The following is a 71441-nucleotide window of genomic DNA, read 5'->3' as shown; positions in this document are numbered from 1 at the left end:
CCTTCATTCTCTCTTTCTATCTGCCTCTCTCTCTCTTTCTTTCTCAAATAAATAGATAAAATACTTTATGAAAAATGATTCAGGGGTCTGCTAATAGCAAATTTATATATGTATTTTTTTTGTTTTTTAAGGGAGGGTCTCACTCTAGCCCAGGCTGACCTGGAATTCACTGTGGAGTCTCAGGGTGGTCTCGAACTCACAGCAATCCTCCTACCTCTGCCTCCCGAGTGCTGGGATTAAAGGCATGTGCACCACCACACCCGGCTTAAATTTATATTTTTTGAATCTGAAACAAATTCATGTTTTAAGTGATTTTTTTCTGGGCAAGTTTGCAGTATGATGGTCAGGTATATTTTCAAATTGATAGTTTGCTTCTTACATGGGTGTGCTCACATTCAAAAGTATGAACCACAGTTAACTACTGGTCTTGGGATAATGAAGCACTTACTTTTCTATGGCTTAGTTGAAGATATTGATCATGGTATGTTTGTGATTTGGGCAGGGGGAGAAGTGACAAATTAGGCATGTTTTGTATTGATGTAACAAAACTGTTAAATGATTTTTTTGGGGGTTTTCAAGGTAGAGTCGCACTCTAGCCCAAGTTGACTTGGAACTCACTATGTACTTTCAGGGTGGTCTTGAACTCATGGTCATCCTCCTACCTCTGCCACCTGAGTGCTGGGATTAAAGGTGTGCACTACCACACTGGGCTTAAATGATTGTTAATTACATTGTTTTATTTTTTTAATTTTAACTTTTTTGTGTTTTTTTTGAGGTAGGGTTTCACTGTAGCCCAAGCTGACCTGGAATTCACTATGTAGTCTCAGGGTGGCCTCGAACTCATGGCAGTCCTCCTACCTCTGCCTCCTGAGTGCTGGGAATAAAGGTGTGTACCACCATGCCTGGCTGCTAATTGCATTTTTAACTGAATTTGTCTTCTATTTTATGAGGAACCCAGTGCATGTCACTAAAATGTTGTCTAATAGAGATTAGAGATTATCTGCATAAGGCTTGTACTAGCTAAAGTCAATTGAGCTTGAAGGAGTTGTTGCTATTGAAGTCTGTGTTTAAACGCCTCCCCCCACTGCACCCCAAAGCACACAAGATGATGCCGGGCTAAGGAGCTGAGGCGAACATTTGGCTCATGTCTGTGGCACCAGCCTTCTGCAGGAAGGGCTGTGTCTATAAGCAGCTCTGTAGGTCACTGGAGCTGCCCTCCTGTGGGCTCCTTGGTGCTGAAAAGAAGTGAAGCCAGGCTGCAGAGATGGCTCAGTTGGTACTTGCTTGGCAAGCATGAGGACCTGAGGCTGATCCCCAGAACCCAAGTAAAAAGTTCTGGGCAAGATGGCACGTGTTTGTAATCCCAGGGCTTGGGAGATGGAGACCGGTAGCTCCCTGGGGCTCAGCGGCCAGCCAGTCTAGACTAATCATCTCCAGAGGTTGTCATCTGGTCTCCATGAACAGACTCACACACGTATATGTGTCCCTTGGTGCACGTGTGTGCACACATGCACACACACACACACACACACACACACACAATTAAAACAATTGGGGCTGGAAAGATAGCTCAACGCCTAAGTATTTGCTTGCAGAGCCCAATGGCCAGGGTTTGATTCCCTAGTACCCACATGGAGCCAGTTGCATAAAGTGGTTTAACCACCCTGAGTTCATTTACAGTGGCAAGAGGCCCTGGCATACCTATTCACTGTCTCTCTCTCTCTCCTTGCAAATAAACGAATAACTAAAAAAAAATTTTTAAAAAAGAGTTGAAGACATTTAAATGATTTCTGAGGGCACCAAACTTCCTGCCTGTCTTTATCGTTGGAAAGGCCCATGCTCTGCTTTCATGCAAAAATTGCATACAAGGGCTGGAGAGATGGCTTAGCGGTTAAGCGCTTGCCTGTGAAGCCTAAGGACCCCGGTTCGAGGCTCGGTTCCCCAGGTCCCACGTTAGCCAGATGCACAAGGGGGCGCATGCGTCTGGAGTTCGTTTGCAGAGGCTGGAAGCCCTGGCGTGCCCATTCTCTCTCTCTCCCTCTATCTGTCTTTCTCTCTGTGTCTGTCGCTCTCAAATAAATAAATTAAAAAAAAAAAATTGCATACAAGCCAGGCGTGATGGCTCACGCCTTTAATCCCAGCACTAGGGAGGCAGAGGTAGGAGGATTGCCATGAGTTCAAGGCCATCATCCTGAGACTACAGAGTGAATTCCAGGTCGGCCTGGACTACAGTGAGACCCTACTTCAAAAAACAAAACAAAACAAAACAAAACAAAACAAAACAAAAAGCATATAATTCCAGCAAATCCCACGATTCCATACCAACACCAGTAACTGCTACATCCACACTGAGGACTGAGGATGGAGGAGCTCTGTTCTAAGCGCTCTCTGCCTACTCACTTACCTAACCCTCATGAAGGCTCTGGGGGGTGCGGGTACTAAGGCCCACACCCTGGCAGGGAACACAGGCCCCCTGAGGTCAGGAAACTGACCCAGGAGCAGTGGCTCATGGGTGGCAGAGCTGGCTTGCAGTGACCCTGGCGACAGCTCCCACTATCTAGCTGCTCTTCCCTGCTGAGGTTTGCACTGCCATAAAAGTCACACCAAAGCCCTGTTTTTTCAAAGTGTGTAGTCATTTTGTAATGCAGAAGGTGCGGGGTTGGTCCAAAAGTGTCCTTTCTCACATCCACGCAGTGACCTTTCTGCTGTGAATGTAGTCATTTATCTAAGCGGCGTCATGGGTGTTTATTATGGGCCCAACACTGCGCTGGACTCTGGAGATCTGCTGGTGCCATTATAGGCAAATGGATAATGCACAGAGGTTGTTCAAAATGGATCCAGACACCTGCCTCTGTACCAGGCACTTAGCTGCTTTTGATTAAGAGTACCAGCTCCTCACTTGGACCTCCACGGTACCTAGAAGCCAGGTGAAATCCTAACACTCCTGCTTTGATTTTCTATCCCTCTCCTTAACTTTGGGTCAGACTCTACACAGTCATGACAATCACAATGGAGTGTCTGTCTACACAAAGGATGATCTCATCTGCCTTCAAGGCTCAGGGCACAAAGATAAGTTATTGTCCTAAGCCTGCAGTCACCTTGGGTTCCAGGAACGGCAAGTACTCAGGCAGACAGACACCCCCAAGATGAGAACCAGTGTCTGTGGTGGAGAGGAACAGATCAACACGCAGGAGCTGGATTAACCTCCCCTGTTAATGACCCTGGCTATTAGATAACCGTTTTCTTCTCCTGGTCCCTCTCCTCTTTTTCCTCCTCCTTCTCTTCCTTCTTTTTTTTTTTTTTGAGACACAGTCTCATATATCTCAGGCTATCCTCAAATTTACTACGTAGCTGAAGCTGGCCTTGAACTCCCGATCCTCTTTCCTCTGTCTCCCATGTGTTGGGATTCTAGGCATGTGCTAGCGTTCCGTAGGAACATACAGATAAACATGACAGCTCTGATAGACAATAAGTTTGATCACATATTCTGTATTTGGATTTAAAGGCAGACATTGAACGGATGTCGAGTAACACCTTTAGAAAGAATGACCTTGAATTCATGCCTGGTACTGAAAACCTGATCAAAGCCTATGGCAGGGGAGCCCATAAGCCCAAGGGGAGGAACCACTACTGTTGTCTGGCTAACTAGATAATTTGCCCACCAAATTAACCTCTAAATACTTATATTTATGCTAATATATATATATATATTTATTTGAGAAAGAGAGAGAGAAGAGAGAGAGGAGGGGGGGATAATGGGCGCACCAGGGCCTTCAGCCACTGCAAATGAACACCATATGCGTGTGCCCCCTTGTGCACATGTGTGACATTGCACACTTGCACCACTGTGTGCCTGGCTTACAGGGGACCTAGAGAGTTCAACATGAGTTCTTAGGCTTTGTAGGCAAGCACCCTAACCGTTACTTCTCCCCAGCCCTGTGCTCATATGTGAATGCTGCTCTCACTTTTGGTTAGAGAAGCTTCTCTTTTCAGATGGCGTGACCACTGGGGTGACTGAAAACCCAACAAAGTTCTGAGAAATAAAGACAATGGTGTGTGCTCAACACTGAGACCTCCAAGGTTCAGGGACCATTGCAGACGAGGTGACAGAAAGAATGTGAGAGGGGCTGGAGAACTGGCTTAGTGGTTAAGGAGTGTGCCTGCGAAGCCTAAGGACCCAGGTTTGATTCTCCAGGTCCCGCATACGCCAGATGCACAGGGTGGCACATGCGTCTGGAGTTTGTTTGCAGTGGCTGGAGTCTCTGGAGTGCCCATTCTCTCTCTCTCTCTCTCTGACTCTAATAAATAAATCTTCTTCTTCTTCTTTTTTTTTTTTTTTAAAAGAATGTGAGAGCCAAAGGGTGGGAGGAGTGCTTTGCAAAACTGTCTTCCAGATGCAAAGTGGGTGTGGTAGTCACGACCTCACAGTGGCTGATGCTACCTACACAAGAGCTGTATCATAAGGAAGTTAAAAATGATGACATCGGAATAGAGACTAATCAGAAAGAAAAAGGGATGCTGTGGGGGGGTCAGGAGGAAGAAAAAGAAGGGTGGTGGGAGGGATTATGATCATGATATTCCGTCTATATGCACAGAAGTTGTCAATAAAGTTTTTTAAAATATTTTTTTTATTTTCATTAATTTGTTTATTTGACAGAGAAAGAGGGAAATAGATATATATAGAGAGAGGGAGAATGGGCGTGCCAGGGCCTCCAGCCACTGTAAACAAACTTCAGACTCGTGTGCCCCCTTGTGCATCTGGCTAACGTGGGTCCTGGGGAATCGAACCTGGGTCCTTTGGCTTTGCAGGCAAATGCCTTAACTGCCAAGCCATCCCTTCAGCCCCCCCCCTTTTTTTTGTAAGAATGTTCTTGCAAAGATGCTTCTTCCCATAAGGCAGCAGAATGTCAGGTCAGGAGGGGACGTGTGATGTCATCCAGCAGTGTGAACCTGAAGGTCTCAGTGGAGAACTTTCTGCTGAGCCTATTCAGGGGCAGAGCTGGTCACTGCGCACAGCAGCTTTTTGTCCAGTTCTGCATCCCACCGTAACCACTCTTGATGAGACATGGGGGTAGGAACTTTAAGTTCTTTCTTTCTTTCTTTTCTTTTAAATATATTTCATTTATTTATTTATTTGAGAGAGAGAAAGAGGCAGAGAGAAAGAGAGAGAGAAAAAGAGAGAATGGGTGCACCAGCCACTGCAAACGAACTCCAGATGCATGTGCCACCTTGTGCGTCTGGCTTACATAGGTCCTGGAGAATTGAACTGGGATCCTTTGGCTTTGCAGGCAAGCACCTTAACCACTAAGCCATCTCTCCAGCCCTCTTTCTTTCTTTTTAAAATGAAATACTTTTTATTGCAAAAGTAGAAAACTAGAATTAAGTAAAACACCCAATGAGAGCAGCTCAGCAGAGGACCTGTGCTCAGCATGAACAAGGCCTCGGGGTGCAGCTCCAGCGTCATTGTCCAGCCTCGGATTTCTGGGCGTCCACCTCCCAGCACCACCCGAGGGTGGCAGAAGGTGGCCAGACACGCTGAGGGAGCTGAGGCCTTAAGTTCTTTCTCAATTAAATTCCTTTGGTGGGCTGGAGAGATGGCTTAGCGGTTAAGCGCTTGCCTGTGAAGCCTAAGGACCCCGGTTTGAGGCTCGGGTCCCCAGGTCCCACGTTAGCCAGATGCACAAGGGGGCGCACGCGTCTGGAGTTCGTTTGCAGAGGCTGGAAGCCCTGGCGCGCCCATTCTCTCTCTCTCCCTCTATCTGTCTTTCTTTCTGTGTCTGTCGCTCTCAAATAAATTAAAAAAAAAAAATCCTTCGGTCACCTTCTCTCTCTCTTCCCCTCCTTATCCTTCCCTTCCCTTCTGCGCCTGTCACCCTGTCTCTGCCACCTCCCCTTCCTTCTCTGTCTCCTGTCTCTCCTCTTCCCCCTTTCTTCTTCCCCTCCCTTCCTCCCAACACCAGGACACAGTCCCGTGCCCTGAGGGTTGCATCGCTGTCTAGGGAAAGGAGCAGATCTGTGGCTTTGCTCACTGCAACCTTGCTAGGAGACTCATCTTAGGTCAGAGGGCCTGAAACAAATGGAGAGTTTACCAACTTCTAATTTTACTTTTACTTGAGGAGCCAGTGGCTGTGGTTGGCTGTGACTGCTAGGGTAAGGATCGGTGCGAGAACTAGCTTTCGATTGTTTATGATGATGGCACGACGTTTATGACGGACGACATTAAGAGCTGCATCGAGTTGCCCTCTGGAGCTATGACCTGTACTACTGTGCCTGTCCCTGGGCTCGTTACATGGGGCTGGGTGGTCATGGCATGGCAGGATGAGGTATGCAAAATTGCCAAGGGCATGTTCATGTGAACTTTGCTGGCTGGCCATTTCTTGGTAAGAAGCTCATAAAGCAAGAGCACTTTCTCTCTCTCTCTCTCTCTCTCTCTCTCTCTCTCTCCTTCATGTATACACACACAGAGAGACTTGGCCTTCTGTATCTGTAACTTCTCCTTCTGCAGATTCCACTAGCCAGGGATAAAAGACATATTTTCAAAAACTCTCCGTCTGCCTCTTTCTCTCTCTCTCTAAATTAAATTAAATGAAACCAAATTAGATTCCTGCTCAAGAAAAAAATAACACCCACTTACCCTGATCAAAAGATCCAATACTAATTGACATGCCTGTTAGAACCACACTCAACCTCCTATACAGATGACATAATCTAAACTGCTTAAAACATTTACAATAAAAAATTAGTATGACTCTACCTTGAAAAAACAAACCAAGAAAGATGTAGGGAATGTTATTGAGACAAGTTGCTCTGGATCATTTGATTTGAAGATTTCAGATATCCAGCATATCTGGGTTATTTCATTATTTAGAATACATGTATTTGTCAACATATAGAATCACAATTCATTTTGCCTTGATCATGTTCATTAGTTTCCCCAATATGTTATATGGACGTTGTGGGTCTCCACTTAATTTTTTTTTTTTTTTTTTGGTTTTTTGAGGTAGGGTCTCACTCTGGCTTCCACTTAATTTTTCTAAGTACTTCTTGAAAAGTGAAAAGTCTACAGGAACCTCTTTATTAATATTAAAAATGAAATAAAAATCTGAATACACTTTAAAAAATTAGTAGACATGGCTGGGCGTGGTGGTGCGACGTTAATCCCAACACTTGGGAGGCAGAGGTAGGAGGATCACCTTGAGTTCGAGGCCACCCTGTGACTACATAGTGAATTCCAGGTCAGCCTGAGCTAGAGTAAGACCCTACCTCGAAAAACAAAAGCAAAAACAAAACAAAACAAACATTAGTAGACATGTGAAGACGCAGAAAAATGTGACCCATGAGTGAGGAAATACCAGTCAGACATAGACTCCAAATGGGTCTAGATGTTGAACTTAGCAGGCCAGGGGTTTGAGCAGCTAATATAAAAATATCCAAAGATGTAAAGGAACAAATGGTTTTTGTGAACGTGTAAGGAGTCTTAGAAGAGAAATGGGAGCATAGAAAGGACCACAGGCTGGAGGGATGGCTTCCCAGTGAAGCGCACTTCCTGCGCAAGCGTGCAGGCCTGAGCAGGCTTCAGAGACTCCTCACGTTTGATCCCCAGGACCCACATAACCAGCTGGGCCTGGATATGCACCCGGCAACCCCAGTCCTACAGGAGGCAGAGACGGGAGAATTGTGGGAGCTTGGAACAGAACGAGACACAAATGAAAACAAAGACATACACTGAGATCAGCAAGAGACTCCGCTCAAGTAAGAACAGCAGAGGAGCCACGGGGTGGGACACGCGGCATTCCCCTCCGGCCACTGCCCGCGAGCGCGCTCTGTGCAGGGCAAGCACACGGGTGCCACACGGGCACATGCGTGTGCACACACGCCGCACACAAGCAAAGAAGAAGTAAACAGAAACACTGGAAGTAGGGCTGGGAGACGGCTCGGTGGACAAAGTGCTTGTTATGCCCGTGCGCCATCCTGAGTCTGGGTCTCCAGAGCCCATGTGAAGCCAGATGCAGCAGAATGGGCCTCTGTCACCCAAACCGTCCTGCGGTGAGAGACAGGGGGATCCCAGCAGCCCACCTGGATGGGGTGAGACAGGAGGCGGAGACAGGAGGATCCCGCAGCCCACAGCCCAGCCGGCTGGGGTGAGATGGGAGGTGGAGACAGGAGGATCCGGCAGCCCACAGCCCAGCCGGTTGGGGTGAGATGGGAGGTGGAGACAGGAGGATCCGGCAGCCCACAGCTCAGCCGGCTGGGGTGAGATGGGAGGTGAGACAGGAGGATCCGGCAGCCCACAGCCCAGCCGGTTGGGGTGAGATGGGAGGTGGAGACAGGAGGATCCGGCAGCCCACAGCTCAGCCGGCTGGGGTGAGATGGGAGGTGGAGACAGGAGGATCCCGCAGCCCACAGCCCAGCCGGTTGGGGTGAGATGGGAGGTGGAGACAGGAGGATCCCGCAGCCCACAGCCCAGCCGGCTGGGGTGAGATGGGAGGTGGAGACAGGAGGATCCGGCAGCACACAGCTCAGCCGGCTGGGGTGAGATGGGAGGTGGAGACAGGAGGATCCCGCAGCCCACAGCCCAGCCGGCTGGGGTGAGATGGGAGGTGGAGACAGGAGGATCCGGCAGCACACAGCTCAGCCGGCTGGGGTGAGATGGGAGGTGGAGACAGGAGGATCCCGCAGCCCACAGCCCAGCCGGCTGGGGTGAGATGGGAGGTGGAGACAGGAGGATACCGCAGCCCACAGCCCAGCCGGCTGGGGTGAGATGGGAGGTGGAGACAGGAGGATCCCACAGCCCACAGCCCAGCCGGCTGGGGTGAGATGGGAGGCGGAGACAGGAGGATCCGGCAGCCCACAGCCCAGCCGGCTGGGGTGAGATGGGAGGCGGAGACAGGAGGATCCCGCAGCCCACAGCCCCAGTGTGCTGGGATTTTCAGTTGTGATCAACAAGAGAAAGCCTGCCTCACACAAGGTGGAAGATGAGGATTGACACCCGAGGCCGCCCCCGACCTCCACACACACCACGGCATGCACGTGAAAGCTGTCTCTCTGTGTCTCTTTCTCACACTCACACATACAAGATAAAAATAATAAAAAAAGAAATGCTGGGAATTAATTTTTTACTATATAACAGCAGGTTACACGTGAAAGGGTTGATGAATCTTAAAATAGACTGATAGAAATGGTCAGTTCTGATGGATAAAGAAAAAAATGGTTTATGAAAAATTCGCAGTACTAGTGCCTTGTAAGGCAGTTTCTTCCTCCGTCCCTCCCTCTCTTTTTCTTTTGTTCTTTTTTCTTCCTTTTTTTTTTTTCTTATTAGTAAGGCAATTTCAAATCATCTAAACCACATGTAATTAAAATCCCAGTAGATGTGGCAAGAGAGAATGCTAGAAGAGTTAGCCAAAGAAACAATGGACCCCATCCCTCAAATTGTATGCTGAACCTTATCTATAGAGTCAAGACGCTAAGGGAAGTTCCAGAAATAAGAGACAGAGAACAAGAGCGAGCACTTGTACTTACTTAGCACATCACAGTCAAACTTACACAAGAGCACGGGACGCAGCAACTGCAGAAGCACTACAGTCAGCACCCATGGGTGGTATGCTCAGCCACAGGGCAAGAACACAGTGTTGGGAGAACCCAGCTTCCCTCCTGATGACCCCTAGGTGTATGTTGCAGTACACACGCCTGGCTGCATCCTGACTCACGAAACCAGCGTGGTTTCTAAAGAACCCGGTAAGTCACCCAGGCACGTGAGACTAGTGCTTTAATTCCCTTTCCTAAGGAGTGGCTTATGGAGTTTGTCTTTTTTGGTGTGCAAAACATTTTACCTTTTTTTAAAAAAACAAATGGCATTTGCTTATTTGTTGTTTTGAAATGTTTCCAAGTGACTGACGAGACAAAAAGATTGGGCTGGTGAGAACTCAATTTAGTGGGTGGAGATTTATGAAGTGATAATCATTTAGCCATAATAAAAACTCAGTGTGCTAAAAATTTATACTTTTGTTTTCAATTTTTATTTTTATTTTTATTTTTGGTGGCATGTATCATGTTGTGTGTGTGTGTGTGTGTGTGTGTGTGCGCGCACACACGCACACACAGTGTATGCAGCTGTGCACACCTTGTGTTCATGTGTATGGAGCCAGAGGACAGTGTTGGGGGTCCCCTTCCACCTCATTTTCCTGAGACCAAGTCTCCTTACTAAACCTACGGCTCACTGTGTTTTGGTTAAATTGGCTGACCAGGGAGTGACAGTGAACCTCCTGTCTCCAACATTCTCACTACTGGGGTTATAAGCATGCATGGCCATGCCCAGATTTTTACATGTGTGCTAGGGATTGAACTCAGGTCTTTTTTAATATTTATTTTAAAATTTTTATTTATTTATTTTATTTTTGAGAGAGAGAGAGAGAGAGAATGGGCATACCAAGGCCTTCAGCCACTGCAAAGGAACTCCAGATGTATGCGCCACTCTGTGCATCTAGCTTACGTGGGCCCTGGGGAATCGGACCTGGGTCCTTTAGCTTTGCAGGAAAGTGCCTTAATCACTAAGCCATCTCTCCAGCCCTGAACTCAGGTCTTCATGCTTCCTTAGCAAGCGCTCTTACCATCTGAGCCATTTCCCCGCCCCCTTGTTTTGATTTATGAGACAGGATCTCATAAATATATTGTCTAGACTGACCTTGAACTCACTGTGTAGTCCAGGCTGGCCTCAAACTCATGGTGATCCTCCTGTCCCAGCTTCTGAATGCTGGAATTACAGATGTGCCCAAAGGTCCAGCTAAAATCAATACATTTTGGATGGAATATTCCAGTTCATGCTCTTAGTCAGTAAATATAGCCACACACATTTTTTTTTTTTTTTTTTTTTGAGGTAGGGTCTCACTCTGGCTCAGGCTGACCTGGAATTCACTCTGTAGTCTCAGGGTGGCCTTGAACTCAGAGTGGTCCTCCTACCTCTGCCTCCCGAGTGCTGGGATTAAAGGCGTGCGCCACCATGCCCAGCTATCCATAGCCTGCGATATTCTACCTTTTGTCTGAAGTGGGAGAGGCCCACAGCATTAGGGCTTTGTGACTAGTTGTATAACATAACAAGGGACTTCTCCTCTTGTGGCTATGAATGTGAGCCTGTGGAAGCCAGGCCTCATTACTAGAAAACAAATTCCTTTTAAAAATGCAACAGGGCTGGAGAGATGGCTTAGCGGTTAAGCGCTTGCCTGTCAAGCCCAAGGACCCCAGTTCAAGGCTTGATTCCCCAGGACCCACGTTAGCCAGATGCACAAGGGGCACACACGTCTGGAGGTCCTTTGCAGTGGCTGGAGGCCCTGGCGTGCCCGTTCTCTAGCTATCTATCGGCCTCTTTCTCTGTCTGTCGCTCTCAAATAAATAAATAAATAAAAATACAATAAAAACAGGTAGTGTTTATACACAAATATATGAGGAAGCTGGGAAGACATATAGTGCTAGAATATTCTTTCAACTCTCCAGCAAGGATTACCGCTCAGGAAGACAATGGTAGGAGAGAGGGGGGAGGGGAGAGATATTATGGGCTGAAGAGATGGCTTAGCAGTTGAGGTGTTTGCCTGCAAAGCCAAAAGGACCAAGTTTGATTCTCCAGGACCTATGTAAGCCAGATGCACAGGGTGGCACATGCATCTGGAGTTCATTTGCAGTGGTTAACCCATTCTCTCTCTCCCTCCCCCCTCCATCTCTAATAAATAAATAAAAAGAGATATTATGATTAAATGACTATTACTATCAACCATGACATCACTCTCCCAGGTAGACTTCATTCCCTACACTTTTTTTTTTTTTTTTTTTTTAACTTTGGGAAAAACTGCTTGCAATTGGTAAGCTTGCGTGGTTTCCAGTTTCAGAAACCAACTCTGTAATTATTTTTAATGAAAAGGGAATTTGTTGGAAGGAGGCCCAGCTATTTCAGGACGTTCAAACAATGGTACCTTGAAAAGGGGCAGGACCTATGAAGGCATGGAATCTACTCAATTTTGGACCTTTCCTTTGGCATCTGCCCTTAATGTGACTAACAACTGCCAGGGGCTTTCTTTCTGCCTGTCTTCAGAGCTGCAGCCTCCTCACAGGATCCAGGGTGACTTGTGGTTTTTGAAGAGGATGAAGTCATGACATGCATTGTACTTCTTTCTCTCTCCAATTTCCACGAGATGCTTTTCTTTTAATGGTTCCCCCCCACCCCCCGCTTTTGGTTTTTCAAGGCAAGGTCTCACTCTAGTCCAGGCTGACCTGGAATTCACTATGTAGTCTTAGTGTGGCCTCGAACTCATGTCAATCCTCTTACTGCTGCCTACTGATTGCTGGGATTAAAGGCGTGCACCCCCATGCCTAGTGAGAAGCTTTCTGTTGTTGTTTGTTTGTTTGTTTTGTTTTGTTTTTCAAGGTGGGATTAATATATATATTGATTTGCAAGCACAGTGTGAGAGAGAGATACAGAGAGAAGAGAGATAGAGAGAGAATGGGCGCGCCATGGCCTTCAGCCACTGGAAACGAATTCCAGATGCATGCGCCCCCTTGTGCATATGTGGCTTATGTGGGTACTGGAGAAATTGAACCTGGGTCCTTTGGCTTCACACGCAAACACCTTAACCCCTAAGCCGTCTCTCCAGCCCTCAAGGTGGGATTTTATTCTAGCCCAGGCTGACCTGGAATTTACTATGTAGTCTCAGGGTGGCTTTGAACTCATAGAGATCCTCCTACCTCTGCCTCCCAAGTACTGGGATCCAAGGCATACACCACCACACCTGGTTAGATGCTTATTTTTTAATTTTGTTTTTATAAAGATTTATTTACAAGCAGAGAAAAATAGAAGACAGACAGAGAAAACGGGTGCATCAGGGCCTCCAGGAGCTGCAAATGAAATCCAGATGCATGTACCACATTGTACATTTGGCTTTACATGGGAATTTATTGGGGAATCAAACCGGGGTTGTTAGGCTTTGCAGGCAAGCACCTTAAACTCTGAGCCATCTCTCCAGCCACTGTGAGATGTTTTTCATACTCAGTTTCAGCTCTCCCTTTATTTAGTAAACGTTCAAATCTTTGTCTATTCTGCTGACTTTTAAAAAATGCTTTGGGGCTGGAAAGATGGCTTAGCAGTTAAGGCACTTGCCTGCAAAGCCAAAGGACCCAGGTTCGATTCCCCAGGACCCATGTAAGCCAGATGTACAGAGTGGCCCGTGCATCTGGAGTTTGTTAGCTTCATGGCTGAAGGCCCTGGTGCACCCATTTTCTTTCTCTCTCTTGTTTGCTCTGCATTTTTTCTCTCTCTCAAATAAATGAATAAAATAAAATGTTTTACAAAAATGCTTTAAAATATTTTATTTATTTATTTACTTGAGAGACAGAGAGAGAGAATGGGTGTGCCACAGCCTCCAGCTACTGCAAATGAACTCCAGATGCACGTACCACCTTGTGTATTTGGTTCACGTGGGTACTGGGGAGTCGAACCTGGGTTCTTAGGCTTCACAGACAAGTGCCTTAATTGTTAAGCCATCTCTCCAGTCCTGTTTCTGCTGACTTTGAGTGCCCACCACAGCTAATTTCCACCTGGATGCTCCACTTTACCCTGGGCTTCATCTTCCCTTCATCTTTCCCTGCCTCCAACAGCGTTACTGAGAATGCTGCCCATCTGGTGGTGGCAACTGCCAAGTCTGAGGTAGGGGAGACTCGTTCTGGCTGGAGCCTTTGACTCAGACTAGTAGCAGGTTGGAAGGCCTTCTGGGCAGCTAAGCCCCTCAGAAGCAGGGCTCCTGTTGGGAGGCTCCAGAGAAAGCTGAGAGGGTGGGTGGAGCAGGCAGCTGAGTAGCTCTGCAGCAAAGGCTTCTGGGCATTCCTGGGAATCAAGTTTCCTTCTAGCCATAGGGAGAAAGCAGAAAGGAGCAGAGGACCCAGCTGTGTGTAGAGGCCCCCTTGCCCAATCTGCACTTGAAAGCCGGCAAGTTGAGTGTTTCTCAGGCCAGACACCCTCACTAGCCTTGGTGTTTCTGTCCTAAGAGTGACCTTAGGTAGGGTTTCACTCTAGCTCATGCTGGCCTGCAATGTACTATGTCGTCTCAGGGTGGCCTTGAACTCATGGCTCCTACCTCTGCCTCCTGAGTGCTGGGAGTAATGGTGTGCGCCAATATGCCTGGCCTTTTTTTTTTTTTTTTTTTGAGATGGGTACCCAACTTCATGGGGGTCAAGTTAATTAAATTTTTTTTCTTTTCTTTTCTATATGAAGAGAAGAACATGGAACCTACAGAAGGTGAAATTCAAGTGAGGACTGGAGAGATTGCTCGGTGGTCAGAGGTGCAGTTTGTGAAGCCTGATAGCGCCAGGTTCAATTCCCTAGAACCCATGTAAAGACAGATGTGCATGGGTCTGGAATTCGTTCTGGTGTCCCCATATTTTCTCTCTTTCTTTCCTTGCAAATTAATAAAAAAAAAATTCAAGTGAATCATTTTTGAAGGCAGCAAGCTCTTTTAACTTGGCTTTTGTCTTCTAGTTAATAAATGTTTAAAAATCAATGGTCTTGTGTATATTCTGGAGTCATAGTTTACCCAGGCTGTGGTGGCTGGACTCTCCTCACCGTGACTTGGCTGTTAGATGTGAGTGTTTTCTTCTCCTGGGATTTAAGCAAGCGAGAGGAATGCTCACTCACCCATTTGTGTCCTCTGGGACTTTAGGGTCTCTATAATATAAAAAGCATGAGCTCTTAAAAAAAAAAAAAAAGGAGCGTCTGTGGTCAGCGCCAGGTGACTGGGGTCCCTCGGAGAGTGAGCCCCAGAGTTGGCGGGATGTGCGCGGGGTCGAGGCCAGACCGGGGCTGTTCATGCGCCCCGGTGGGCTGCGCGGGAACCGGCTTACGGCGGAGGAGGGCAGCTCTGCCCTGGCTGTGCCTGCAGCCCTTGCCCGGACCTGCATCCGCAGCTGAACGAAGTGGGCGATGAGCTTGGGGGAGAGCATCTGCGTGGGAGGATGTGGGCTCCACTGCAGAGCCGTGTCCGAAATGGGAGCACCATCCCCCACCCCCGTGCCTACTCCACCAGCTGCAGACCACCTTCTGCAAGTGCTGCACCCTCCTGTGTGGACGCGCCGGGGAGGCGAGGGCTGGCCTGGCCCAGCTGCCAGCAGCTCCCGGGTTCACCATGGGGATCCCCAGCTGTGAGCAGGGATCGTGGGTACTGAGCATCTCTGCTGGTGGTATAGGAAGCTGACCTTTTTTGGGACCGGTGGCCATGGTGTCAGGAAGCCTGGCCCATGTTCCAGGCAGTGAACGAAGACCTTGATGTGTGTACTGGGGAACCATGAGGACGTGCACTCCAGCATTTACTGAGCAACTGACATTTCTTTCTTTACCACCATTGGCACTTGTGCGTCGTGCAAAACTAATCAAAATTCATTCTGAGTATTAAAAAAAAAAAAAAGTGGGGGCTGGAGGAATGGCATAGCGGTTAAAGCATTTGCCCGCAAAGCCAAAGGCTGGGTCCGATTCCCCAGGACCCACGTTAGCCGTATGCACAAGGTGGCGCATGCGTCTGAAGTTAATTTGCAGTGTCTGGAGGCCCTGGCACACTCGTTTTCTCCCTCTCTATCTCCCACTTTCTCTCTGTCAAATAAATAAGTAAATAAAATAAAATATATATTTTTTAAGTGGGCTGGAGATATGGTTTAGCGATTAAGGCACTTGCCTGTGAAGCCTAAGGACCCAGGTTCAATTCTCCAAGTCCCACATAAGCCAGATGCACATGATGGCGCATGCATCTGGAGTTCGTTTGCAGTGGCTACAGGCCGTGGCAGGCCCATTTTTAGTCTCTCTCTCACACACACACATGTTGTAAACCTCATCTTTTTCTTTTTGGCCTTTTTTTTGTTTTGTTTTTTTAGAGATCAAGAGTGAGAGAGAGAGTTGAGAGCGAGAGAGAATTGCCAGGGCCTCAGCCTCTGCAATTGAACTCCAGATGCTTGCGCCACCTAGTGGATATGTGCGACCTTGCGCTCACCTCACCTTTGTGCATCTGGCTAACGTGGAGAGTGGAACATGGGACCCCAGGCTTCACAGACAGGTACCTTAACCTCTCAGCCATCTCTCCAGCCTGGAAACCTCCATCTTGAACCGTCCAGGGAGGTCTGGCTGGTGTAAGAGAGGTTTTCATATTATGTGATCATATCGTGGAGAATTTGGTCAGTGAATGTGTGGGTTCCTATTTTTTTGAAGCTTTCTTTCATCCGTGGAAGCTGATTGTGGTCAGTAATGCATGTTCCATTGTCAGAATCACAAGATGAAATGAGGTTTGTTTCTCAGATTCTTACAATGCTCTTTTTGCATTCGTGTCCCTAGAATGTACTTTGTCACTAAGACAGAAGGAGAACTTTAGATGAAGCACAATCCGGCAGAAAGCTGGCTGCAGCCTCGCTTCTGTTTAAACGAATCTTTATCTACTTGCACGTGTGTATGGGCACAACAGAGACTTGCCGCTGCAAGGAAATGTGCACGTGCAGCTTTATGTGGGGTGGCCCGGGCATTGAACCCGTGCCAGCAGGCTTTGCAGGCAAGTACCTTTAAGCACTGAGCCATCTTCCCCAGTTTTTTAAAACAATATTTTTTCCCCATTTATTTGAGAGAGATAAGGAGAAAGAGAGAGAGAGAGGGAGGGAGAGAGAATGGGTGCACCAGAGTATCTAACCGCTGGAACGAATTCCAGATGCATGCGCTACCATGTGCATCTGGCTTACGTAGGTACTGGGGACTCAAACCTGGGTCCTTAGACTTCGCAGGCAAGCATCTTAACTGCTAAGCCATCTCTTTACCCCACCCCATTTAAGTTTTTGACACAGTTTTAGTCTCAGTTGAGAATGCTGAGCAACCCAGTATCTCTACCAAAATTTATTGACTATTATTCTTTTTTTTTTTTCGAGGTAGGATCTCAGTCTAGCTCAGGCTGACCTGGAATTCACTATGTCGTCTCAGGGTGGCCTTGAACTCTCAGTGATCCTCACTACCTCTGCCTCCCGAGTGCTGGGATTAAAGGCGTGCATCATCACACCCAGCTCTATTATTCTTATTTAGTGCAAGGAACAGAAAGCACTTCCTGTACGTGTGTGTGTGTGTGTGTGTGTGTGTTATTTTCTTGCGGTACATTTATAAAATCACTATAGGGCTGAAGAGATGGCTTAGCGGTTAAGCGCTTGCCTGTGAAGCCTAAGGACCCCGGTTCGAGGCTCAGTTCCCCAGGTCCCACATTAGCCAGATGCACAAGGGGGCGCACGCGTCTGGAGCTCGTTTGCAGAGGCTGGAAGCCCTGGCGCGCCCATTCTCTCTCTCTCCCTCTATCTGTCTTTCTCTCTGTGTCTGTTGCTCTCAAATAAATAAATAAATAAAGATATTTTAAAAAAAAATCACTATAAAAGGGTTGTGGATTGGATTGTCTTGTTGATAAGTCAGTAAAATGGCTTCTCTTTTAAAATCTGGTCCCCTGGTAGCAGCTGCCTGGCTGGGGCCCGCCCTCTCCTCCAGTGCTGGAGGCCTCTGGCAGCAGGTGTTCCCTGTGGTGAAGCAGGTAACTGACCCCCGCTCTTTTGTCAGCCCTGTTCTGCAGCTGACATTGAACTTAATTGAATAAATGATGTGTGGCTTCTTTCCCAGAATCGCAGAGGCCCTGGGAAGGGCTCAGGGTGGCGCTGCTTCCTGGGCAGACCTGACTGCTTCGCCCCCAGCCCTGCTGCCCAGGCCCGACTGGAGCCTCCTGGGTTCCAGAGGTCCTGTGTTGACCCATGTGCTCCATGCCAGGGGGTGTGAGGGCAGGTGCAGGGGCACTTTTTTTAAAAAAAAAAATTTATTAGCATTTTCCATGATTATAAAAAAAATCCCGTGTTAATTTCCCCCTCCCCCCACTTTCTCCTTTGAAATTCCATTCTCCATCAGGGGCACTTTTAAGTCAGAATTTAGAACATTTTAGCAGGTGGCTTAAATATTGTCCCTCCACCATTCCTCCAGGCAGTCCCGACACAAGCTGAAAATGGGACACCTGTGAGGCACGCACAGCCCCCCTTCTTGAGAAAGCAGAGCTGCGGTCAAGGGCGTCACATTGACAGCGGTGTAAATGCGCTCATAAAGAACCGGCTCCCAGTCCTTCCCGTGTGCGTCCTAGACCATCCGGGTCTCAAACAATTAACCTTCCTCCTAGTGTAACCTGCACATGCCTTTCCAAGCACAGGGGCCGGGACGGGGGGTGGGGGGGGGTGGTTGCTTATGAATGTCTCTGGGGGTCAAGTTCCCTTCCAGCCATGGGAGTAGAAATCAGGACGGCGCATAGAGTCCAGGTGTGTAATCTAAATTTACACAGAGACTCGCTACTCTTGGCTTCCAAACAGATAGATACCTTTAAGCTTCAAGCACAAACTTTCTGTTGGGTGTCAGTTAGGTTCTCAGTGCTGGATGGGTGCTGGCTAACTCCCTGGTGCTGCGTCTGCTGTGGTGAGTGTGCACCCGGGGCGTGCTTTCACGTCTAAGTTCCAGGAGTCTATGAAGACAGGAACCCTGTCTGTCTTGTTCATCCTTGGACCTCCAAAGCCTAGAAGCCCTTCAAGAGTTTAATGACAGAATGGAAAGGACCTTTAGCATCTCTGGCAAATTACAAATAGGTTACTGAAGCATAATGAGTTTTTTTTAAAAAAAGTTATTTACTTGAGAGAGCAAAAGAGGGGGAGAGAGAGAGTGAATGGATGTGCCAGGGCCTCCAGCAGTCACTGCAAACAAACTCCAAATACATGTGCCACCTTGTGCATATGGCTTATGTGGGTCCTGGGGAATTGAACCTAGGTCCTTTGGTTTTGCAGGCAAATGCCTAAATGCCTTAACTGCTAAGCCATCTCTCCAGCCTTTTTTTTTTTTTTTGAGGTAGGGTCTCACTGTAGCCCAGGATTAACTGGAATTCACTAAGTAATCTCAAACTCACAGTGATCCTCCTACCTTTTTATTTATTTGACAGCGACCGACAGAGAAAGAGGGAGAGGGAGAGAGAGAGAGAGAGACAATGGGCATGCCAGGGCCTCCAGCCACTGCAAACGAACTCTAGATGTGTGCGCCCCCTTGTGCACCTGGCTAACATGGGTCCTAAGGAATCAAGCCTCGAACCGGGGTCCTTAGGCTTCACAGGCAAGCGCTTAACCACTAAACCATCTCTGCAGCCCAGAGAGCTTCCTTTTAAACGCCCTGAAACATGACTGTGTCACAGAGAACAAAAAACTCCCAATTCAGCAGTGGTTTGAAAGCACCTTTAACATAGGACAACTCAGTTGTTTTTTTAAAAAATTTTCCCCCCAGGTGAGGGTCTCTGGATTCATTCTGTAGTTCCAGGCTGGCCTCAAACTCACAGTGATCATACTATCTCTGCCTCCTGAGTGCTGGGATGAGAGGCGTGCACCACTACGCCTGGCCCAAAACTTTCTGTATAGACAATTTTCAAGCTGGGTGTGGTGGTGCACGCCTTTCATCCCAGCACTCAGGAGGCAGAAGTAGGAAGATCATCATGAGTTCAAGGCCACCCTGAGACTACAGAGTGAATTCCAAGTCAGCAGTGAGACCCTACCTTGAAAAACAAACAAATAAATGAAAAAAAAAACAATTTTCACACTTGAGCATTATGTATCATGAGTTTTATACCATCCTTTTACCTTCTTTTGTCCCCCATACCCCAGACCTTCCATTGCACCCCTTCTCCCTTTCTTCTTTCCAACTAGGCTCTCTCCTATTTTGATGACTTTAATTTGTTGCCCTCCTCCATCACCCATGACAAAATGTTGGCAGTCCTGAGATTGTGCAGGTCCTGTGCAGGTGTGAGTGACTGTGATCTCATCAGTGCAGCAGCCACTTCATGTCTGAGCGGCAGCTTTCCAAAGAACTGCTCCTGTCCTCTAGCTCTCCTCTCTTTCCGTGACCTCATCTGCAGCGTTTCCCAGGCCTTGGAGGAGAGATAGCGATGTCCCATTTAGTGATGAGCACTCAACGGTCGCTTATTCTCAACACTTCGGCAAGTTCTGAGTTATTGCCATCTGTGAGAGAAAGCTTTTCTAACCAAAGGTGAGGGCAGCACTAATTTATGGACAGAAACATAAATATTTAGAGGGCATTTTGATGGACATAACATGTCTGTTTGGTCAAACAACAGTAGTAGCTTTCCTTCTAGGGCCTTGTGACCTTCCAACAATAGCTTCTGGACTAGGTTCTCACGCCTGAATTCCCTCCTGTGGAGTGGGTCTCAAATCCAATCAGAGAGCAGTTGGTTACCCCATAACAGTCATGCCACAATTGCACCCGTGGGCACATCTTGCTTGTGTAGCTAACAGGGTCCACTGCTGCTTAAGCTTGATGACTTTTCTCCTCTTTCCAGCCCTATGACAGCCAGTTGGCAGGGAGGAGACTTCCAGCTCAGTCCCATCTTGATTTCCCATTTGGACAACTTTCTTTTATTCCAACAAGGTGATTAACAAAATGAGGCATTAGTTAACTGAAAACATTAGTTTGGAAAGAAGATTTTTAAAAAGTTTTTATTAGCATTTTCCATGATTATAAAAAAAATCCCATGGTAATTCCCCCCCCCCCACTTTCCCCTTTGAAATTCCATTTGGGAAGAAGTTTTTAAAATGATGGTAGTAATAGTATCTGAAATATTGTTATTACTGACCCATTTCATAAAAACAAGTGAACAGGCTGGGCGTGGTGGCGCACACCTTTAATCCCAGCACTCGGGATGCAGAGGTAGGAGGATCACCCTGAGCTCCAGGCCACCCTGAGACTCCATAGTGAATTCCAGGTCAGCCTGAGCTAGAGTGAGACCCTACCTCAGAAAACCAAAAAAAAAAAAAAACCAAACAAGTGAACAGGGCTGGAGAGATGGCTTAGCAGTTAAGGTGCTTGCCTGCAAAGCCTAAGAACCCTTATTCTGCTCTCCAGATCCCATATAAGCCAGACACACAAGGTGCCACAAGCATGCAAGGAATCATATGCACGCAAGATGGTGCACATGTCTGGAGTTGGACTACAGTGGCTGGAGGCTCTGGCACTCCAATTTTCTTTTTCTCATTAAAAAACCTAAACAAAACAAACAAAAAAAACCCCGAAGTGAACAAATTCAGGAAAACCCGAAGTCATGGGAAAGGCCTGAAAACCAGGTTGACACAATTGTATTATGAGTTACATATGAAGAAGTAAACTGAATGTTGGTCATTTGAGCAGCCGCCATTTGCAAACTAAAAATAAGGCTTATAAAGTGAAGTCTAAGCCTGTTGTTATCTGCAAATCAAGGAGCTAGAAAAACACAGAAAACAATTAGATGAAGTGAGCTTGATATAATAGCTCTGTTAAAGTCTGAACCACAGTCAGGTCAACATTATCTGGCTAATCCTTCCTTCACTTATTCATTCAACAAATATTTGTTGATCCCTGCTATGTAGATACTGCGAATTCAAAAGAAAATACATCTTGGCCTTCAGGCAGCTTGCACACAAGCGAAACTGGTAGAAACTGGTGAGCCAACGCTGAGGACGATGCTCACAGCACCTGCAGGCTCCACGAAACGCGATGTCCACTGAAAGGACCGATTCCTGAGACTCCATGGTCCTGTCCCCATCAGTGAGCATCCCGTGGCTGGTGTGAAGAAGCCAAGCCCCGTGGGATGCTGGGACGTTCTGGTGGAATACAGGCAGCATGGAAGTCTGACAAGTGGCTTCATTCCTGGCTGTGGGTAACTGATCTGACCACAGCACTACCTGTCTCTCAGCTCTGTTTGACCCAATAGCCAGCGAGACTTCCCAAGCCATTGCGGTCCACTGGGGTGCACTGCTTAGCATGGCTGTAGCTGACGGGCCCCTTCTCCAGTGATGCCTAGTCATGGGCATGTCTTCCCTGGTCAACACATCATGTTGGGTAGGGCCAACAGGAGTGGCTGGGAAGAAGAATCAGCGTGCCAAGTGTAAGAGTGAGAGAGACGGTTGCTTATGGAGTTCCACAAACACCCTGCAAAGCCTGTCCACGGAACACGCATCTGTATTTATACTTGGGCTTTTCCGATGAACTCCTGAGCGTCCGAACATGTACTTTTTATTTTTAGAAGCTGGCAAGACTTTTTAAAATAATTACTTTTGTTTATTTTATTTATTTGAGAGCGACAGAGAGAGAGAGAAAAGCAGAGCGAGAGAAAGTGAGAGAGAGAGAGAGAGAGAATGGGTGTGCCAGGGCCTCCAGCCACTGCAAATGAACTCTTAGATGCATGCGCCTCCCCTGTGCATCTGGCTAACATGGGTCCTGGGGAATGGAGCCTCATACTGTGGTCCTTAGGCTTCACAGGCAAGCGTTTAACTGCTAAGCCATCTCTTCAGGCCTAGAACATGTACTTTTATCTCTTGTAACTATTTTTGTCTTAAAGTCCATGGGAGAGTTTAAATAGGAAATGTCCTTCCTAGGCCTTGGATGTGGAAGAATTGGTCCCCCCTGCTATTTTAGGAGGTCATGGTATTTTGTTGTTGTTGTTGTTTGTTTGTTTTGTTTTGTTTTGTTTTGTTTTGTTTTGTTTTGTTTTTGAGGCAGGGTTTCACTCTAGCCCAGGCTGACCTGGAATTCACTATGTAGTCTCAGGGAGGCCTTGAACTCACGGCGATCCTCCTACTTCTGCCTCCCGAGTGCTGAGATTAAAGGTGTGTGCCACCATGCCTGGCTGTCACGGAGTTTTTTAGAGAGTTCTGGTGGCCGCAAGCGTGGCGCCAGGGGCATGCTTTTGAAGAGTGTGTGTAGTCCCCAGGCCTTTGCTCTTCTCCTTTCTGGACACCCTGGGGCAAGTAGCTTCTGCTACCGTGATGTCATCTCACCTGGAGCCCAGAACAACGGGTGCAGCCGACCATGGACCGAGACATCTGAAACCAAGAGCCAAAATCAACAAGTCCTCCTTTTGAGCTGTTTTCTCAGGTGTTTGCCACATCAGCAGCAATCTGGTCCAGTTAGCACGGGTGTTTCCAGTGTGCACATCATTTCCTGTACTTTTACTTTCAGCCTAACTGTGTTTTTGGATACAAAGTGTGGCTCTCGTACACAGTACCGCTGGATCTTTTCATTTTAAACCCTACCAATCCTTTCCTTATGTCTGGAGTATTTAAACCATTCACTTATAATGTAATTATTGGCAAGTTAGGATTTCCTGTCAATTTGGTATATTTTTCACATGTCTTATATACTTGTGTACTTCTAGTCCTCCATTATTGCCCCTTTTTACATTCCATGAGGATATTATCCTATACACTTTAAATGCTCTTATTGTTTCTTTTACTATTTTCTTTCTTCCTTCCTCCTTTTTTTCAAGGTAGGGTTTCACTCTAGCCCAGGCTAATATGGAACTCATTCTACAGCCCAGGCCAGCCTCAAACACATGGTGATTCTCCTACCTCAGCCTTTTGAGTGCTGGGATTAAAGGCATGCATCACTATATCTGGCTTATTCTCTTACCATTTTCTCTAAAAGTTATTTCCTCAGTGGTTGGTCTGGAGGTTACAGTTAACATTTTAATTGAATGTACTACTTCAGAGTAATTCAGATTTAATTTTGATAGTATATAACATTTTCCCCTTGAACTCTGGCTCCAACAAGAATGGGTGGAAGAGAAATGGAGCAAGACACTCAATTTCTATTTTTTTTTTTGAGAGAGAGAATGGGTGCAACAGGGCCTTAGTCACTGAAGTTGAACTCCAGACACCTGTGCCACCTAGTGGGCATGTGCAACCTTGCGTTTGCCTCACCTTTGTGTGGCTTACGTGGGATCTGGAGAGTTGAACATGGGTCCTTAGGGTTTCAAGGCAAGCACCTTAATCCAATTCCTGTTCTGACCACTGAAGGCTAGCTCCCCATTTCCTACCACAGGTGAGCACACGGGTACCACAAGGGCATGCACATTACATACACACAAACAAAAAAAAAGAAGTAGAGAGAGGCTGAAGAGATGCCTCAGCACTTTAAAGGCACTTGATTGCAAAGCCTTATGGCCCAGGTTCCAGTCCTCAGTACCCATGTGAAGCCAGATAGACAAAGTGGTACATGCATCTCTAGTTTGTTTGCAGTGGTAGGAAACCCTGGCACACCCATAGTCACTCACACTATCTATTTGCTTCTTTCTCTGTCTCAAATTAATAAAAATATTTTCTAAAAAAAGAATTTCCCTCTAGAGTCATTCTGACCTTCCACCCCCACAGGCCCATCCCCAACATTTTGCTTTGCAAATTACACGTTCATGCATTAGGAGCCCACTGATAACAATTTTATGAGGTAGTTGTGTTAAATACCAGGAGAAAAGTTACAAGGAAAAGCACATTTAAAGGGCTTGAGGGGATTGCTTGCAAAGTGTGCCAGCCTGGGTTCAATTCTCAAGCTAGACACAAAAGGTGTTGCAAATGTCTGGTGACAAGAGACCCTGGGACAACCAAACACACACACACACACACACACGTGCAAATAGATAACTATTTTTAAATTTTTTGGGGGGGGGATTTCGAGGTAGGGTCTCACTCTAGCCTAGGCTGACCTGAAATTCACTATGCAGTCTCAGAGTGGCCTTGAACTCACTGCAATCCTCCTACCTCTGCCTCCTGAGTGCTGGGATTAAAGGCGTGCACCACCACGCCCGGCTGGTCACCTTTCTGATGAGCTCATGCACATGACGAGTCATTTTGTCTGGCTACTTTCGAGACTGTCCTTGACAACTTGACTATGGTGTGTCTAGTCATGGATCTCCTAATTTCATCCAATGGAGAATCATTGGGTGGGGAAATACCAGTATTTTCCAGCAAAAGTAGTGTTTGTAGCCACATCTGTTCACATATTTTTTCTTGTCTCCTTCCTGCTGAGATTCTCTTGTGCACATTTTGGTATCCTCGATGGTCTTGCACAAGTCTCTGAGGCTCTGATCATTTTTTTTTTCCCCTGTTCCTCAGCATGGTTGACCTTATGGGACTCACCCTCAACTTCAGAGACCCTTTCTTCTGCCAGGTCAATCTGCTACTGAGGCCCTCGCGTGGATTTCTCCTCTCGGCCACTGTACTTTTCATCAGGATTCCCTTTGCTTTGGGGTACGTGGTTACTGTCTTTTAGTTGATGTTCACTACTTGGTGACCCACCACCTTCTTCAGACGTGGTTTCTTCTAGTTCTTTGAACATATAATAGACGCCCCAAGTCTTTTTTTTATTTTTCTGGTAGCTCAAAACCTGGACTGCCTCAGAAAGTGTCCATTGGTTGCGTTCCCTTCTCTTGCATAGGAATACTTTCCTATTTTTGTATGTTGAAAAAAATTTTTTTTTGGAAAACTGGATGGTTGAGTAACTATAATATAGTAATTCTGGAAGTTAGATTCTTGTCCCACCCTTAACTTGAATTTGTTTTGCTGTTTTTTTTTTGTTGTTTTTGTTTTTGTTTTTGTTTTTGTTTTTGTTTTTGTTTTTTTGAGGGTTTCACTCTAGCTCAGGCTGACCTGGAATTCACTATGTAGTCTCAGGGTGGCCTTGAACTCATGGCAACCCTCCTATCTCTGCCTCCCAAGTGCTGGGATTAGAGGCATGTGCCACCACACCCAGCTTGTTTTGCTGGTTTTTACTGTTCTCTGTTTAATGAATTTCTCAAAATTCTACAAAAATCTGTGTTCTTTGCTGTGTGTTACCACTGAAGTCTCTATTCAGTAAAGTGATCAGCTGATTAGAGCAGAGAATATTTTTTTTGGTTATAAACTATTCATACTTAAAATTTAAGACAATCTTCATTTTCTCCAATTTTTATTACATTAATTAATTTATTTATTTGGTTTTTCAAGGTAGGGTCACTCTAGACCAGTCTGATCTGGAATTCACTATGTAGTCTTAGGGTAGCCTTGAACTCATGGTGATCCTCCTACCTCTGCCTCCCAAGTACGGCTTCCAATATTTATCTTGAAAAAATTATAAAGAAGTTTAAATGAAAGCACAATGTATACTCAAATACACTTTATCCAGATTTGGCAATGGCTAACATTTGGCTAGTTTCTCTCCCCCTCTCTCTCTGTTTCTCCACATACCCTTAAAAACGTATTTGAAAATAAATTGCAGACATCATACTTATCCTCTGGGTAATTAAACATTTGCTTTCCAAGAAGGGGACTTTGAGATATAGAATCTTAGAACCTTTATTACAATTTTGATTGAATATCCAGTTCATTTTACAAGGACTCTAAGTGTTCTGGATACGAGACCCTGGATAGTTTTGGTAGTTCTTGCCAAAAGCTTAGCAGAGAATTTCTCAGTACTTCTGAGTTGGACCCATGGAATAAGGAGGAAATATTGGGCTGGAGAGATGGCTTAGCGGTTAAGGCGCCTGCCTGCGAAGCCTAAGGACCTAGGTTCAATTCCCCAGTACCCATGTAAGCCAGATGCACATGGAGGCGCATGCATTTGGAGTTCATTTACAGTGGCTGGAGTCTTTGGCGCACCCATTCTCTCACTCATAAATAAAAATTTAAAAAAATTACAATAAAAGGAGGAAATATTCACACTGACCCCTGTAGGCTCCACATTTCTGCTAGAACATGTCTTCAATCTGGAAGCCTCCAGTGCTGCACGGTTGCATAGATCACCCCTGTCCTGTCTCCTTCCCATAAATATGTAAGGCCTTATCACTAGGGAAGGGTGCCTCTTACACGGATTTTTTTTTCTAGTACCCTGAACCACTAAGTCTTCTGCCCTTTGCTGAGGGCTCTGTATGGGTGGGGACATGCCTTCAGGTAGTTCTGTGTTAGCCTTCAGTTCACGCGTGTGTCCATCGGTCTTCAAGGTCAGTCAGAGATGAGTGGTAATGCTTTCTTAGGCCTTTTCTGAGCAAACACACAGTCCTATATGTGCACTCAAAATACAGTCTCCCAGGAAAATGCCAAAGCTCCCCACAGCCATCTTACTTCAGGGTGTCTCGCCCGTCTCTTACTTGCTCCAGCTGCGCTCTCCATCCCAGGTACCTGTAATGATGCGCACTTACTCCTCCCTTAAAATGATTTACTATGTGCGCCCATGATGCACACTTACTCCTGCCTTAAAATGAGTTACTATGTGCGCTCCGGTGTCACATCTTTTCTCAGCAAGCCAGCTTTGAGTCCAGTCAAATAAAGCCAAGCCCTGAAAATGGGCTTTTCCAGGGAGCTGCCACACAGTCACAGAGTGACGCGTGTCTTTGGAATGTAGCTTTGTTCAGCGCCTGCTAGGCTGTTGCCCCAGCTACTGTGGTCTGAGTCTGCTGGTTGCCAAGGCGACCACAGGAAAGCAGGATGGAGAGCAGGCAAGTCACGAGGTCACGAGGCTTTCTGCTCTGAGACTCCACCACGCTCCATGAATAAGCAGCCCTCATTGTTGTAAGCCTTTGGTTAACTTCCAGACTTATAAACATGTTGATTTGGGGTATTTCAAAGAACAGATTTGGAGGGGTCCTTATTCCATGGTTCTATTTCTGTACTGTGCCTTCATGTAATGTGTTTAGGACCTGCTGAGGAACATTCTGCTTTAGCCTACATTGATGTAGTTCTTGAGATGACTAGCTTTCCCCGCCTTTACTCTTATACACATGAGCTCTGTGGGTCTCCTTATATCAGGAACTGTCCCTCATTAATGTGCTGCTTTAAAAAATCTTTTAAGAATATTTTTTAAAATATTTTTAAAAGATTTTTTTAAAAAATTTATTTATTTATTTATTTGAGAGTGACAGACACAGAGAGAAAGACAGAGGGAGAGAGAGAGAATGGGCGCGCCAGGGCCTCCAGCCTCTGCAAACGAACTCCAGACGCGTGCGCCCCCTTGTGCATCTGGCTAACGTGGGACCTGGGGAACCGAGCCTCGAACCGGGGTCCTTAGGCTTCACAGGCAAGCGCTTAACCGCTAGGCCATCTCTCCAGCCCCAAGATTTTTTTTTTATTTACTGCGCCCCCCCCCTTGTGCATCTGGCTAACGTGGGACCTGGGGAACCGAGCCTCGAACCGGGGTCCTTAGGCTTCACAGGCAAGCGCTTAACCGCTAGGCCATCTCTCCAGCCCCCAAGATTTTTTTTTATTTATTAAGTTGAGAGGCAGAGAAAGAAGCAGAGAGAGAGGGGGCGGCAGATAGAGAATAGGCATGCCAGGGCCCCCAGCCACTGCAAAAGGACTCCAGACGCATGTGCCACTTTGTGTATATGGCTTATATGGGTCCTTGGGAATTGAACCTAGGTTCTTTGGCTTTGCAGGCAAGCGCCTTAATCGTGAAACCATCTCTCCAGCCCTAATGTGCTATTTTTAACAAGTGTGAGGTTAATGACTAATAGCCAAATTAGTTAACAAGGATTTTAAAACAGGCTATGAGGGTCTGAGGTGATGTGTGTAAATTTTGTGATATAGTGATCTACAACATTAATTATTTTGGCCTTTCCTATGTTCTAGAGGGTGTGATTTCTTCATATATAAAAGGACATGAGTTGGTGATATCTAAATCATGGGAGATAAGAGCCTGATGACACTCTTCAGTAAGATTACAGTCTGGGATCCTAGGAAACACGATTTGAAAAGAACTTGACAGAAGAGGAGTTTCCAGATTGAGTTACCAGGATGAGGCCAGGCATGGTAAAACATGCTTTAGTCCCAGCACTCTAAGGTGGGAAGATTGCCCTGAGTTTGAGGCTAGCCTGGGGCTAAAGAGTGAGTTACAGGTCAGCCTGAGCTAGAGACTGCTTCAAAACAAAACAAAACAAAACCAAACAGGGCTGAAGGGATGGCTCAGTAGTTAAGGCGCTTGCCTGTAAAGCCTAACAACCCAGGTTCCATTCCCCAGTAACTACGTAAAGTCAAATGCATAAAATGGTGCATGTGTCTGCAGCTCATTTGCAGCAGCTAGAGGCCCCGGTGAGCTCTTCTCTCTCTCTCTCTCTCTCCCTGTCTCTCTCTCTCTCTCTCCCTTTCCCTTTTTTCTCTCTCTCTCCCTTTCTCTCTCTCTCTCTCCCTTTTTCTCTCTCTCTCCTGGCCATGGTGGCCCAGCACCCTGGAGGCTGAAGTAGGAGGATTGCTGTGAATTCAAGGCCAGTCTGGACTAGAGAAAAGAGATCCTACCTTGAAACACAAAAACAAAGAGCTGTTAGGGTGGAGAGTGGGAAGTTTTAAAACTATCATAGGAAGAAAACTTGAGAAGAATGACATCTTGCCTGGAGAAGGACACTTCGGAAAATAAAGACAGAAACTCACTGGGGTGTGTGATTATGTTGATATGGTAATAAAATTCTGTCCCGTTCCACCACAATCACGCCCCTGTGACTATGACTAAGCTTAAGTGGATGGCTTCTGATTCAGTACATGAGGGAGTCCTCGTGGTGACAACTGTCGAGTAACTAAGATGCGCTGACCACAGCTCTGGCCCAGGAAGGCAAAATGAAACCCAACAGAATTGTCACCGAGCACACACAGCTCCTAATGTGAAGTCCTTCAAGAAAGACTGAATGACTACGTGGACCGTCTTGTTAAGGATTCAGACTTTTCTAGCAGCCTGGAGTAGGTGGCAGCGAAAGTCCCCTCTAAAATGAACTTCTTAAAGAGTCTGGCAACCCCACAGAGCCGGCAGGTAAGTTTAGAGCAAGAGTCTCCAAGGAATCCAACCAAAACAAAAAACAAAAAACACAAAAAACCCACTTTTCCCTTCCATTTGTTTACTTACTCACAAATTAGCATACTGAGTGCTGTAGTATCTTCTGCTGGGACAAAACACCTGACCAAAGGCAGCATATGGAAAAAAAGGGTCATTTCCCCTTATGCCAGGGTAAGCTTTCCCATGGGTGGGGGAGACATAATAAGCCCAGGTCCACATCAACACGAAGGAAGGAAGCAGTCTGAATGAGTTAGCTCCGAACACCTCAAGGTGTGCCCCCTCCCCCAACTGACACACCTCCTCCAGCAAGGCTCCAGCAGCTGGGGATTAACCATGATTAATCACAAGCACTCTTGTCCTTCTGCTGGTCCCCTTCCTCCTCACAGTTTCCCCTTCTGCTCTCACGGTGCACGTATTTCATTAGCCTTTTTTCTTTTTTTAATTTTTTTTGGTTTATTTTTATTTATTTATTTGAGAGCGACAGACAGAGAAAGAGGCAGAGAGAGAGAGAGAGAGAGAGAGAGAGAGAGAGAGAATGGGCGCGCCAGGGCCTCCAGCCACTGCAGACGAACTCCAGACGCGTGTGCCCCCTTGTGCATCTGGCTAACGTGGGTCCTGGGGAATTGAGCCTTGAACCGGGGTCCTTAGGCTTCACAGGCAAGTGCTTAACCGCTAAACCATCTCTCCAGCCCTCATTAGCCTTTTTTCTTCCCTTTTCTCTTCCTTCAAGATCTCTTCCTTGCCTCTGAAAGTCCTTCCTTCTCTTTTATTTTCTTTCCTCCTTCTTTTTGTGTGTGTATGTGCATGAATGCATGTTATATGTGTTTGGATGGACGTGTGTGGGTGTTGTGTGCATATGTATGCACAGGCTAAAGGACAACCAGTGTGTCAGGCACACTGTCCGCTTCTTAAATTTTTTTTTTTTTTTCAAAACAGGATCTCCAGTTGTCTTGGAGCTCACCAAGTAGGCTACACTGATTGGCCAGTGAGCTCCCGGGATCCCATCCACCTGTCTCTAGTTCCCAGCGCTGGGGTTACAGGCCAGCCGCCACGCCCAGCACTTGCAACGGGTACTGAAGATTGAATTCAGGTCTACATGCATGTAAAGCAAGCACTTTACCACTCAGTTATCCCCTCAGCCCTCAAGTCCCTTTTTTCTTTCATGACTTACATAATATATGTGTGTGCACTCACACTTAAATCTACAGTCCAAATATGAGAGAAAATGGGGAATCAATTTTTTGAGTCTGACTTATTTAGCTTAACTAACAATATCCAGTTGTACACATTTTCCTATAAATGTCACTATTTCATTTTCTCTATGGCTGAATAATGTGCATATACACAATGGAATTTGATTTACCCTGCCAAGTTTCTTTTATTCCCCATTGGTATGAAAATGTGTTTTCATTTTTTGAAATTTTTATTTTTGACGATTTCATACACATACATTTTTGTTGTTGTTTTGTTTTGGTTTTTTGAGGTAGGGTCTCACTCTAGCCCAGGCTGACCTGGAATTTACTATGGAGTCTCAGGGTGGCCTCGAACTCATGGCAATCCTCCTACCTCTGCCTCCTGCGTGCTGGGATTAAAGGCATGTGCCACCACTCCTGACTTCGCATATATATTTTGATCATATCCACTCCCTAAATTTTCTCAGGGACATTAAATTGTGTATGAAGTTGGTGACAAGCTTTTACTGACCCCTAGTGGTAAATGTGAATATTAATACAATTTAAAGTAGAAGAATATATAATAAACACAAAACAAATGTTTATTTTATAAAAACTTGAGCTGGTTGGGGTGGTGCATGCCGGTATTAGATTGCTAAGGAGGTGGAGGCAAGAGGATTGGGAGTTCAAGGCCAGCATGGGCTACACACAAAAAATAAAAATCTTGGATCAATATATTGATATATATTTGTTTTGAACTCCACTTTTAAAACTGAGTTTAAATTGTTTTAACTGTTTATTGTTATTAAATTATTTCCCAAGCACTATTTTCTTTTTTCTTATTTTTACTTATTTATCTGAGAGTGACAGAGAGAGAAACAGGCAGAGAGAGAAAGACAGAGGGAGAGAATGGGCGTGACAGGGCCTCCAGCCACTGCAGACGAACTCCAGATGCGTGTGCCCCCTTGTGCATTTGGCTAACGTGGGTCCTGGGGAATTGAGCCTCAAACCTGGGTCCTTCGGCTTCACAGGCAAGCGCTTAACCGCTAAGCCAGCTCTCCAGCCCCCAAACACTATTTTCTAACACTTAATAGCTCAGAAATAATTTAAAAAAATATTTTCATTTATTTATTTGTAAGGAGAAAGAATGAGTATGAATAGACATGTCAGGGCCTCTAGCCACTGCAGATAAAGTCCAGATGCATGCGCCCCTTTGTGCATCTGGTTTTTACATGGAAACTGGGGGCTCAAACCTTGGTTTTCTGGTTTTGCAAGCAAGTGCCCTAACTGCTGAGCCATCTCACCATGCCCAGACCTAATTTTTTTTTTCAAGGTAGGGTTTTGCTCTAGTCCAGGCTGACCTGGAATTCACTATGCATTCTCAGGGTAGCCTCAAACTCATTGCACTCTTCCTACCTCTGCCTTCTGAGTGCTGGGACTAAAGGCATGCACCATCATGCCCGGCTAGAAATAATTATTTTTTTATTTTTTATTTTAATTAATTAATTAATTTAAGAACGACAGACACAGAGAGAAAGACAGATAGAGGGAGAGAAAGAGAATGGGCGTGTCAGGGCTTTCAGCCTCTGCAAACGAACTCCAGACATGTGCGTCCCCTTGTGCATCTGGCTAACGTGGGACCTGGGGAACCGAGCCTCGAACTGGGGTCCTTAGGCTTCACAGGCAAGCGCTTAACCACTAAGCCATCTCTCCAGCCCAAGAAATAATTATTTTTTTAAAAAATGTTTTTGTTTATTTATTTATTTAAGAGCGACAGACACAAAAAGAGGCAGTTAGAGACAGACAGAGAATGGGCGTGCCAGGGCTTCCAGCCACTGCAAACGGACTCCAGATGCGTGTGCCCTCTTGTGCATCTGGCTAACGTAGGTCCTGGGGAATCGAGCCTTGAACCAGGGTCCTTAGGCTTCATAGGCAAGCGCTTAGCCACTAAGCCATCTCTCCAGCCCAAAATAATTATTTTTAACTGATATTTTTAGGTTAACATACAAAGTAATGGGTTTCATACTGGCATTTTCATACATATATATCATATACTTCACTATTCTAAAGGTATTTTTTATTTACAAGCAGAGAGAATGGGGGGTTAGAGAATGGGCATGCCTGGTCCTCTAGGAGGCACCGCAAAAAAAAAAAAAAAAAAAAAAAAAACAACCCTCCAGATGCATATACCACCATGTGCATCTGGCTTTACATGAGTTCAAGTCTTAAGGTTTGTAGGCAAGTATGTTAACCACTGAGCCATTTCTCCAGCCCTATACTTTATTCTTTTTTTTTTTTTTGGTTTTTCAAGGTAGGGTCTCACTCTGGTCCAGGCTGACCTGGAATTAACTCTGTAGTCTCAGGGTGGCCTCGAACTCATGGTGATCCTTCTACCTCTGCCTCCCGAGTGCTGGGATTAAAGGCGTGCACCACCATGCCCGGCCTTTATTCATTTTTTTAAAAAAATATTTTTTATTGCAACTTCATTAACTATAGACCACAAACCATGATAATTCCCTCCCCCCTCACTTTCCCCTTCGCAAGTCCACCCTCCATCATATCCCCTCCCCCTCTCCATCAGTCTCCCTTTTATTTTGTCATCATCTTTTCCCTCTATTATGATGGTCTGTGTAGGTAGTGCCAGGCACTGTGAGGTCATAGATATCCAGGCCATTTTGTGCCTGGAAGAGTGTACTGTAAGGAGTCCTCTCCTTCCTTTGGTTCTTACAGAGAGAGAGAGAATGGGCATGCCAGGGCCTCTAGGCACTGCAAACGAACTCTGCATGTGCCCCTTTTGGCATTTGGCTTACATGGGTCCTGGGAAATCAAACCTGAGTCCTTTGGCTTTGCAGGCAAATGCCTTAACTGCTAAGCCATCTCTCCAGCTCAGCTCTTACATTCTTTCTGCCACCTCTTCTGCAATGGACCCTGAGTCTTGGAAGGTGTGATAGAAATGTTTCAGTGCTGAGCACTCTTGTCACTTCTTCTCAGCACTGTGGTCCCTTTTGAGTTGTCCCAGAGGTAACCACCATCTGAAAGGAGAAGCTTCTCTAATGAAAAATGAGCGTAGCATTAATATATGGGTATGAACATTAGGAAAAGTGCTTACCAGGCAGTTTGGTGAGCATAATATACGCATTTAACCAGACACCAGCAGGCATTGCGCCTCTAGGGCTCATGACTTTCCCCCATAATAGGATTTCAGTATCAAGCATGTTTTCCCTCCTGTGGAGCAGGCCTCCAGCCCAAGGACAGAGTGGTTGGTTCCCCTTATAACAGATGTGCCACTGTTGCACTGGTTGGCTCATTTGCCCTGCTTGACCAAATATAAGGCTTGCAGTGTCCACTATTATCACCACTGATGGCTTCTCTTTCTCCCATGGAGCTGCATGCAGCATAGCTTTTTGCAGCTTTCCATCAGCTGGTCTACAGGGAGGTTTTCAGCTCAGCTCGCAGGGTTTCTCAGTGGCCTTGCAGCCCAAGCCTGTACAGTCTGCAGCAACAGGATCTTACCATCTATTCCAGGTGGCCTTGGCAATGGCCTGTAATGTTTTGGGGGCATCAGGGACCTCCGTGGCCAACAACTCACTGGAAGGTATCCCATCCCTGACATTGAAATTTTTCTAGTAACAGTCTATGGCTTCCGGGTGTGTCATCATCCAAAAAAGTAGGTTACCATCCAGTTTATTCAAACCTTCTTAGATTCGATTAACCCTCCCCACCTTTCCTTTACTCAGTCTCTTCTCCTGACCTCACTTAGGCTTTTCCACTACCAGTCATCTGCCCATCTACTTACATAGATACAATACCATCCCCCTAAATCCTCCCCTCTCCTCCCTGCTTTATAGCCACTCCTATACTTCCTTCTTTTTAAAAAATATTTAATTAATTAATTTATTTGAGAGAGGGCAAGAGGGAAAGAGAGAGAGAGAGACTGGGTGCACCAGGTCTCCCAGCCACTGTAACAAAACTCCAGATGCATGTACCACCTTGTGCAACTGACTGACGTGGGTACTGGGGAATCGAAACGAGGTTCTTTGGCTTTGCAGGCAAATGCCTTAACCACTAAGCCATCTTTTCAGCCCCTATACTTCATTTCTATTTGAACCCTGCAACTGCCCTTCCATTTTCTTGCTGGTCCTCTTCCTGCCAAGGGCCCCTCCTGCTTTCACGTTGCATATTCCATTAGCTTGTTTGGTCTCCCCCTCCCACTTTAGACCATCTCCTTCCAGCTCAGGGTCCTCTTCCTTAACTGGTATTTCACCTCCAAAATACTTTTATCCTGAAATCCCAAACATTTCAATATACTGACTAGTTGATTTTAGTTATAAGCAAACTTAAATTGCTATTACTTTTATCTTTTTATATTTATTTATTTGAGAGAAAGAATGGGCACACCAGGGCCTCCAGCCACTGCAAACGAACTCCAGATGCATACGCCCCCTTGTGCATCTGGCTTACATGGGTCCTGGGGAGTCAAACCTGCGTCCTTTGGCTTTTCAGGCAAGTGCCTTAACCACTAAGCCATTTGTCCAGCCCTACTTTTATATTTTTAATTTTTTTAATTTTTAATTTTTCATAATTAACAACTCCCATGATTATAAACAATATCCCATGGTAAGTCCCTCCCTTCCCCCACTTTCCCGTTTGAAACTCCTCTCTCCATCATATCCCCTCCTCCTCTCAATCAGTCTCTCTTTTATTTTGATGTCATGATCTTTTCCTCCTCTTATGATGGTCTTGTGTTGGTAGTGTCAGGCACTGTGAGGTCATGGATATCCAGGCCATTTTGTGTCTGGAGGAGCACGTTGTAAGGAGTCCTACCCTTCCTTTGGCTCTTACATTCTTTCAGCCACCTCTTCTGCGTTAGACCTTGAGCCTTGGAAGGTGTGATAGAGATATTGCAGTGCTGAGCACTCCTGTCACTTCTTTCCAGCACCATGATGCCTTCTGAGTCATCCCAAGCTCACTGCCATCTGAAAAGAGAAGGTTCTCTACCAAAAGTGAGAGTAGCATTAATATAAGGGTATGAACATTAAGAGAAGTGTTTACTGGGCAGTTTGATAACATAGTATATACATTTAGCCAGACAGCAGCAGATGTTACATCCCTATGGCTCATGACTACCTCTGTTGTAGGCTTTCAGTATCAGGTATGTATTGCCTCCCATGGAGCGGGCCTCTAGTCAAATTAGAGGGCAGTTGGTTTCTGCCATAATGGATGTTCCACTATTGCACCTGTTGGCTCATTTGGCCTGTTTGGCTTGCAGTGTCCACTGTTGAGTATCTTCACTTGTGATTTTTCTCTCTCCCATTGAGCTGCATTCAGCATGGCTTTTTACCAGCTTTCTGTCAGCTGGTCTACATGGAGGTTTTCAGCTCAGTTCCAGCAGGATTGCTCAGTGATCCTACTTGTATATATGTATTTTTAATTCTTTCTTTTTTGGTTTATTTATTTATTTGAGAGAGAATGGGTGTGCCGGGGCCTTCAGCCACTACAAATGAACTCCATAAGCATGTGCCCCCATGTGCATGTGGCTAACATGGGTCCTTAGGCTTCACAGGCTAGTGCTTAACTGCTAAGCCATCTCTCCAGCCCCTACTTTTATTTTTTAACTCACGTCTTTAAGCTAGACCATTTTCATTTTTTAAAAGATTTTACTTATTAGAGAGAGAGAGAGAGAATGGGCATGCCAGGGCCTCCAGCCAATGCAAACAAACTCCAGATGTGCATCTGGCTTATGTGGCACCTACAGAATTGAACCTGGGTCCTTAGGCTTCACAGGCATGTGCCTTAACCACTAAGTCATCTCTCCAGCCCTAGACCATTTTCTTGGTTTATGAAAGGCAGAGAAACATCAATATGGTGGGTTGAATGTGAAATGTCATCCATAAGCTCATGTGCTTGTACTCCATCCCTAACTGTGGCAATTTGGGAGGTGGGGGCCTTGCTGAAGGAGGTGTTTGCTTGGGCTGGGCCTTGTGGTTTCACTTCCCAGCTGGTGTGACAAGATGTGATGTTCAGCCTCTGCTGACATGCCATGATGAAACTTCCACTAGAGACCCAAAACTCATCAAGGGGAAGAGAAAGGCCAGTGCTCAACACTCAATGAGGTGCCCTCCAATCCCTCCGATGCTCAGAGAACACCGGAGAAGAAGGAGCGGGAAGAACGTAAGAGCCACGGGGTGGGAAGGAGGCACTGTCCTCTGGACATGAACTGTGGTACGTTTCGTGACCTCACAGCGGTCGGCACCCCCACGAGACCTGCACAGTTCTGAGCCCTTCAACATTTTAACATGAAGGGCAGCAGGAGACAAGAGGAATGAGACATCAAAACAGAGGAAGGGCTACTTGGAAAGAGGAGGGTGCTCAGTGAAATAGGGATGGGAAGGGGGACAAAAGAGTGAAATGGGACAGGAGTGAGATCAAATTACAGTCCTCGCATACTATAGTTACCAATAAGATAAAAACCTTCCCCTGAAGACTAAACTGAAATAAACCCCTTCCTTCCATAGCTACTTTTGGTCTGGTGTTTTGTCCCAGAAAAAGTGACACGAGAGTTTGTGGATCTAGTTTAGTGATATGGGAACTTAGGCCAAGGATTGTGTCTCTATGTATTTATCACAATATTCATGATTTACCTTTTTTTGAGGTAGGGTTTTTCTCTAGCCAAGGTTGACCTGGATTTCACTATGTATTCTCAGGGTGGCCTCAAACTCACAGCGATCCTCCCAAGTGCGGGGATTAAAGGTGTGCACCACCATGCCCAACTTGATTTACCATCTGTTTTTTTAGTTAGTTGAAACAACAGAAAGTATGAGTTTATGAAGAGTTATTAGCAAGTGTGTGTAAAGTCTGCAGTAGTTTGAAGCTTTTTACACGCCTAAGCCACATGCAAAGTTACTACAGTTGTGACAAGTCTTCTAGACATGTGGGACCTCAGTGTTCTGCCTTGTTACCACAGACAGAATCCTCTGTGCCTGGGAAATTTTTCATAAGCTTTGAGTCACTCCAAGTTGCCATTTAATATTCTTTTCTCCAGATACTATAAGGCCAGCTTCTTTTTCTTACAGGATATACCGGAAGAAGCCTGCCCTTCAAATCTGCAAGCCACCCTGGTCTTCCCCTTTACATGGCTGAATTTGACACAAGGAGTACATTTTCCCCTACCCTGCCCTAGCTCTGGGCACAGGGATACACGTGAGTCTTGCTCCCTCACACACTTAGCCTGGCTGAGTGGGGCAAGAGCAGAGTGCTATTTCTTGGCCAGAATAATCTTCTGCATCGCACTTTGGAGGCACGTCTCACTTTGATTGCGTGTGGCTCTCCTGTGCTCTGAATCTACCACGCATTTATTTCCCATGCGCTCTGGCCTGCCGTGTGGGCGCTTTCTCAGCTCTGGGCCTGCTACCTGTGTAACTTCTCTGAGCCTGGGGTGGTCGTGGGTGTAGCTCTCTTTACTACTCACTTCTCACCCACACTTCCCTCTCTTCCTCTTCCTTAAGCCACCACCATTTGCCCTCTTAACGTCTTCCACGGGAAGCTCGGGCTGGATGCTATGTGCGCATCTAAAGCTCCCTAGACAAGCTCCCAGGTTCTCTCCTCCAAGTGCTGTGGCTCTGCTCTGGTCTTCCCCTAAAACCCCCAATTTCTCTTACATGACTCTCACGGACTCTGCTGTGTTTTCCACATAAGCATGTGTGTCCATGTGCTTATGACTTTTCTCTAGCCTTCTTCCTAGATCCCAGTTTCCCCTAAACCCCACAATTTGTGATTCCTCCCTAAACTTAGTAATTTAAGTTATCCTCCTTGAGTCCATTTGTTTTTATTAATTGTTAAAAATAATGGTTTAGCAGTTAAGGCGTTGCCTGCAAAGCCAAAGGACCCAGGTTTGATTCTCCAAGATCCACGTAAACCAGATCACAGAGTGGCCCATGAGCCGAGAGTCTGTTTGCAATGGCTGGAGGCCCTGACATGCCCGTTCTCTCTTTCTGCCTATTTCTCTCAAATAAACAAATAAATAAAAATGAAATAAAAATAGGACAGGACCCAAAATTTGGGGTTCATAAACTTGAGAGACCATTCCTGAATCTCAAAATCCTGCGTCAGTAATGTTGAAAGATCGAAGACATACTATTAGATAAAAACAAAATGTGCAAATTACATATTTGTATCTATATAAGCAAAACTCAACCTGTATGTTTCTAGATGTGTTACACACACACATACATACATACATACATATATATTGCCCTAAATTAACTCAGAGAAGGCCCCAGCAGTTCCCACCTAGCCACAATAGTGGTTTGCCTTGGCAGAGGGGTGTGACTACATGAGGGCAAATGATGACTTTTGTTCCTTGGCACTGCTTGGAAAATTTCTGTAGTAGGACTATGAAAACACGTGATGAGAGCACCGTGCCAAACCAGAGCACTCTGTAAAGCCTTCAACACTGCGGGTGGAAGGGGAAGCTCTTTGGTTTCATGCAAATGAGGGCTCAGTTCTTGCTCTCGGGAGGGAGGGAGGAAGCATGTTGGCTTGTAGACATAGTTTGTGTGTGTTCTGTTCTTTCCCACAGTGAGTGCAGTGACTTTCCTACAGAGAGGAGCAGCTCAGTGGCTAAGTAGCGCTATTATGTAACAGGGGTCTGAGACTTACCAGAAGAGTTAACTCACACTCTTAGAAGGATTAAGGAAAGACATGTTCACGACTTAGAGATGAAGACAGTGGGAAACTTAGACATGACTCTCATGAGAATGACAACAGAGCCTTAAATAAATGAAGAACAGTGTCTTTTTCATGAGTTTTATTATTTTATAATTGACCTGTTCAGTTCATGAGACAACTGAGGGTCACATGCATCATTACCTGATTGTCTTTATTATTAACTGAGTGTTGAGTGGTTCACTGCTCCCAAGTGCCCTCTGGTTGGGGTGGCTCTTCCTTTCCTACGGTTTCCCTCATTTCTTGTTCTTCTTGACTTAAGAGCTCGCCTTCTTCCATGGGCTTCCTTTCTTGGGTTGGTGCTTGTGGGTTGTCTCTGTCTAATAATGACCTCTGGGCCTGCAGTGTGGCTGCTTCCTGCAAGTTAAAACTCACCGAGGGATTCATCACTGCTTCCGAGTCTTTGAGCCCGTTCCTGTCCTCAGATGCCACTGGGGGCAGCCTATCCTCTTTTGACTCATAAGTGTTCAGTCTCCTTTCAACTACCTTGCGGATCAACACTGAAAAGTTCAGAGGTTACTGTGAGTTTTCATCCTTTATTTATAGAGAAAAAACAAACAAACACACACACACAAAAAAAACACCCTACTCTTCTTCCCTGCCCCAGCTCAAAACTTTTTTTTAAGGCAGGTTCTTGCTCTAGACCAGGCTGACCTGGGATCAGTCTTAGGCTGGTCTCAAACACACATTGGTCCTCCTACCTCAGGCTCCCCAGTGCTGGGATTAAAGGTGTGCACCACCATGCCCAGCTTATCTTTTAAATTCAGCATAGTTGGGCTGGAAAGATGGCTTAGCAGTTAGGGCGCTTGCCTGTGAAGCCTAAGGATCCAGGTTCAATTCTCCAGGTAAGCGAGATGCACAAGGTGGTGCATGCATTTGGAGTTCGTTTGCAGAGGCTGGAGGCCCTGGTGTGCCCATTCTGTCTCTCTCTGCCTGTTGCTCTCAAATAAAAAAATAAACAAAAAAAATTTGCAAAAAAGTAGACATGAACCTAGGGCTTGGGGTTCAAGGACTTTCCTAAACCCCTAGTACCTTGTTTTTACTTCCACTGAACATTTTAGAGATGGCTTTCACATAACATAACATAACATAACATAACATAACATAACATAACATAACATAACATAACATAACATCACAACATAAAAAATAACATAACAATATAACATAACAAAACAACATAACATGACACCTCAACATAACAAAACTTACTGTCAAACACTGTTCTTCCAATCATGCTGTACTCCATGGTTTTTTCAACTTCATTCATCAGCCACGGAAGAAATACTACCTCAATATCTGTAATAAACAGTTTAACTATGCCATTTTTATAATCATTCTAGACAAAAGAGTGTGCTTTTCCCTAATGTAACACTGATCACTAACACTGTTCCCTCAATACAAAATGTTAAATGGACCCAAACTGCTTCTTTTGCCATGTTCCCTACAGATGCTCTGGTCAGCCTTTCTAATGAGGCTTTCCTGGGAGGCAAAGCAGGTGGAGCTGGGTCCAAGGGCGAGATGTAAGGCAGAGGAAGGAGGCAGGTGTGATGTGAAGTACTGAAGGAGGCAGGGCTGGCCAAGACACTGACCATGGACAACTCCAGGGAAATGGGTTGCAGCCTGGGAAAATGCACTGCCAGCAAAGAGAAGCCCAGGCCTTAATGGAAGCTGATCAGAGTCAGAGTGAGCAGGCCAAAGGGCATCTAAGAAGGCAGCCACCTAGAAATGGGTCAGAATTGGTGTGTTTCCATTAGTAAAAAGGTTTGTTCCAACTAAAGTGAAATTCTACTGTATTACTACTTTTAAAATGTAGTCTATCATAGTATATACTTGGAAGTTTAAAAGCTGCTTTTTTGTGGGCAGGCATCTAATTGTTATCTACTAATAGGAAGACAATTGAGAGTGCGACAGAAAATATTTGCTACTGTAAATGATTTAACACCTTTAACACTCAAGAAAGAATTTCATTTGCAAGGTTTAAACTGATTTCTATTGCCATCTATAAATTAAAAAAAAAAAAAATTACTGCTTTCTGTGCCTGAGAGTTAAGAGGCCTAGTACTATAGTTTGGATATTGAATAGTCCCCAAGGCTCATGCATGACAGCTCGCTCTTTCTGAAGGCGCGTGGGGTGGGAGGGCTCTGAGGCGGCGGGCCTCAGTGGGGAGATCACGGGACAGACGAGGGCTCTTGAGTGTTTCAGCGGCCTCAGCCCCTTCCTCCGCTTCTTATGATGGCTTTGATCTACTGTTGTCCCTTCCATGAGGTTCTGTGCCTCACCACAGGCCCCCAAACAATGGAGTTTAGTGGCTATGGGATGAAACCATGTGCCAAAATCAACCTTTCATCCTTGAAAGCATTCACCAGTGAACACAGGGCCAGGGTACAAAGCAAGGAGAAGAAAATGCTTTACAGTCCAAGAAAGGTGTCAATGAGAATGTGTCACCTCCATACAGTCCAAGGAAGGTGACAATGAGAACACGTCACCTCTTCTTCGTTCAGCTAGCCTGCCTACGATGGGTTCTGAGGAGAGGCTGGGTTACAGTCTGGACTCTATGAAGGCAGAGGTCACAGTTCCTTTGTAAGAAGTCTCCACACCTGCCCAGGAGGAAGCATGGAGCTCCGTGCTGGGAGGCGGTGGGCAGCTCCCTCACAGGGGTTTTGGCTGGGACAGAAAGCTGAGGGAAAGTAACAACAGCTATTCACACATGCACAAGGTACTTTTTACACACAAGGCACTTTTGTCTATGCAAAATTTAATATAATTTGTGATTTAACTCCTAAAAAAATCCTCATTTAAAAGATGAGGAAACTGGAGGTCAAAAGCAGTGAATGAAGCTGGGACCCAAACTCAAGCCATATGTTTTGCTCCTGTTCAATGCGCCTTTCAATAAAGAGCTGTTAATATTCTAAAAACAAGACTTTTGTAATGTATTGCCTTACAATGTTTTAAAATTTAGTTTCTAGGCTGGAGAGATGGCTCACGTCGAAGGTGCTTGTTTGTAAAGCCTGGCAGCCTGGATTCAAATCCCCAGTACCCATGTAAAACCAGATGTACATAGTGGCACATGCATCTGGAGTCCAGTTGTAGTGAGAGCAGGCTCTGGAGCTCCCATACTCATACTCTCTCTCAAACAAAAATATTGAAAATTTTGTCTTCTGATTGACCTATAATAATGGTATGTACCAATACGGCACCACTACATACTTCTGAGTAACAACAACTAAGCAAGACCCTGGCTTTTGTAAACAAGCTAGGGAAGGGAACGTGACAAGCACGTGAGCCATGCGAAGAGCCGCAGCTCCCCACGCACCTCTTTCGATGGGATCGTAGAAGTACCCGCTGTTCCTGAGACTGTCAAACACAGAAGGCAGAAGGTCAGCCAGGTAGCGCTGCGCGAAGGCCCGGGCCGAGATCTTCTGTGCGGTCTCGTTACGCTTGTGGACCATTTCCCACTGCTGCTGCTTACGGCGCTCCTGCCGAGAGAGACGAGACGCCGTTGGCAGGGATAGGGAAGGAGACATGCGGAACGGAAAGCAGACAGCCAAGTGTCTACTGCAGAGCCATAGTTTTCATCAGGATGTGATGAACTTCAACAACTAGTGGGCACCAAATTTACCAAGGTATGAAAACACTGAGCCAAGTAATACTCCTGTCTTGATCCATTCTCAAACAAAATAATTTCAGTGCTTAACTGTATGGGTGCTTTCAAAAAGATAATGACAGCCGATATAGCAGTGGCCAGCTTTAATAACTGCACTTGAGAGGATGAGACAGGTAAGTAGATAGTGAGTTCACGGCCAGCCTGTGAGAGCATTAATACATTTTTGCTTTTTTTGTTAAGTTTTCCAAGGTAGGGTTTCACTCTAGCTGTTTAGCTATATAGTCTCAGGGTGGCCTCAAACTCACTGGGATCCTCCTACCTCTGCCTCCCGAGTGCTGGGATTAAAGGTGTGCACCTCGACACCCAGCACATTTTGTTTTTTGAGGTAGGGTTTTGCTCTCGCCCAGGCTGACCTGGAATTCACTATGCATTCACTAGGCTTGCCTCAAACTCATGGCAACCCTCCTATGTCTGTCTCCCAAGTGCTGGGATTAAAGGCATGATTAATGTTCTATAAGGCAAATATAAACCTAGATGACTTATATTCTTAGATTTCCTATATTTCCTAATATCAAATAAGTACTTTTTTGTTTTGTTTTGTTTTGTTTTGTTGAGATAGGGTTTCACTCTAGCCCAGGCTGACCTGGAATTCACTATCTAGTCTCAGGGTAGCCTTGAACTCACAGTAATCGTCCTACCTCTGCCTCCCAAGTGCTGGGATTAAAGGTGTGCGCCACCACGCCCGGCTCAAGTAACTACTTTTGATGAAGATTTCACCGATTATTTCAAAATGTTTTTATAATCCATGTTTATATTGGTAAACAAAATTTTGTATTAGTATAATATGTTATTTAATAAAACCTATGCTCTTCATACAATTAATTATTAATTTTGGAGAAAAATTTAAAGTCCAGTAGATTGAGTATTGAGTAAAATTTCCCAAGAAATAAGCTTATTCCTCACGGTCACTCAGGCGTTCTGGGAAATACTTTTAACTGGGCAAGGTCCGCAGGCATGGCCTTTTAACTTATCTACACAGTGAACAACAGAACTCAAATATTATCAAGACTAGGTTTTTCTAATTGCAGACTATTTACATATCTTAGAACACTGAAGCTTCTCTTACTGAAGTCATAAAACTTCCAATAATCTGAACCCTATTCCAAAAGGACCCAAATATTTCTAGAGTATCTCTAAGTATATAGAGAAAGGTCTGGCACTGAGAAAAAGATGCAAGATTCTGTGTAGTCCTCCTTTTACCCTACCTTTTTCTATTTTCACCCTCCTGCTGCTTAATTATAAGAGACCAATCTATTTCTTGCTCCTACTATTTAGGATCATCCTCCAATTGGGACACATGCAATTTAGGAACGACCATTTCACTTGGGAACTTCTGGACACTCATTTATATCTGTTCATGTAGGTGAAATTTACAAAATGTAAGTCAGTCCATGAAAGATCTATGATCTAAAGGAGAGATCTGAGCGACACATGCCATATGCCTTTTTCTAATGCATTTCCACAGTTATGAGCTTTATGACACGTCAACTGTAACTCAGCACAGGAGGTCACGTAGAAGAGAGACTAAGGAGGGCTGGGGGCACAGTGCAGTAGTAGAGGATGTGCCCATTGTGCACAAAGCCCTGGGAACAAAAAGGGCAGGAACGAAACACTGAGGCAGGAACGAGAATGCTGTACCTTTTCTTCCTGGTGTCGCCTCTCCTGCTCCTCCAGCCTCTGCACTTCAGCCAGCTCCACGTTGCGTATTTCCTCATAGGCATACTGACTGGCCCGCAGGTCGGCTAGCTCTTCTTCTTCCATCACTTCCAGGAGGGACTGTTCGATTGTTTTCCCTACCAAGACTTCTAACATTGGCTTAACTTCAAGGTTAAAGTCAAAGAGCTTAAACACAAAATAAAGCGAAACTGTCACCATGAACCAAAGGTACAATGAAATATAAAGGAGAATGACAAAGAAGTAGTAGGCCACCACTTATCACGTGCTGTTTGGACGCCTGACACTGTGACACTACTTTATTTGCATTTTTTAATTATCAAGACAGTCCTAAAAGGCACAGCATTTTGTGTAAAAGCAAAAAACTGAATCTATACATTTTCAATATGAATCTTTTTATTTATTTTATTTGAGAGAGAGAGAAAGAGAAAGAAAGAGGCAGAGAGGAAGATAGAGAAAATGGGCACATCAGGGCCCTCAGCTACTGAAAATGAACTCCAGACATATGTCCCACCTTGTGCATCTGGCTTTCATATGTCCTGAGGAATCAAACCTGGGTCCTCTGGCTTTGCAGACAAACGTCTTAACCACTCAGCAATCCCTCCAGCCCTCAATATGAATCTTTTTAAAAAATATTTTAATTTTTTTTTATTTGAGAGAGAAAGACAGACAGAGACACACAGAGAGAGACAGAAACAGAGAGAGACAGAGAAAGAAAATGGATACACCAGGGCCTCCAGCTGCTGCAAACTCCAGACGCATGTGCCGTCTTGTGCATCTGGCTTACATAGGTACTACAGAATTGAGCCTAGGTCCTTTGGCTTTGCAGGCAAGTGGCTTAACTGCTAAGCCACCTCTCCAGCCCTCAGTATGAATCTTGATACTCAACTATTTCAAGACCAAACTCTGAAACCAAACGTAAATATTCTGTCTTTTCCACTTGGTAGTTACTAATATTTTTGACAACAGTTGGATGAATTATGGGACAAGAATAATGGCAATTTTAATGTTTTAAGTCTAGGATTTAGAGGCAGACCTTTCTATGTAGCTTCTGAAGACTTATTTTGTTTTGCAATTTCAATGACAGTTCTGAGTTTTTTCAATTCTTAAATTTCATGCAGTGATGAAGGATGTGGTCAGTGCCTTGTCTTTCTTCCACACTGAGATGAAAACATAACCAACAGACCTTTTCTTTAAACAAAGAGCACCTGAATAAAAGTGGTATGCTCCACAAGTAACTAAGAGTGCAACCTCTTCTATAAAGGAGTAAATGTTAAGTACACACATTCAGTAACTATACAATCAAAATCAAATGTATAAAATATTTACAAAAGGACTGGAGAGATGGTCTAGCCACTAATGCACTTGCCTGCAAAGCCAAAGTACCCAGGTTTGAGTCCCCAGAACTCACATAAGCCAGATACACAAGGTGGTACATGTGTCTGGAATTTGTTTACAGTGGCTGGAGGCCCTGGCATACCCACTCTCTATCTACTTCTTTCACTCTTTCTTAAGTTAATAAATAAAAATAAAAAAATTTATATTAATTTTATTTCTCATCAATGAATAGGAGAAAATGAAATACAGTATTCAAGCATTTCTGGATACTTCAGGATAAAATTATCATTGGTGACATTTGGAAAGAAATCTGAATGGTAGAACTTTCCTGACTAGAAAATGGTTCTTGCCTTTATTAAGCTTTATCTGAACCTCACTTTACATTATTCAGGAAAATGGAGAGAAGCCGAAAGATATACTGTACCTCTCCTTCTAGTATTTGGGTGGCCACATCTTTGCCAGTTTTAGCAGGAATAAAGAGTGGTGTTGGTGGTCTGTCCAGGAACGCATCTGTCTGGCATTCCATATCAACTTCTATTATATGGTCAGCAATTTCCTCAAGGTATAGTTCTAAGAGGAATATCATGTGCAGTGAGTTTAAAATTACAGGCTGCATATGGTCTACATTTCAGAAATACACATATTTTTAAAATTTCAGCTCCTTCAAAACAGTTTTAAATCATTGGGTGTGGAGGCATATGTCTGTAATTCCAGTACTCAGGAGGTTGAGGCAGGATGATCTTAAGTTCAAGGTCAATCTCGGATATGTAATGAATTTGAGTCTAATGGAAAAATTAAAACAATAAATCAAAACAAAGCAACCCAAGAGACCACCCCAAACCCACACAACACCAAAAACAAGAACAAAAATACCCAAGCACACTAACTGGGTCAGAAGGTAAGTCCTAGAACACATGTGTGCTAAGATTCGTCAAACTCCCACTGTCAGCTCCGAGATCACACAGGTGACAGACGACAGTCAGCCAGCCTAGAACGTCTACTGGCCGCGAGACCCCTGAGCTTTGCATTACCAAGCGGAACAAGAGAAGACAGGAGCTCAGGCATGTGTGAGGCACGCAGCATGACGAGGGGTGCATATAACCAAGTCTTTAGACAGCAAACGTGCCAAGATTCGGAAGTTCCTGGGCATCTTAAGAACCAATTGCTCCCCAGTGCACCATGTTATCTGATACTCCCCCTGTGCTTTAGCTTAGGAACGGCATGACAGCAGACTGCACGCTAGGAATCAGTTCTGCGAGGGGCAGCACGGTGCCACGTGAAGAACTAAGCGTGGGGGTCGTGCTGAATACAGGGTCCAGCCAAGCTGCAGCCTCTCTGGGCCCGAGTTTCTTCAGATGTAAAAGGATCAAAATTACACGCGCAGTCTTTGTGGTGACAGAGGAGATTCAGAGGTAGAGGGCCTAGAGTGGCCTCTGGGGAAATCCTCACTAGGCAGCAGACTGTCTCACTCAGTGTCCTGACGGTGTATGACAACAGTAAGCTTCTGCTCCCACAGAACAACTACTGATGGTTAATCACGCACAGATGCTCATTCTAGGCTTGGCTGAGAGCAGAGAAACGGGACAGAATAGTTCTGCCCTTTTCCCTTCTACTCCAGAAATAACCCTGGCGGACCTACTCACTGCCTTGGCAGGTACTAGGCAAATCTTAGGTTGCATTAGACTAAGGAAAACACCACCCACTGGTGGATTACCAAGGCTCTGTCAAAAGGTAAGCCTCCCCAGCTGAGGTGAGTCAAGTGGGCAATACCAGCATGGGCCACAGGAGCGCCTGGTGGGGCTATGCAAAGGAAAGAACGAAAGAGGCTGGTGTGAAAGAGAGAGGGTAGCTCACATATGAGTGTGTTTACTGTTCTGGAGACAAAAATCAAATGCCCAAGTAGACTACACTGCTCTCCTCTACTCCAAGTCCTGATGAAAGTGACTCGTTTGGGGCTATGACAGTAACCTTCTTATAAATGCAGTATGTGAAAAAGGCTAACCGCATTCATTTGGTTATGAAACTCCTCTTTCATTAAACCAAAATCCCTACTACCAGCATTATCAACATAACAACACATATTGTGGACTTGTTTAATGAATGGGCTTCCCTACTGTGTGATTAGGAAGGGATTGCAAATACAGAAGATACGTAAGTAAAATAAAGGGAATGAGGTATTAATAAACTACGAGTGAAAACGAATGGATGTAAATAACCGAGTAAGCAATGCTGGTGTCACGGTCACATACCTGTCTGGACATCCACATGCTTTCTGCCTTCTACTGGCTCAGGGGTTCGTGGTCTGAGCAGCTGCTGGGCTCGCTTTCTGGCCTGAGCCCTCCTCCTAGCCTGTTGCTGTTTCTGAAGCTCTAATGGATCAGGCTGCCCAGGCTAAAGGGGACAGACAAAGCTTAGAAAAGTCAGACAGCAGTTCTCACAGCAGACAGGAGCTTCCCTTCCTGGGGGTTCCCGGCGAGTACCAGCGCGTCCGTCACAGCAGCACACCTGGGTGGTCACACACGATGATCACCGTATCTGAACTCTGCCAGGTAATACAAAGGTAGTGTCTGACACAGCACGTAAGTTTACTTCACAGTACAACACATGGGTGTAGCTTGTTTTTCCTCAAGCATTGTTTTTTTACCATCAAGTTCTGTGGTGCTCAATAAAACTGATATAAATATTCTGTTACAGAGGATTTTACATAATACACACTTTAGTGTATAGGTGACAGACTTGAAAACACTAGGATTTAAAAAAACAAAACCTGAACTTCAATTGTACAGAATTCCCTTAAAAATATTTATCAAGGGGCTGGGGCTGAGGTCATAGCTCAGTGGCAGAGCCCTTGCCTAGCACGTGTGAGGCCCTATGTTTAATCCTCAGTATGCACCCCCCCACACACCACAAATAATCAGCTCACAAAGAATCCATCCTTAGTCCCACCGGGCATGGGGGTGCACGCTTTTAATCCCGGCCGTCAGGAGGCAGACCTAGGATGATCTCTGCGAGTTCAAGGCCACCCTGAGACTACATAGTGAATTCCAGGTTAGCCTGCCTCAGAAACAAATAAGCAAGCAAACAAATAAATAGTGCATCCATAGTCCCAAGGAAGCTTCCCCAAGTACACAAGATAATTGATTACAGGACTGAAAACAGAACTGTTCACAGGCGTTCTATAGCATGGAGTCATCTCTGTCTGTCTTCCTGTGGATGGTGGGGTGGAGGCTGTTTGCTGTTTTCCCTCTTCGCTCAGCACCTCCAGGGGAGGCAGAGAGCTGACTGCGCTGCCTTCTGCACTGCTCCTGCTGGCAGGGGCAGGACAGCTCTTCCTCTGGTGCTGGGGACAGGTCATGCTGTCTCCATCTTTTCTGGCTTTGTAAGGCAGCCCCTCTTTCAGTGCTTTGCCTAGACCACTAGAAGGAGTGCGCATTTTCTGGTGGTGTGCCTGTCACTTTGGCTGTGAGATTTGACTGACCATATGTGAGAAGCAAAAGAAAACCCAGGGAAAACACTGCTGTATTGCTCCCCACTGGAGTCTCAAAGTCCCCAGCCAGCCTGCAGCCTTCCTTCCACCTTCCAGACTGTTTCTATGTTATGTGCAGAGTTTGGGAGCCCCAAGAAGAGAAGGACTGTGTGCATTCTTGTCTAAATGGAACTCAAAGTTTCAGGGCAGACTTTTAGTTATTTTTTAAATGTATGTCTATGTGTAGTGTGCATGCCTGTGTGTGCGTCTGCATATGTCTAAGTGTGCGTGCACATGTGCCAGTGCTGGATGCCTTCAACAGCTCTACACCTTAGGCTGAGACAGGGTCTCTCACTGAACCTAGAGCTCTCCAATTCAGCTCAGTCTCTTGGCCAGTGAGCCCCTGGGATCTCACCTCTGCCTTCCCAGTGCTGGGATGACAAGTGTGTGCCACCATGCGTGGCTCCGCATGGGTGCTAGGGACAGGAATGAGCCTCTTGTGTGTGCACAATAAGCACTTCACTGGCGGAGCCACTTCCCCAGCTTGTGGGGCAGACTTTTTTGTTTGTTTTGTTTTGTTTTTGGTCTTTCGAGGTAGGGTCTCACTCTAGCCCAGGCTGACCTGCAATTCACTATGTACTCTCTGGGTGGCCTCAAACTCACAGCAATCCTCCTACCTCTGCCTCCGGAGTGCTGGGATTAAAGGCATGAGCTACCACTCATGGCAGATTTTTAAGGTAAGGTGCTGATTACTCAACTAAAGAAGTAAGAAAAGGCTGGAGGGATTGCTCAGTGGTTAAGGTGCCTGCCTGTAAACCCTAACTACCCAGGTTCAATTCCCCAGTACCCTACGTACAGCCAGATGCACAAAGTGGCACATGTGTCTGGAGTTCATTTGCAGCAACTGAGGCCCTAGTGTGCCCATTCTGCCTGTCTCCTTTCTTCTCTCTATCTCTGTATAGAAATAAATAAACATAAAAAAAGTTATTTAGGGACTGGAGAGATGGCTTAGTGGTTAAGGCGTTTGCCTGCAAAGGCAAAGTATACTGGTTCGATTCTCCATGACCCACGTAAGCCAGATGCACAAGGTGGCACATGCATCTGGAGTTCATTTGCAGTGGCTGGAGGCCCTGATGCACCCATCTTTTCCCTCCCTCCCTCTCTCTCTCTGCCTCTTTCTCTCTGAAAAATAAAAAAAATATATTTAAAAAATTATTTAAAAAAGTAAGGGGGCTGGAGAGATGGCTTAGTGGTTAAGGCGCTTGCCTGCAAAGCCTCAGGACTCATGTTTGACTTTCCAGATCCCACATAAGCCAGACACACAAAGTGACACAAGGGCACAAGGTCACACATGTGCACAAGGGGGCACATGTGTGTGGAGACACTGGCACACCAATTCTCTCTCTCCTGCATAAAAAAGGGGGGGGGCTGGAGAGATGGCTTAGCAGTTAAGTGCTCGCCTGTGAAGCCTAAGGACCCCGGTTCGAGGCTCGGTTCCCCAGGACCCACGTTAGCCAGATGCACAAGGGGGCGCACGCGTCTGGAGTTAGTCTGCAGAGGCTGGAAGCCCTGGCGCGCCCATTCTCTCTCTCCCCCTCTCTGCCTCTCCCTCCTCCTCTTTGTCACTGTCAAATAAATTTTAAAGAAAAGGCTGATCTGTTGGGCTTACCTTAAAAAAAGTAAAAAACAAAAAAACAAAACTCAGTAAACGTTTAGACACTGTTAGTCTGCTAGAGTTCTGTGGAATGAAAACCTGGGCTTATTTGAGTAATTACTTTGACCTTTGTGCATCTGTGCACCGTGTGAGTGCTCATGCCCCGGCACGTGAGTGGAGGTCAGAGGATAACTCTGGGTATTGCTTTTCTCTTTCCACCTTACTTGAGGCAAGGTTTCATTTGCCACTTCGTACAACAGGACAGATGTGCTTTCCAGGTGTTCCTCGTCCCCACCGCCTGTCTAACTGTAGGCACACAGGGACCGTGGAAGCTCATGCTCCACATCCAGCCTTGTGCAGGTTCTGGGGATCTGGTTCAGCTTAGACAGCAAGGGCTTTTACCCACTGGATTATTTCCCCAGCCCTTTCCTAATTATTATTTTCATATTTATTTGCATGTCTATGTGTATGGACACTTCAGGGTCTCTTGCTATTGCAAACCAACGCCAGATACTTGTGCCACTTTTTGCATCTGGCTTTTCATGGGTACTGAGGAATTGATCCTGAGCCAGCAAGCATCTTAACAGCTGAGCTGCCTCCCCAAATTATTTTAAATTGTGGAGACCGTGTGTGTGTGTAAATATATAAACTTGCCACTTTAATCACTTTATGGTGTAGTATCTGTGGGTTAGTAAAAGATTTCACTGTTTAGACCACAGAAAGCAAACAAGCTTATTTAGTGTGCTGCTGAAAGGGCAGCTGGCACGGTGGTCACAGAAGAGACACCTGCCACTGCAATCATTCTTAAGCATACAATTCAGTGGCAGTGAGCACATTCACATTGTCCTGCATCTATCACGTCCATCTTCAGAACCCCTTTGCTTCCGCACAACTGAAACTCTGGGCCTATCTTACAGTCAATCCTTTCCCCTGGCAAGTACCGCTGGACCCATATTCTCACTTCTTGGCAAGTTCCACTTGTTCTGTATTTGTACTTTATCTATCTCTATCTCTCTTCTGTCCTTTTCTCTTCTCTCTTTCTTTCTTTTCGCCCTCTCTTTTTACAATTCTGGACTTTGAACCCACTAGCTTGTGCATACTAGGCAAATATTCTACTGCTGCTCTGCACATCCAGGTCCTGTATCTTTAAAAAAAAATTTGCTTGGGCTGGAGAGATGGCTTAGCGGTTAAGTGCTCGCCTGTGAAGCCTATGGACTCCGGTTCGAGGCTCGGTTCCCCAGGTCCCACGTTAGCCAGATGCACAAGGGGGCACATCTGGAGTTTGTTTGCAGTGGCTGGAAGCCCTGGCGCGCCCATTCTCTCTCTCTCTCCCTCTATCTGTCTTTCTCTCTGTGTCTGTTGCTGTCAAATAAATAAATAAATAAAATAAAACAAGTAGTAAAAACAGTAAGATCTACTATAAAAAAAATATTTGCTTATACTTGCATGTGTGTGTGCACATGTGCATACATGTGTGTATGGGCATGTCAGGGCCTCTTGCCCCTGCAAATGAACAGCAGATGCATGTGCCGCTTTTTGTGTCTGGCTTTATGTAGGAATTGGGGAACTGAACTTGGGCCACCAGGCTTTAAAACTAAGTGTCTTTTTACCTGCTGAGCCTTCCCCATATTATCTATCTATACACACACACACACACACACACACACACACACACACATACACATACATATGTGTCAACTTTTCAGTAATTCATTTTTATGTTATTTTATAAACATTTTAGTCAGTAGTGGATTAAAAGTCATGCGCAGCAAACACAATGTTCTTTCCCACAAACATCATGAGGAGCTGGATGAGTATTCAAAGTGCTTACCAGCTGTCCTGGGGGCAGTGCGTACGTGTTGCCTCGAATCACCCTCCTGTCATACATTATGTTTCCGTAATTCATAGGTTCATCAGGTCTGTAACAGCAAACACCAAGTGAACAGAGTGTTACTACCAATATAATAGGTGAAGTCACTTTTAATTTTTTTATTTTTTGTTTATTTTTATTTATTTATTTGAGAGCGACAGACAGAGAGAGAAAGAGGCAGATAGAGAGAGAGAGAGTATGGGCGTGGAAGAGCCTCCAGCCACTGCAAACGGACTCCAGACACGTGGGCCCCTTGAACATCTGGCTAACGTGGGTCCTGGGGAATCAAGCGTTGAACCGGGGTCCTTAGGCTTCACAGGCAAGCGCTTAACTGCTAAGCCATCCCTCCAGCCCTGAAGTCACTTTTAATAAGTTTAGATTTAACATACTTTAAGAGATTTAAATTTTTAATTTGTTTTATTTGACAGAAAGAGAGAGAGAGAGAGAGAATGGGAGTGCCAGGGCCTCCAGCTGTTGCAAATAAATTCCAGATACATGCCCATCTTGTGCATCTGGCTTACATGAGTCCTGGAGAATTGAACCTGGGTCCTATGGCTTTGTAGGCAAGTGCCTTAACTGCCAAAACATCCCTCCAGCCCAAGAAGAGATTTTACTGTTTCTAAAAATAAGGAAACAAATGGCAATCAAGTATGTAATGCCTAGGCGATATGCCAGGCCATTCACATATATTATTTTACTTATTTCTCACAGTAATCTTCAGGTTGGGAACTATGATTCCAATTTGACAGATGAGAAATAGAAAGGAATCCACCCAAGATCTCCTGTGAGTAAGCGGCAGTGCTGGACTTGGACTGTAAATAATTAAGAGTATTCGACACATGTAAAAACGTCCCATCTGAAAGGAAGCCTGTCCTACAGGAATGAAAAAAGCTTGAATCAAGGATTGGAAAAGTTAATAAAAGAATCTGCCTTAAAAAATTAGGTCAAATTTCTCGTTCTTTAAGCCCAAAGGCATTGTTTATAATGTTAGTAAAATTTTTACTTCATGAGTCAGAATTTTCATGAATAAGAATGATAATGAAAAATACAAATATAAACTTGATACTTTAACCAAGTGTCTTTAGCCACTGAGTCATCTTCCCAGCCCTCAAGCTGATACTTTCAAAGTTCTTCAGTGCTATTCTACGCAGAGTTAATCTTGACCTACATGGGCGACAGCACTCTGTCAGTGTGTAAGCTGCTGACACAGACTGAAGTCACTCCTCAGCATCTTGAAGGGTCCCTGCCCCTCGTCCTTGGCCTGAGCAGTGCTCGGTGGTTCAGCCTTCATGCCAGTGGCTCTGCTCTGAAGGTCTTCTGCACCTTCTTGCTACTCGAGGAGTCCTCAGGGTTCAGTTTTTGCTCAGCCTTAGATGACTTCATCTTTTTTGCAAGGCTTCAGTTATAATGCATATGCCAATTTTAGTTTATTTTTAGGTCATAACTATCTTGTCAACTCCAGGCACATCTAGTTGCCCAGTGGTATCTCACTAGGACGTCTGGAAGGCAATTTCAACACTGAACTAGCTCTCCCCCATTCTAATTTGCTATCACAAGTATTTTCTATTTCATGAAGTGGTGTCACTCAGCACACAGGAGATCTCCCCATTTTAACATCCTTAGCTGTATATCCGCCCAGGCCACTCTGACCACAAAAGGCAATGTGCTAGCAGGCTCTGGGGATTAGGGTGAGGTCAGTTGTAGGGAGCCACTATTCTGCTTTCCAAGATGATTTTAAATATCTGATCAGTATAAAAATAAAAGCTAAATTCTAAGATAAAACATTAAAAACAGTTATTAGAAGGGTCATATGTTCTTCACTAAAGAATCTGAAAAATGAGGATGTCATCACAATTTTGTTTAGGCACATGATAAGATGAATGTCTCTGATGTTGATAACCACTTAACTATACATAAAAAATATACTGGTGAGTACTATTTTTTTTTCTGAGGTAAGGTATCTCTCTAGCCCAGGCTGACCTGGCACTCACTCTGTAGTTCCAAGCTGTCTTTGAACTCAGAATGTCCTCCTACCTCATGGACTGCTGAGATTAAAGGTGTACACCACCAAACCCAGCTCAAAGGTGAGTACTCGTATTTGAAATACTTGGTACCAGGCATATTTCAGACTTGTTTTCACATCCTGGAATATTTGCATATACATAATGTAATCACACTAATAAAGTCTAAACTCAAATTTCACTTATGTTTCATAGATACCTTATATACATATCCTGGAGGTAATTCCACACAATATTTGTACTGCACCTGTGTTCTCACTGTGACTAGTCACAGGAGGCTGTGTGTGGAAGTTCCCATTTGCGGCACCACACTGGCACTCAGAAAGCTTCAGGTTTCCAGACTGGCTCTGTGCATTGTTCATCTCTTGTTTAACCTCTTGTTTGTAAAGAAGAAGATTAAAATTCAACTGTTCTTTCTCAGCTTTATGACTCTATGAAAAGTGGAAGCCCATGACTTATATTACACTTGTGTTAATGTTAAACTTCTAGGTCTAGCTGATTGAAAAATAAGATATTACCATATCCATATTTGTGAAATTAATTTCTCATAAACAGAAAACTTTACAGCTAACCAATTAAACTTCATCTACTGGTTTCAGCCCTGTCACAATTTGGAACCTTGACTCCCTTGAACCACATTGCTATTTATTCCCAGCATGTGTCACGCAGAAAGCTGAATGATTAAATTCAATATAAACTTTGGACAGGACTAAGGACTTTACAGTGTAGAGGCAGACTGACCTAAAAGCAGACATTCTTTGGATATCATCTAGTCACTGATCAGCAAGATGAGCTGATGGGTACTTTTTCAATAGGATACCATAGGAGGTTATAATTCTTACTGTTGCAGTTATCTTCTGGTTGCTTGGAAAAAACATCCCACCAAAAGCAGATGAGAGGAAAGGGTTTATTTTGGCTTATAGTCTGAAGGGGAAGCTTCACCTTAAAGAGTGGCACAAACAGGAAGCTGGCTTACATATTGTTATGTATCCGGGTGGAAGTAGCCTAACTACTGACTAATAAACCTCAAGGTTTGCCTCTACTGACAACCTTCCTCCCGCAAGGCTCCACCTCCCAAATTGCCACCACTGGGGAGTGGGGTCACAAACTCACGAGGCTATGGGATACATTTCACATTCATCAAACTACTACTCTTATCCACAAAGATACCCATGATTATGATTTATAATCAACTACTTTTTTTTGTTTTTTTGAGGTAGGGTCTCACTCTGGTCCAGGCTGACCTGGAAATTAACTCTGTCATCTCAGGGTGGCCTTGAACTCATGGCAATCCTCCTACCTCTGCCTCCCGAGTGCTGGGATTAAAGGTGTGCACCACCATGCCCGGCTCAACTACTTTTTTAAAAAATAAAAAAAAAGAATAAAAAAAATAAAAATAAAAAATATTTACTTATTTACGATCAAGGTAGAAATAAAGAAAATGAGCACACCAAGTCCTCCAACCACTGCAAATGAACTCCAGACAAATGTGCCACTTTGTGCATCTGGCTTTATGTGGGCACTGGAGAATCAAACCTCAGTCCTTAGGTTTTGCAGGCAAATACCTTAACCACTAAACTATCTCTCCAGCCCCTCATCTACTTTCTTGAAATTGGATTTTCTTATGTCTTCTGAGTTACACTGATACACTAATCAATTAACATATTACTTCTACTCCAAGTTATCATTAAAAACTAATATTGATTCACAGTTTAAAATTTTCACTTTGATTTCACAGTAATGATTTTTAAGCAGCCATATTAAATTTGTCACCAGACAGTGGTTTCTATATTGAATTCTTTTATAATGTAAATATAATATGAATTATACAATTTCTAGTTTAAGTCTTCTATCTTGGTTTTCTCTTTTTTAAAATTTTTATTTATTTATTTGCGAGAGACAGAGAGAGAGAAAGAGGCAATTAGAGAGAGAGAGAATGGGCGTGCCAGGGCCTCCAGCCACTGCAAACAAACTCCAGACACGTGCGCCCCCTTGTGCATCTGGCTAACGTGGGTCCTGAGGAATTGAGCCTCGAACCGGAGTCCTCGGACTTCACAGGCAAGCACTTAACCGCTAAGCCATCTCTCCACCCCTTGGTTTTCTCTTAAGTGGTAGAAATCTCTTACTAAAAATATCCGCTAGAATAATTAAAAATTTAGATTGTTTGAAATGAAAATCAAAACTTGTGTTATATTTGTGTTTCCTTCTCTCTCTCTCTCGTTTCTTCTTGAGACAGCATCCCTATGTCAGAGGACCCCTTGGACTCTTGGAGCCACTTGGTCAGCCCCTTAAACACCTGACTTTGAGAAAGGGTTTGGCAGGTTGCCAATTCTCTGAAAAAAATAAAACAAAGACAGAATTCTCTAACGCCTTCAAGCCCTGACTGGCCTCAACTTGCTGTGTAGACAAGGCTGGTCTTAGATTTACAGAGATCCTACGGCCTCTGCCTCAAAACCACCAAGAGTTACACAATGTTAAAATCATCACATCCAGTTTGTGCTGAGTTCTTATTACTTGGCGGCCATAGTTCCAGGCCGACAAAAGCAGAGAGGTTCCTGCTCCACAAAGCTTCTATGGAAAGAACTCTAAGAGAACCATATAAGTTTACAGTCTCTATCAAATGCCTGAGTAATTATAAATATTCTTCAGTGTTAAAATATGTTGCTTATGGGTCTGGAGAGATGGCTTAGCAGTTAAGGCACTTGCCTGTGAAGCCAAAGGACCCATGTTCAACTCTCCAGATCCCATGTAAGCCAGACACAAAGGTGAAGTAAGCGCAAGGTCACACATGCCCACTAGGTGACAAGTACCCAGCGTTCAATTGTAGTGGCTGGGGCCCTGGAGCACCAATTCTCCCTAAAATTAAAAAAAAAAAATAAGAATGATTGAGATGGGGAGGTAATATGATGGAGAATGGAATTTTAAAGGGGAAAGTGTAGGGGGGAGGGTATTACATGGGATATTTTTTATAATCATGGAAAATGTTAATAAAAATTGTGAAAAGATAAAAAAAGAAAAAAGAAAATACCAGGTGGCTCAGAGTGGCTGGAACAAGGGGGAAAAAATTAAAGTCTGAATTTATTTTTAAAAAAGTATATTGCTGGGCTGGAGAGATGGCTTAGTGGTTAAGTGCTTGCCTATGAAGCCTAAGGACCTCGGTTCGAGGCTCGGTTCCCCAGGTCCCACGTTAGCCAGATGCACAAGGGGGTGCACGCGTCTGGAGTTCGTTTGCAGAGGCTGGAAGCCCTGGCGCGCCCATTCTCTCTCTCTCCCTCTATCTGTCTTTCTCTCTGTGTCTGTCGCTCTCAAATAAGTAAATAAAAATTTTTTAAGAAAGTATATTGCTTCTATGGAAGGCTAACCTAATTCCTACTCAAAGACTGGTGTGGAAAGAGCTGTAAGTGGCCCTCTTATTTGGTACATGCTATGGTGTACGACATTTCTGTACTTCAGTTTCCTCACCTGCACAGAATGGAGCTATGAAAACAACTTGGCAATGCCATGGATTAAGAAAATGTATATAAATGCCTCCAGTGAGGTGCTTGGCTGGCCCTCAATAAACATTTTGTGTACCTGTTATGGAACAGGCCAGCAACAGTGACCAAAGAGGACAGCCATTCCTCTTTTCTCTCTCTCTCTCTCTCTCCCTCTGCCCCCCAGGGTCTCACTCTAGCTCCAAGCTGACCTGTAATTCCCTATGTATTCTCAGGCTGGCTTCGAACTCATGGGGATTCTGTTCCTGGAGTGCTGGGATTAAAAGCATGTGCAACCCAGCCTGGTAACTTATTTGAGAGACAGAGAGAGAGAGAATGGGCGTGCCAGGGCCTCTTAACCACTGCAAACACACTCCAGACGCATGCGCCACCTTGTGCATCTGGCTTTACGTGGGTCCTGGGAATCGAACCTGGGACCTCTGGCTTTGTAAGCAAGCGCCACTGCCACTAGGCCATCTCATCTCTCCAGCCCCCATTCCTCTTTTCCGCATCACTCCTCTGCACCTCAGAGATGGGCTTTTTTGGGGGGGTGATGGGCGGTGTTAAGAGGGGGAGAAGAGGCGCGAGGTGGCGGCGGCGGGGGTCCACTCACAGCTGCAGCAGGTTGTCCCGGTAGCGGCGGCGCTGGCAGGGCACGGCCCGCGGCTTGCTGGTGTACGTGTAGGTGCCCGCGCCGGCCCGGGGGTCGGTCATCATGAAAGCCATGTCGGGGGTCCAGCCGCCTCGCTTTCCGTGGAGCCTGACTTTGAAGCAGGTGGGCGTTAAGGGGTCGGGGGAGCCGGAGAGGTTTAAGTAGTGCCAAGGGCAGGGACGGCGCGACGCGAGGAGCTGCTCGCGGCGAACAGGACGCGACGGGAAGCCGCCCGCGCCGCCGCTCCGAGCTCCGCTCTCCTCCCTCCACCGAGCGCCGAGCCAGCGCGCACCGGTTGCCGGGCAACCCGAGGCTCCGCCCCGAGGAGGTAGGAACTCCAGGTCCTTCCGGTCCGGGGAGTACCCGGAATGCTTCGTGGCGAGGGACACTTCCGGCTCCTGACTCCGCCCACTCGCTGCCGGCCTCCTGGTGCACCTGCGCGGTGAGGGCTCCCTGGCGTCGGCCATTGGGGCCCGGGCGGTGGTAGCCGGCGGAGCTGCGCGGTGTGGCTTCTTTGTGGGGTTGGTGTCCGCGCCATCCTCGCAGGCCCACGTGCCCCTGTTTTCTTTGAGGGGCGTCTTCGGTTGTTTCTCCTCCCCGGCTGTAGCGGCGATGACACGGCCTAGGCCCGGGTTCCCCGCTCTGTTACGTTGTCAGGGCCTGGCCCGGGCTTTCTCTGCTGCGCCCGGCGTCCCCACCTCTTCCGCCCCAGGGGTGGGGTGGGGGGGCTCCCCTCTGCCCTGTGTCTGTCTCCATGCCTGCTTTCTCCGCTCTTTCTCTGTGCCAACACGTCGGAGCACCCTCGGGCGCTCGGAGGCACGTGGGCTGCTTCGTAGACATGTCTTTGGGAAACGGTTGGGCAGGTTGCGGATTGAAAAAAACAAACACCCAACAACAAAAACAGAATTCCTGGGCTGGAGAGATGGCTTATAGGTTAAGGCCTGCAAGCCAAAGGTTCTCGGTTTGTCTCTCCAGGACCCACATAAGCCAGATGCATAAGGGGTGCTTAGTGGTTAAGGTGCTTGCCTGCAAAGCCAAAGGATCCAGGTTCAACTCCCCAGGACCCACGTTAGCCAGATGTACAAGGGGGCGCACGTGCCTGGAGGTCGTTTGCCGTGGCTGGAGGCCCTGGCGCGCCCATTCTCGCTCTTTATCTGCCTCTTTCTCCATCACTCTCAAATGAATAAATAAAAATGAACAAAAAATTAAAAAAAAAAAAACAATTCCCATGTGCCTTAATCCACCAAACTCCAGGCTCAGAAGACTGGAGCCTCAGAAACTGGGTTTGCGTTTGGAAGCACAGAGACTTTAGTGTTAGAGCTCGGGCTGCTAAAAAATATATATGAAATAGGCATCTCTGTGATCAGTTATTTACAGTTTACACCTCTGCTCAGCTAAATGCTATTTAGGTCCTGCCCTAGCAACACTTGGACAAGTTATTTTTTTGTGTGTGGACTTCCCTTTTCTAGCTGAAAAATGAGGATAGTTAAGTATATCCCTTGGGATTTATTGTGAAGATCAGAAGTGTTAGTAAAGGTTAAGTACTTAAGAAGTATGCCTGTTTGTGTCTCTGATTTGAAGTTTATGGTCTAAAGCAGGTGGTCACCACCGTGTGAGCAGCACAGAAGTGGACAGGAAATGCAAACATGAAGAAACATCGCTGGAAGACTTTTGAGCGGGTTACTTAATTTTAAGGGGAATTTTGAGAAAGTGACATTTCAAAAAAGATGAGTATTATACCTTAGCCTCTGAAAAAGTGCTTTCAGAATGGCTGTGATCAAAAGCTCAGAGGCTGAAGGTACACTTACAGAACTCAAGAAGGGTGTGTGTAGACCACAATCTGTATTAGGGTTCTCTAAAGGAACAGGTCTGATAGAATGATTTGGTATGAGAAAGAGGATTTATTGGTTTAGCTTATGGCAGGAAGTCCAACACAGTTTGCGGGCTTTTTAAATGGATGTCCCCAGTAGACTCAGGGTTTTTTTTTTTCTTTTTTCTTTCTTTCTTTTTCTTTTGAGATAGTGTCTCACTCTAGTCCAGGCTGAACTGGAATTCGCTATGTAGTCTCAGGGTGGCCTGGAACTCACAGTGATCCTCCTACCTCTGCCTCCCGAGTGCGGGGATTAAAGGTGTGTGCTACCTCACCTGGTTTAGATTCCGTTTCTTAGATACAACTTCTTAGATTTTCAGCTGTGTGGCCGGAGGAGGTGTCACAGTGGGCAGATCCTAAGAGTCCATGCGTAAGGTGTGGGGGTGGATTTTGATTTCCAGCCAAAGAGATGCAGAGCGTTGGAGCTCTGCCTGGGGTTCCTGGAGGGTACTTGCTTGTGGTGCTGGTGGTGGCTTTTCTTTTCTTCTTTTTTTTTTTTTTAATTTTTATTTATTTATTTATTTGAGAGCAACAGACACAGAGAGAAAGACAGATAGAGGGAGAGAGAGTGAGAATGGGCGCGCCAGGGCTTCCAGCCTCTGCAAACGAACTCCAGACGCGTGCGCCCCCTTGTGCATCTGGCTAACGTGGGACTTGGGGAACCGAGCCTCGAACCGGGATCATTAGGCTTCACAGGCAAGCGCTTAACCGCTAAGCCATCTCTCCAGCCCTGGTGGTGGCTTTTCTATCTGCCTGGACCTGTGAAAGGGGGCCAGCTTCTTCTGACATTATGGAACTTCCCCTGGATCTGTAAGCTTCAATAAATTCTGCTCCTCCTATAAACTGTGTCTGGTTTGGAGGCTCATCCCAGCAACGTGAAGTGATTACAAGAGTCAAACCAGGAGCTGCTCTTCAACGTGGCTGGGTGCCTCAGCAGTCCCAATCTGGCCCGCAAGGCCTGGAGGATTCCTGGACAGCCACTGGTCTTCAGTTGGAAGACAGGTGAAGTTGCCCCAGTGCCAATGAGGGGCAGCTGAACAGGGTAGATGCACAGTCTAGTGAACAGGGGGTGATGGAGGCAGGTAGGGAGGCAAAAGGCACTCAGCAGTGACAGGCAGCCAGGCCAAACCAAACCAAACAGAAAACCTGGCGCCTTATGGAAATGTTCACACTAGTTTGTCAGAATGTTTTCATCTTCATGGAGCAGGGTACTAATCCCAGCATGCTTGTGTTTCTTTCCACAATAAGGAATTTATTATTTAACCTAAATTCAGTAACACTTTTCCCCACCCGTCTGCTCTTATCACCTTATCTCTTCTCACGAGAAACTTCTCGTGTCTATTGGAGTGTTGAAGCCCTGCCTGTCATCTTCTGGGTGACTAGAGTTACATTATGTCATAAGTTCTCTATGTGGCCACTATATTTGGAGTAGAATGAGGCTTGAGGCTTTAGGAATCTCCAGGAGGAAGGGAGAGACAAATTGGTTCAGAGAATGCTTGCTTAGGAAGGAATGGTACTGAGTGGGCCATCCCAACCACAGTTGAATTTGTGAAGAATTTGAAAGACACTGAAGGTTTGCCTGTAAGATTAAATAATTTTCCTACATGTACATATGTATTTTGCTCATAATCCCCTCCCATTATGTTCTTTTCCTCCCCCACTCTTATATCCCTTCCACATAACTCCTCTTCCAAGTACTTCTAATTAGATGTCTCTTACATATTTTTACCTTCCTATCATCCATGATGACATGTTGACGGACCCAATACTGTGCAGGTTACACAGTCACTGTGAAGTCATGAATGCAATGCTCACTTCGTGTCCAGAAGACAGTGTTCCCAAGCACACCCCCATCCTCTGAGTGTTAACGTTCTTCTCACCGTTTTTTCTCCAATATTCCCCGAGCCTTGATGGGTGTTATAAACATGTCTCATTTGGTGCTGGTAACTTAAGTGTACTTGTCAGCTTTTGATGAGTCTCGACTCTCCCAGTAGTTACTGCCATCTTCTGCAGATTTTGTTTTGTTTTGTTTTGTTTTCCAAGGTAGGGTCTCACTCTAGCTCAGGTTGACCTGGAATTCACTATGTAGTCCCAGTGTGGCCTCGAACTCTCAGTGATCCTTGCTACCTCTGCCTCTCGAGTGCTGGGATTAAAGGCATGCACCACCATGTGCAGCTTCTGTAAGTTTTTATCCATAGCTTACTTCTCTTTTTATTTGACTATCTCCAAAGCAAATGCCATTTACCTCTATAGCAGCACTTACATATTCATGTCAACAAAATCATATCTTTTTAAAAACATAGCGAGAGAGGGGGAATGGGCCTGTCAGGGCACTTGCCACTGCAGATGAACTCCAGGTGCATATGCCACTTTGCACATCTGACTTCATATCGGTACTTGGGGAATTGAACCCAGGCCATTAGGCTTTGCAAGCAAGTATCTTAATGGCTAAGCCATCTCTCCAGCCCCATAGCTTTAAGACTTTTCAGTTGATAATCCTTGATATCTGTGTTATGGAATGACTTGATGATTTAGTAAATAAAATGTTGAGTATCTGCTATGTGCTAAGCTCTGTCTACCCCACTTCCATGCTACTGGGGATATAAAAGTGAAACGGGCATTCCTGCCTTCGTAGAGTTTATATTCTAGTAGGCTAGTCATAAAAGTAAGTCAAGTGAATAAAACATATATCAGAACTAAAGAAAAACAAAGAGCAGCAAAGAAGGCTGAGCTTCTCCCTCAGTGAGTTTGTCAGGGAGGCCCACGAGGCCCTCAAACAATACAAGCTAAAGCCACGGCTCTTGGCCACCCACCGGAACTAAATGGCAATACCCTGTTGCTGAGGATGCCACAGGCTGTGGTGGCAGTACTCTGAGAAATCAAGATGGAACTGACTTGGGTGCCACTACCATGATGGCTCATTGACCTAGGGATTTTAGGTTGGACAGGGAAGGATGTGAAGGATGTTCTGACATTCCAGTACAGATGAGAGGGAGTGGGGCAATGAAACTTGGGAGTGGCAGAACATTCCAAGGAAGCAGAAAGTGCCACGGTCTCAGGCAGACAGCCACCAGACATGCTGGAGGTCAAGGGTACAGAGGTGAGGGAGGGGCTGCGGAGGTGGCTCAGCAGTTAAAGGCGCTAGCTTGCAAAGCCCGGCGGTCTGGGTTCAGTTCTCCAGTGCCCATATAAAGCCAGTTGTACGAAGTGGCGCATGCATCTGGAGTTTGTTTGCAAGGGCAGGACACCCTGATGGCTCCATTCTCTACCACCCCCACTTTCTCTTTTCTCTTTCTTTTTCCTCTCTCTTTAATAAGTAAATAAATGCTAAGAAAGAGGTCAAGGTGAGTGAAACAAAGTGAGCAAATAAGAGATGAGGTCAGCAACCAATTTTTTTTTTCCCATTGATGGCCAGTGCAAAGGCTGAACATTTACTCCAGGGTCAAATGCTCCTAGGGGTTTTGAGTAGAAGCCTGACAACTTGATTAAAAAGAGTCCACCCTTGCCCGCTCGTTTCTAGGTTGAGAAGCATGGAAGCGGAGCAAGGGGATAAGTAGGGAGATCTGAGAGGAAGCTGCTATCCAGTTTGCCTGACTGAGAGGGTGGCTGGCACTAGTGATTAGGTGGAGGGGTGGTGAGGAGACCCCAGGAAGGTGGAAACCTGGATTGGATGTGGTCATGAAAAACAGTGAGACCAAGGGCACCGTAAGGGCTATGGGTAGTAAATGTGCCATTTCTCCAGATAATGCTTGTATGCAGCTCTGATTGCCTGTGCTTTTCTCCAGAGGGGAATAGAATAAGTGATCTAACTACGGTGGTGCTGGAGATCAACTCCAGGACCTTTTCAAACTAAGCAAATCCTTTAACTAGCTGCGCTCATTCCACCGTCAGCTGAAGGATTTAGTAGAAAATTGGCTGGCAGTTGGAGTTCAATCTCACAGAGCTGGAAATGGACAAACTAAGAGTTCAAAGTCACCCACATAGGCCCAAAAGCCAAAAGGAGTTTATCCCCTGCATGGAAGGGAGAAGGGAAATGGGGAAAGTTTCCCTCATATAGGGAAAGGTCTCTCTCTCTCTCTCTCTCTCTCTCTCTCTCTCTCTCTCTCTCTCACACACACACACACACACACACACACACGAAGCAAAGCACGAGAGCCCAAGTTGACAGATTCCCCTCGGGCTGGAGAGATAGCTTAGTGGTTAAGGCGCTTGCCTGCAAAGCATCTGGCGTCTGTTTTGTTTGGGGTGGCTAGAGGTCCTGGATCGCCCACTTCCCCCCTCCCCCACATGCAGGTGCTCCTATCTGACTCTTTCAAATAAACAAAAACAATATTTTTAAAAAGACCTCCACCTCACATTGGCGGTCAGAAAAGACTAAGAGGTAGTAAGAGGTTCACAACTGAAAGAGATCACACAATGCAGCAAAAGTGGGGAAACAGGGCTGGAGAGATGGCTTAGCGGTGAAGCGCTTGCCTGTGAAGCCTACGGACCCCGGTTCGAGGCTCGGTTCCCCAGGTCCCACGTTAGCCAGATGCACAAGGGGGCGCACGCGTCTGGAGTTCGTTTGCAGAGGCTGGAAGCCCTGGCGCACCCATTCTCTCTCTCTCCCTCTATCTGTCTTTCTCTCTGTGTCTGTCGCTCTCAAATAAATAAATAATTTTTTTAAAAAGTGTGGAAACACCCCAAAACAAGCAGGCAAGCACACGGACAGGAAGGCACCATCCCCATTCTCAGCAAGCAGGGATGGGGAGAGAGACTTAGGCACTTGCATCCAGAAGGATGCAGAGGATGGAGGGGTAATTAAGAAATTTTTTTTAAAATAATTTTTAAAAATTGTTTATTTATTTATCTGAGAGCGACAGACACAGAGAGAAAGACAGATAGAGGGAGAGAGAGAGAATGGGTGCGCCAGGGCTTCCAGCCTCTGCAAACGAACTCCAGACGCGTGCGCCCCCTTGTGCATCTGGCTAACGTGGGACCTGGGGAACCGAGCCTCGAACCAGGGTCCGTAGGCTTCACAGGCAAGCGCTTCACCGCTAAGCCATCTCTCCAGCCCTAATTAAGAAATTTAACACACTTGGTTAGGCTCCTTCAATATGAATCAAACATCCAGCTGGGATGCGCCTTGTCAGCAGATTCAGGTGTGGTAGGGGAGACCCCATTGCTTGGTGGACTCAAAGGCTGACTCCTGTGGGCTAAACTTGAAAACTTGAAGAAGCAGGGAGCTGCTTCGGGAATGGTTGCTTCCAGCTATCTCGGACAGGATCGGGTCAGATGTGGGCTCTGATCCTGCCAGGGCAGGCAAGTTGGCATCTCCTCGGTCCTTTGTCCCTGGCTTAGAAAAATCTATCATGCCATCGTTCCTCCTTCAGGAGTCCTGAAGCACAGACTATTCTTCCCATGAAGTTTTATTTTGTGCAGTGCGTCGGGTCCTTAGACAACAATCTCAACTGAAAATGGATAGCATGTAAGTTAAATTTCTGCCACAAGATGTCACTAGTTCTTTTCTTTAAATTATTTTTACTGATAATTTCCATTAATATAAGCAATGCAACCCCCTTCCACTCCCTTTTGCTCTCCCCAAATCCCCCCTCCACTTAATCCCTTCTTTCCAACTAGCCTCTGTTCTACATTGATGCCATTATTTTCCCCCCTCTTATTATGTAGGGCTTGGATAGGCAGCCTCGGCCATTGTGACATTAAACTAGGGCACTTTGCATCTTGAAGACAGTATTGTAAGCACTCCTTCCCATTCCTTCTGCCACTTCGAAAAATGGCCCCCGAGCCTTGGAGGGTATGAGAAAAATGTCTCATTTAGTGCCGAGCACTCCACTGTCGTTTTCTCAGCACTTTGGTGAGTTTTGAGTCACCCTAGTGGTCACTGCCATCTGAAAAGAGAAACTTCTCTAACCAAAAGTGAGAGTGGTATTAACATATGGGCATAAACCTAAGTATTTAGAGGGCAGTTTGGTGGACATCACATATCCATCTAGCCAGACAACAGTAGAAATTTCCCCCTAGGACTTATGACCCTCCCGAGCCATAGGCTTTTTCATTAGGGTTTCAGTACCAGACAGGAATTCCCTCCCAGGGAGTGGGCCTCAAGTCCAAACAGAGAGCAGATGATTTCCCCCACAACAGACATGCCACTGTTGCCCCAGTTGGTGTTTTTGGCCTGACTGGCCAGCCACAGAGCTTGTAGGGTCCACTGCTGGTTAAGACTGCTGATGACTCCCCCCACCCCCAACCCCCAACAGGCTGCATAGCCCTTTCTAGCATTCTGACAGCTAGATGATAGGGAGGAGGCTTCCAGCTCAGCTCCGGCTTGGTTTCTCAGTGCAGGTCACTGGCCTAATTAAGTGAAACTATTGCAGCCTAGGTATATGTTACATTAAGGAATACTTTTTAAAAATATTTATTTATTTGACAGAGAAAGAGGGGAAGAGAGAGAGAGAGGAGAATGGGCATGCCAGGGCTTCCAACCACTGCAAGCAAACTCCAGACACTTGTGCCCCCTTGTGCATCTGGCTAACGTGGGTCCTGGGGAATCGAACCTAGGTTCTTTTGCTTTGCAGGCAGATGACTTAACATCTAAGCCATCCCTCAAGCCCGAGGAATACTCTCTCTCTTTTTTTTAATTCACCTGCAAAGAAGGCCAGTAGAGGTAGAAGGAAATTACATTGAGGTGGGGCTTCTTTCAGGAGCCAGGGTTGAGTCCACTGGACATGTGTGTATGGGAGTAAAGTGTCTATTGAGCTGCAGAGATTGGAAGATCAGAGTTCTGGGTTCAGAGCAAGAAGATGTGAACTCCTTTCTAGCTTTATTCTCCATCTTATTTTGTTGCTTGGTATTTTATTTTATTTTTTGGTTTTTCGAGGTAGGGTCTCACACTAGCTCAGGCTTACGTGGAATTCACTATGTAGTCTCAGGGTGGCCTCAAACTCATGACAATCCTCTTACCTCTGCCTCTCAAATGCTGGAATTAAAGGCGTGTGCCACCAAACCCAGCATTGCTTGGTATTTTAAAAGCAGAAATAGTCTGATCCCCTGTCCATATCACTCAATTCCTTTTATGTCGCAACCAAATCATTTTAAATTACTGGTATTTAAAGGAGCCCCACATTTTAAACAGGCTAAAACAAAACCACCATCCTTTCTATAGAAAATATTTAAAAATTTTTATTTTCAGGAAAAAATGACTTAAAAGGGTCTTCAGCTAAAAAAAATTTAGGGGCATTAGAGAAGTAGACCAGGCAGTTGATAAAAATAAGTGCTATTGGGGGAGGGGATTTTTGCATATTGTCAGTTATTAAATGCATAATTGTTGATTTGATTTCTCATTCTAGGTGATTAAATTTGTATTTGTAAGCTTTCACTCTACTTGTTAGATTCTAGAATTTGAAAATGTCAGACCCTCAGAGCCTTGTTCTAGCCTGAAGGAGCCTGGTTCTGCCCGTGGCTCCTTGAACCTGATGCACATGCTCAGAATGTAGGCTTTCTGTATTTCCATTTCCTTCAGAACTCAGAACCAGAGAAGGTGTTTGTTGATCATTTCCTTTTGATCTAAAGGTTTCAATGATTCGTCTCACAAGAATTGGAGGACACGCACGTTCACCAGTCAGAGCAAAACCACAAATCAGAGTGTGAGCATGTGGCTCTCATTTTCCTGGGAAGTTCTCAACAGTTTAAAAAAACATGCTGTATTTTTGAATGAAAAGTAAAATTTAAAGTCAATGGATGGAAATTTCTTGTAAGCAGACATAAAATCCCCGCAACCCTTCCTATTCTTGAAAATATGAGCTATTTTTACCAAAGGATTCTAGAACTGAGCGTATTTTTGAAAATAAGTTTGGCAGGTTGTAATAAGGCCTGTCGTTCGATGAGTTATTCTTTGGTTCGGCTCCCGCAGCGCTCATATGAGAGAGAGCGGAGGGTAAGTAAGTATATGGACATGTCGGTGCCTTTTGTCATTGCAAACAAACGTCAGACTCATGCACCACTTTGTGCATTTGGTTTTGTATGGGTACTGGGAATTTAATCCAGGCCAGAAGGCTTTCAAAACAAGTGCCTTTAACCACTGGGCCTCCCCAGCCCATACAAATCTTTTGGCTATCTGAAATTTAATTTAAATTGGGGGTTTCTTGGTCAGACATAAGGCTCACTCCAGTGGAGCCACTCTGTGATTAAAAAAAAAAAAAAAAACATTTCAGGTTTGTGCAATAGAGCAGATTTGTTATAGAATGTGCAGGAAACCAGGATCCACTCCTGAATATTGCTCCTTGCCCCCATGCTGGTGTGGAGTAAAAAGTCATGAATACAGCCTGGTATGGAGGCTCACGCCTTTAATCCCAGCACTGGGGAGGCAGAGGTAGGTGGATCTCTGTGAGTTTGAGGCCAGCCTGAGACTCCATAGTGAATTCCAGGTCAGCCTGGGCTAGAGTGAGACCCTACCTCAAAACAGAAGTCGTGAGTACAAATACTGTTTTCATTGCCCCTTACTTGTGTTACCTTGGGCAAGTTCCTTAATCTTAATCACCAAATCATGGATAATGATGTCCACCCTAAGTAGCTGTTCTGAGAATTGAATGGATTAGCATAAAGAACAAGACAAAAAAAATAATAAAAGCCTCTCTCCATCTAGTACCAGGTACAAAGAAGTAACTAGATAAATGAAGTAAAAGGTAGATCATCATCTTAGCCAAAGACTGCTGGGAAGTGATTAAAATACAGATAAGCCTTGAACTTTTTTTTTTGCTTTTTGGGGTTGGGTTTGCTCTAGCCTAGGCTGACCTAGAATTCACCATGTAGCCTCAGGTTGGCCTGGAACTCTCGGTGATCCTCCTACCTCTGCCTCCCGAGTGCTGGGATTAAAGGTGTGCGCCACCACACCTGCCTGCCTTAAACTTTTTTTTTGACCGTAATGATATTCTTATGGGCATCTATGTCAGATAAAAGTAATTTTGAATGGTTGAGGTTTGTTATATATGTTATACCTCAATAAAATTGTTCAAAAATTATAAACCAATGGAAGAATAAAATAGCTAATTGTCTTGATAAAGGACCAAAGATAAGAAGCTGCTTAAGCACTTTGGACATTCCTATAATAAGTGAGGTTTCTTAAGCTGAGATCATGCTGCTATGCATAGAATGGGGGAGTGAATGAGAGGAAGAAACAAGAAGGGAAGTGAATGTCCTGAGAACTGACCTCTTTCTACCCAACCCCTCAGAACTGACCCAAATGCGAACATCAAATTCTTCCCCAAAATGATTAAGACATGTCTTTGTGAACAATTACAATTTTAAGGTAGTTTCCTTATTTTCCATTTTTCTTCCTTAAAAACACTCAATTTGAATTCTATTCAAGAGTAAAGCAGAAAGGTCAGGGCTGGGGAGACAGTTCATTGAGTAAAGTCCTTGCCTTGCAAGCACGAGGACCTAGGTGAAAACGTCAGATGTGATGGTGCACACAGCGCTGGGGAGGTGGAGACAAGTCATCCTCAGAACTCACTGGTTAGCTCTAGATCAATAAAAGACCTTTCTTTTTTTCTAAGATCAACTTTTTTTTTTTTTTTTTTTTTTTTTTTTGGTTTTTCGAGGTAGGGTCTCATTCTAGCCCCAGGCTGACCTGGAATTCACTATGTAGTCTCAGGGTGGCCTCAAACTCATGGTGATCCTCCTACCTCTGCCTCCCGAGTGCTGGGATTAAAGGCGTGCGCAACCACGCCCGGCCAGGATCAATATTTTTTTTTTTTATTAGTTATGTACACAGTGTGTACACAGCCATGTTGGTCCCATCGTTAGCCTCCTCCCTGTCCTCCTCCCTCCACAGGGACCCTCCTCGCTGGGGAATGTGGGTCGTGCATGGTGGGGGTAGTCATCAGTTATGGGGAAGAGGCAATATCTCTGTGCATAATGTCCCAACATGTGGTTCTAACGATCTTAAGAAACCTTTCTTAAAAACAGGTGAATGGGCTGGAGAGATGGCTTAGTGGTTAAGCGCTTGCCTGTGAAGCCTAAGGACCCTGGTTTGAGGCTCGATTCCCCAGGACCCACGTTAGCCAGATGCACAAGGTAGCGCATGGGTCCTGAGGATGTCCCCAAGGCTCCATTCCAGCCCTGGACTCCCAGTCTGCTTTTTTTTTCCAATGGGAAGTATGCGCCTCTCTCTCAGGAGGCTTTCATTGTTTATTTGTTTGGG

General features: G+C 45.4%; 1 protein-coding gene across 2 annotated transcripts; it reads right to left on the bottom strand.

The window, feature by feature from the left end:
• Window positions 1–35753: 35753 nt before the first annotated feature.
• Window positions 35754–59631, bottom strand: Rsph3 (radial spoke head 3). Of its 2 annotated transcripts, XM_045158909.1 has the most exons (9): window positions 59335–59586; window positions 53189–53276; window positions 48487–48628; window positions 46662–46807; window positions 44864–45067; window positions 42875–43037; window positions 40771–40857; window positions 39703–40058; window positions 35754–35810 (listed from the first exon to the last, which is right to left on the bottom strand). In XM_045158909.1, exons 1-8 carry the CDS (start codon window positions 59445–59447, stop codon window positions 39739–39741), a joined length of 1263 nt encoding a protein of 420 aa, XP_045014844.1. In that variant the 5' UTR covers window positions 59448–59586; the 3' UTR covers window positions 35754–35810; window positions 39703–39738. The 2 variants fall into 2 exon arrangements, with proteins under 2 accessions (XP_045014844.1, XP_045014846.1); XM_045158911.1 differs by lacking the exon at window positions 35754–35810 and having other exon boundaries at window positions 39624–40058; window positions 59335–59631.
• Window positions 59632–71441: the final 11810 nt, after the last annotated feature.

Source organism: Jaculus jaculus, chromosome 9 (assembly GCF_020740685.1).
Source record: "Jaculus jaculus isolate mJacJac1 chromosome 9, mJacJac1.mat.Y.cur, whole genome shotgun sequence".
Lineage (NCBI taxonomy): Eukaryota > Metazoa > Chordata > Mammalia > Rodentia > Dipodidae > Jaculus > Jaculus jaculus.
The sequence above is the reverse complement of the archived record's forward strand: the minus strand, read 5'-3'. Positions and strand labels throughout refer to the sequence as shown.

Bases quoted from the DNA above. Each gene is read 5' to 3' on its own strand.
- Rsph3 (XM_045158911.1), bottom strand. From the start codon at position 59,447: ATGGCTTTCATGATGACCGACCCCCGGGCCGGCGCGGGCACCTACACG. The intron at 53,277-59,334 runs GTGAGTGGACCC...TTGCTGTTACAG, and splicing joins CGGGACAACCTGCTGCAGCT to ACCTGATGAACCTATGAATT. The intron at 46,808-48,486 runs GTATGTGACCGT...TATTCCTCTTAG, and splicing joins GCATGTGGATGTCCAGACAG to AACTATACCTTGAGGAAATT.